General features: G+C 42.6%; 1 protein-coding gene across 2 annotated transcripts; it reads left to right on the forward strand.

Moving 5' to 3' along the window:
- Window positions 1–1,643: 1,643 nt before the first annotated feature.
- mgat3b (beta-1,4-mannosyl-glycoprotein 4-beta-N-acetylglucosaminyltransferase b) lies at window positions 1,644–50,703 on the forward strand. 2 transcript variants are annotated; one of them, XM_063475134.1, is made up of 5 exons: window positions 1,644–2,384; window positions 43,360–43,789; window positions 46,023–46,660; window positions 49,093–49,375; window positions 49,550–50,703. In XM_063475134.1, exons 2-5 carry the CDS (start codon window positions 43,361–43,363, stop codon window positions 50,045–50,047), a joined length of 1,848 nt encoding a protein of 615 aa, XP_063331204.1. In that variant the 5' UTR covers window positions 1,644–2,384; window position 43,360; the 3' UTR covers window positions 50,048–50,703. The 2 variants fall into 2 exon arrangements, with proteins under 2 accessions (XP_063331204.1, XP_063331203.1); XM_063475133.1 differs by lacking the exon at window positions 1,644–2,384 and adding an exon at window positions 15,736–15,824.
- Window positions 50,704–71,781: the final 21,078 nt, after the last annotated feature.

Here is a 71,781-nt window from a genome sequence, read left to right on the forward strand (position 1 = left end):
ATCTAAACAGGCACAATGAGCAGAGGCGACGCTCAGCCAGCACACAAAGGAAGCGTACGACAAACACATTAGAAAGGGAATTCAGGATGCACGCACACATGCTAAACACACGAAACACAGGTGGATGCAATGAGCAACAGGTGGAAGCAATCAGGGGCCAGACAGGAAGTAACAGTAACAGTAGCCTCCAAAATAAAACAGGAGGCCAACAAAAGAGACTGATAGAATAACTTTGGAGACAAAGAGGGACAATTGGAAGCAATGGGGAGATTGCTGCTACTCCTTCTATTACTACTACCACCACCACTACTACTAGTAAACATTATAATAATAAAAGGCGGTGGAATTAGAAATTAAAAGAAAACAAGCCAGGGGGAAGGCAGGAATTCAAAAGTCAAAACACAGAGTGGAAGTTGTTATGGCTAAAAATAGCCGTCTGACTCTACAGATTAAAAATGGGATATGTGTACGTGTGTGAAGGCAGGTGACACTGGGCAGTGTAGTGTATATGTGTTGGATTTGTTTGGAAAAGGTGCAGGTTTAGTCCTTTTTTCCTGATACATCCAGCTCTGCACTTAATGGTGCCTAAAGAGCCAAATATGGATTTGCCATAGCAGCAAAGCGGGCCTTTCAGCTATCTAAACACATGTGTAATGGATAGTATTAAACTGAACTGGGCCAGCATTTTAACCCACTCATGACTGCAAATCACATGATATGACTTAAAAAAAATACTAAAACTGAGAGAAAAATTCCCTGTTTTCCCCTTTTTTCCACTATTTACACATAACCAGCTTCAAGTTCAATAACACTGAACGAATATAAGAGCAGCACCGTTTGGGTTTAACTCAGGGGTGGGCAACTCCAGGCCTCGAGGGCCGGTGTCCTGCGGGTTTTAGATCTCACCCTGGGTCAGCACACCTGAATCAAATGATTAGTTCATACCAGGCCTCTGGAGAACTTCAAGACATGTTGAGGAGGTCATTTAGCCACTTAAATCAGCTGTGTTGGATCAAGGACACATCTAAAACCTGCAGGACACCGGCCCTCGAGGAGTGGAGTTGCCCACCCCTGAACTGAAGGGCAGCATTGCTCGAGGTGAGCTCCGGGTTACAACCTGCTGTTTCTCTGGCGCCCACTTCAGGCCATACCTCACATTGCCTGAGCAGCAGTCGGTGTGTGTGTCTCCTCACACTGTATCCGTGCAACAGTGTCTGGTGTGCCTTACGGGGTCCCTGCTATATGGTCATACAGTTTTCTTGCAGTTCTGCAGAAAAAAAAAGGTGTGTGTGTGTGTGTGGGGGGGGGGGGGGGGGGGGGGGGGGGGGGGTGTTTACAGGCGAGCTCTGCGTGGATCACAGGTAAGGTCACAGTAATAACAGTCTTATGTGTTCCAGCCGCTGCACGGTTCTCTCATATCTCATTTTTCATATCTCATGATGGGCGCCCCCTCCGTCCCGCTGATAAGCAGCATAACGGGGGGAGGAGCTCTCTCCTCACGGGGCTCCTCCTTCCGCTCCCTTAGTTTTCTTCCACTTGCTCCCCCAACGCCACCCACCCCCCCTACACACACACGCGCGCGCACACTCATCTGCACCTCCTCCTGCTCTTCGCAGCTCCGATCGAGAGGATAGAGGGCAGATTATGAGAATATACGTGAACGCGGAGGAGTAGCGGGGGTTCTTCTCCTCCTGTGAGCGGAAAAGGCGTCACGGCGGGCGCGGAGGACGGAAGAGAGAGGGACGCATCGCGGACAGAGACCGAGGGGACGGAGGGAGGAGGCGACAGCGGCTCGTAAACACGACGGAAAACGGCGATCAGCGCGGCAGAAAGCGGCTATCACCCCCCTCCATCTCCCGCCTGGCACCACCAGCACCACCGACACTGCTGCCACCCCCAAGTCCCTTCGCATCATTCCTTCTCCATCCTATTTTTGTACGTTATTGCTGTTTGGTTTTTGCACCGCGGTGTGGCTCGGTGCTTTCCGTGCCTCTGCTGTGATTGTCTGTGGGGCGAACCGCTGCTCGTGTCTGTCGGAGGAGCAGCATCAGGGGCTGAGCTAGGAGAGGAGGCTGTGAGCCATCACCGCGACCCATAGGATCCCCCCGCCCACCCCCAGTCGGGTCCAGCTTGGGACGATTATCTGCACATCCGATCCGGCGGATAAAGGAAAAAAACAAAAACAGCGAAGGCGAGATGACCGCACAGTAACCCGCCTTCAGCAGAGTGAGAGAGAGACCCCGGCCCGGTTATCAGCCAGTCTCCAGCATCACCGATGCGATGGCATAGTGGCTTCTGCAGTGCAACCGACAGGCTCGACTCAGATCAGCAGGGCTCTCATCCACCATGACCCTCTGAAAGACATCCGACACAGGCACAGATGGGTAAGAGATGCTCAGCTCTTTTTTTCCCCTGTTTTCTTTTCCCTTTATGTTGATTCCGGGATGTGGAGGTTGGGCGGGGAGTGTGCAGGGGTGGGGTGGGCAGGGGCGGTTTGTGACGTGTAGAAGACCCCTGCCATTGCACTGAGCCCAGGGTATAAGACTGCAATGTAAGAAGGTGTGTGTGTGCCAGAGTGAGGTTGTGGAAGTTGCTGAAAACAGAAGAAGACAGGGGCGGATGTGTAGACATGATTGTTCCTTACTGGGTTCACTGGAAATGTTTTTGTCCTGTGTATGTTAGACTTGATGTTCAAGCACCATGACAGACTAGTCTGTTGGCCATTCTGGGCACAGGAAGGAGATGCGAAATAATGTGCAGAGATGTATCAGCCTCAAAGAAGCAGCGATACAAGATGCTAAAGACTAAAGCTGAGGCTAATCGTGCTCATGTTTCACCTCACTCGTGATTCTAAGGGGCTCAGTGGGTTGACGGTGCACTGGAACTTTAAGGTTTTGGCATTTGATTCTCATTAAGACAGCTCCATTAGGTTCCCAACAGTACTCTTCTTCAGGCTGTCTAAATTGTGAGGTAAAGATCGGGCAGCATTACAGAAGGAACCAATCAGCAATCGGCTGGCAACAGCAGGGAGGAAGAATTCCTCTTAACAGGAAGAATGAGAGCAGAGTTGGGCTGCAAACTACAGGAAGGAATAGTCTAGTTCACAGCATGCAGTGGTAGGACATAAGTGCATGCCAAGTGGGTAGACGCTCCTGTGTTTCAAACACCTGAAACGATGGAAGCCGTGAGTCTTGTCACTGCTGCTCACAGCTCAGCGTAAAGTCCTCCCAGCACACGACCTTACAGGTCTGAATCACCCTTTTCCAAGCAGCTGACTTCTGTTTGCGACAGCTGAGGCCTTCACTGAATAACTCTACTTTCCATGTCTCGTCAAAGTGAAACCAAAACCAGAGCACAACCTCTGCTAGCTGAATTCTTTTCTAATTTCCCACAGGAGTGAGTCTGCTGCTCCCTGACTGGTGCTTTGGGATATCCAACCCTGCTGCGGTGGGGGTGCGAGTACTATGGGCTTGAATAAGCCGATCCACCATTGGGCAGGCTTTGCGTGAGCTTGATCGAAGGTTTTGACTATTAGAGTTCTGTGGAAAGAAAACAGTAAACCTCTTCCTGTTTCAATACGTCACCCGTTACTCTGGAGCATAACAATTAATCGGCTGTAGCTCCATTAGAGAGGCTCTGTGGTGCAACAATAGCAGACTGCACTACCTGGCAGATCCCAGGTGTGACTACACGAAGCGGTGCGTCAGTGATGAGCACGCTCAGTCTGTTCCCTGAGGATAAAGCTGCTTCTTTTGGGCTTTTTTTTTTACGATGTCTGTTTAGTAACGACACAAATTTGAGAAGTTCTAAGTTGGTCTAAGCAGGTCTAAATTGAATCCAAAGTGAGATAGTGGGTTAACACTTCGACTTTTCCTGGCAGCTGTTTGGTACCAGATCAGTACCTGGCAGGGTGTAAAGAGAGCAGGCAGGAAATGAATTTGAGCTAGAGGGCAGCAGGAAGTTTCTCACCATGCTTACAGCTGAAGCAGAAGGATTTCTGCTGCTGCGATTGTCTGCAGTTATCACGACGTGCGTTCAAATGGTCCACCGATGTCCTAACAAACATCCCCGAGCCCCACGTTTCAAACAGCAGCATCAACAAAGATCGTCTCTCACGGGAATGCTGGCCTTTTAACTTGATGCTGATGCTGAGAGACAGGGCCTCGTGCAAGAGTCTGTGAGGTGTGTGTGTGTGTGTGTGTGTGTGTGTGTGGTAACGGTGGCAGTGTTTGCAGGAGGAGGAGCAGAAACTGAAAGGGTTTGAAACACACTGCAGTCAGAATGAAGACGTGCAGCGAGCAAGACAGGGAGTGAACGGATGCACTGGATGACTAGTGAGGATGAGGGAATAGTACTCGGTAGGCCTGGGTGGAGAGAGGGGGGCCCTTAAAAACTGCCTGGACTCGGCAGATCCACCTGAGCCCCACAGCTGAAGCTCGCATCATTTGCCAGATTTGATTAAGAGCACACTCAAGAGATTTCTCCCGCTGTCGCTCATACTCTGTCAGTTTCACTTCAGGTCTGCTTTACTGGCACGTATAAGAGAGAGGAAGCCTCGGATAAGGGAGTCGAAAACGTGAAGCGTGCCGCAACCGTTACGGGAAAATCCTAATCTGCCAAATCTCACGTTTTGTGTTTTTTACCCTGCAAATGCAGGAACCCCTGACTTCTGTCTAACTCCTGACAAAGAGGCGAATAAGCGTTGACCCTGTCGTTTAAGGCCGCGAAACCCAGACCGACAGATGATTTGTCCTCTGTCTGTTTTTCCCAGCGGCAGCAGAAAACAAACTTCGCTGCTGGTCCCATCATCCGCCCGGTTTCTAATACGAGGAATGCTGAAGCTTTTTCAAAACGTGATCAAATTTTAGGTTACAGTACACACAAAACCTCTTCTTGGTCATTCAATCAGCATGCATCCTTTCATCCTTTCATCCTTTTCTCCTCTCATACAGTTTTTTCATTATGGCGTGCCCTCTATCTTCCCCCGCCACCCCCCACAGCCTCCGACTCAGGTTGCAAGGCCGAAACAAATGGCTTTGCTGGCACACAGAGAGGCTGTCAGTTAAAATTGCCAGGGGTGATCTGGGTTTACGTGCTCAGATCAGCAGCCTTTTTCCTGTTGCACTACATCCTGTTTTGCAGGCTCTCCCTTTTCTTTTCTTCTTTGTTCTTCCTTTTTTTGTTAGGAAATCAGCTGTTAGTGCCAACTCGCCCAAGAGTCAAATGTCTTGTAATGATAACATTGCATTGACTGCAGATCAAGTTCGAGAAGGATTTTGATGCTCTTGAATCTCAGAAGAAAACGGCAGCCTCTCCGTTGCTTCTTGAGTCGAATGCGCTGAAATTTGTAATAAGAATTTTTTTTAAAAAGCGAGAATGTGTGCAGGAAACGGCCACAAACCAGTCTTGTTGTTATAAGCAGATGGAGGCGGACATCTGATATCCTGCTCTGTGCGAACGCCACTGAAGGACAGCAAAAGGGCAGTGAAGACAGATTTGCATGAACGAAGGAAAATCCCAAACAAAGCAAGAGCTGGCTGACTTTTGCTCACTAGGATTGGCTTTCTAGTATTGCAGTAGAGTGGATGTAAACACGGGTAGTGCAACAACCCACAAAACACACACAAAGGAATACCATTTTCAGAATTAGGGTGGAGCCACCTGCACGTGTTGCTTTAGCTCCTGGCAGTGGGTGTGCCCAACAGGTGTGATCATGTTAGTGGCAATCAGTCGCTCACAAGCCAAGCTAACAGAGCTTTGATTAGCACTCAGCATGAACCAGGCCAGCTGCCTGCTGCCAGCTCTGTTCATGCGCTAACTCACCGCCACCATCGTCACTTCCTGATGCCCAACAGCTGGCTGCACATGCAGCTGCTTCGCCCTCTTGTTTTGTTTTTTTCACAGATTGCTTGAAAAGTTCCACTTTTCTTGGGTTTCAGCCTAAGAAGTGAAAGCAAAAGGTGACAAATTCACAGTTCAGCGTGACCGCGTGTGAGGTCACAGAGCGGGTTGAGGTAAGAAGCCTGAAAAATGTTTGTGTGAATCCCTCCTCAGGGCCCCTTTTTAAAGTGGCCTGCAAGGTGGACCGGGGTCCAGAATGTTGCACCGTTTAAGCAGAGCTGTTTTCAAAGTGATCTGAAACGGGTCTTGAAGGGATCTTTGAGAAACGCGTGCATGTGCAGTGAGGGATGAAGTGAGAAGTGTCAAAGGTGGTAACCAAAAAGTGTTGCAACGGAAACTATTTCTGCTTATGGAGCATGCAGTTTTAGCCCGTGCCACATTTTCTGCGCACTCCTGAAGTGGAACAGTTGTAGCCCGGTTCAGCAGCTGCTGGACGAATGTAAACGGATCCCGGTCGCCATCACTCGTTTGGGGGAAGCAAGTTTCCTGAGCGGGTTTAAAATGGAGAACGATGTTGAAGGGAATGTAAAGGATGACTGGCTCCTGCTTAGAGTAACTCTAGCTCACCTCCACACTGTGGAGTGCTGCTGATGAAACTGGAGCTGAGGCTGAGGGAAGTAGAATTATGCTGGAGGCCACGTTGGTCCCAGCAGTTACTGCTAACATGATCTTTATTCCGTTTGTTGTGAGTGCGTTGTTTTCACTGCTGAGGCACAGGGCAAGCACTAAAGCAGTTAGAAGCCATTGTCTCCTCCAATCGGGGGGTAAACGACTCAGCAACATGGCAGGAAAAGCTTCAAAATAATCAGTGTAAATGTACCTGGATCATACAATATCTATGTTGCATCATTACTGCCATGGCTGTAATCTGTGCTGTGCACAAGCTGGGGTCGTCCCAGCTTCCAGGATGTGAAGATCATACTGAGCTCACCCCACTAGCAGGTTACGTGCACAGCTTGCCTCTGCTGCTGCTGGGGGAATTGAGCTGTGTTCCACCTCTGATCTGGCATCTGTAGACAAACGCACACACTCGCTCACTGGGCTGGGCCTGCTGGCTGTGCTCCCACTATTCTTGGAGAGAGTCGGTCTGACAAACACATACATCTCTTTCCTTGTTTGACATCTTATTTCAAGCCGTGTGCATACAGACCCTGCCCTAGAAAAGACTGAGCGCTGCGTGAAACGTGGATAAAAAAGGACAGCGCTGATTTGGAATCCCTCTCATGTGTTTATCCAGTGTAATCTAATCCAGATCTGCTGCACATACCTGCATCATGATCAGCCCCTTCTGCCCACATGTGCTGCAGGATCAAGTGTTGTGTTTAAAGACAGCACTCGGGAAGGGGTAGTCGGGGGAAGTGGGAAGGTGCACCCCCCACCTCGCCTTAGGCTTGAGTGTTCCCAGTCCTCATTAGATGGTCGGGGAGTGTTTGATGCCTGGATGAACGAACAGCTACAGAGTTTTCCCGCCACTTACCCGCTGTCACGCGACGAGCTGCGCTGATAAAAATAACATCTCGCAAGTGGCGCTCTGGTGTCCTATGCTGAGAGCTGTGAAGCTATCATGTCAGCTGCACCAGCAGATCACTTTGTGTGTGTGTGTGTGTGTGTGTTTGTTTGTTTTTGTTTTTTTTCCTTTGGGAGGTGTGCCCTCGAGCAAGCTTTTAACAAGTGTAACTTGTAGGTCCCGGGACCTGCAGTCATTTGAAAGTAATTGCATGAAGCAAACTTTCAATTTTACTTTTGAGTGACAGCAGACTGGGCTGATGAAAGAGATCCTGATGTGTGGCGACCTCTGCAGCTGCGTTCCCATCAGGCGATGCATTGTTATTTGTTATTTATTCAAACATAAGACACAGGCGGTTTTAAATTTCTGGACTTTTTGCTGCATTTGAATACGTTTTACAGCGTTTCCTGTTGATAAAGAGCTGCACCCTGGCCGTTAAAATGGGCAATAAGCAGCAACGTGACATTTAAATGACGCAGAGGTTCCTGTTTTTTCACCATCTGTTGATGAATCACTAAAAACTTTCTTTTATAAATACAGGACAATCTGGGCGCTGAATTGCCAGAACTACTGCTGTAATTTTCTACATTTGTCATGTAGAAAAACTGAGATGCGCTGCTGAAATCGCGCCTCTTTTTTCTTCTTTAATGTTATCTTAGGGACTCATTGAGTAGTTAAACATCTTTACAATAACAGAAGGAAGCGTTTTCACTCATCTGACCCACTTAAGATCAAAGTGGGCTGTGTGTGGCCCACGATGTAAAATGAGTTTGCCATCCCTGATATAGGCCTGTCACGCGGCCTTCTTTCAGTGGTCACTTTTATATTAGTAATTCTTACAGGTTCATTCACAGAAACTCTCCAGAGTGACAGAGACAGTCATAATACAAGAGGCAATTTGTTCTTATCGTTCTTCTTTTGTGTGTTTGCGCGCCATATTTGCAAAATTGCTCTTGCGCTCATGGCAACGAGTGTCGTCAGTATCTAATGACAGATCATGAATGTTCGGTTCTCTGGATCCCCCCCAGTGTGTCTGTGTCTGTCTTAATCTCATTGCAAACTGGAAAAGGAGCTCACTCGCCACGAAAGACACGTGGTGGTTGTTTTGCGTGTGCCACTGTTAATTTACGCGTGCAGTTCAGACTTTTGCTGTGCTGAAAGTGACGAGCAAGTGTTAACTTTCACACCTCATACAGAGAAGGCAGGGTTTCCTGATGCCGAAAGGTTCATGAAAATGAGTGCAGGATGCGGACGTTCACACACAGCCTTAGTTTGCCTTAGTTGTCATTTTGCGAAGGATTTTTTTATGTATTGTCAGATGATTTTTGATCACTTGGTTTATTTAGAGTTAGGGCTGCCACGATTAGTCGACTAGTCACGATTACGTCGACTATCAAAATCGTCGACGACTAATTAAATAGTCGACGCGTCGTTTGCAGCTTTGTAAGATCACAAAAGACGCAGGAATAAGTAGTAGGATTTAAGAGTGTAATAATGGACTGAAACAGAAGATGGCAGCACTGCATGTACAAGGATGCCAGCTGTCGTTAAACCCAGAAGAAGTAACTCTGTCCCAGAATTCATAGCAGCCCAGCTCAGTTTCCAACAATGGCGGCAGCTAGTTAGTTTTAATATTACTCTTATTATTCTTTCTGGGTCATAAAATAAACGTTTAACATATTTTCAGGCGAGAATGTAACTGTGTAAACCTCAAATATCTGCTCAGTTAATCAAGACGCCACATATTTCCAAAAGCGCTCCGACGTTTTCGGAGACGTCTGTTACCCACTAGCTCGATAGCTAGCCGGGGGAAAGGCTCACTAGAGCCCGTGAGAACACCGGACTCCCGGCAAATCGTTTTCAAACACACCGCCGTCTTTTGCTACTCAGGTTAAACATACATAAGTCACATAGATAACTTTAAAAATGTTATTGTTTGGCTTTTTTTTAGTATTTTATTTGTTCCTGAGTAAATCGGTTTGGCTGAGATTAAAGTTATAATTTTTACATAGCTGAATAAACGTCAAACAGACAAATGATTATCAGAAGTGTGAGATGCTCCAGAATATACTCCGGTGTCCCGTTATATTTTAGATAGCAAGGAGTTTATTAAACTTCACCGAAACAATCTGCAAATTTCATTAAATTTTAATAAACTATCATCTTGTCTTTATTTTTAGTTAGCACATACCTTAAACACTTAAAGCTGTAAGCTAATGATAGTTATATAAGAGCAGATGCATGCTGGTGCAATAAGCTGTAAGTTTTAGGTCCAATGGATGCATGATCTGATTAGTCGACTAATCGCAAAAATAATCGGTGACTAGTCGACTATCAAAATAATCGTTTGTGGCAGCCCTATTTAGAGTTAATCGAATGCTTTGTGCAGGCTCTGCAAGTCTTTCTTTTCCAGTTCATTAGATTAGACACCCCACAATTGTTACATACTTCACGATATTATTGCAGTTTTTAATAATCTGTGATTATGCTGCGTATTGCAAAACATATATTACAATTTATCAGCTTTTTTTCCCAGCTACAGATTGTCCACAAAGTTAAACTTAACTTTGTCAACGCGTTAGCATGGGTAGCTCATTGACGCGTTGACGCCATGCAGCCCCACGCACGGGGCAATCCACGGTAACTCGCTAACAGAAATTTGCCGCGTTAATGCGGTTATGGCGTTAACGTCACTAACAAGATTAACGCTGATAGCACTAATAGAAATATAACCAGAATACAACCAGCTTGCAGACAGTTAAGTAGAGTCTAAGTTGTGCTCATTGACAGACTCATTCACACTGATGGCAACATGTTGGCAATCTGTGTTTACAAATTAGTTGACGATTATTTGCAAGCACTGGACCATCTCTCTGAGAGTGATTGCAATCAGTCCAAATCAGAATGCAACTGTTTGCAGACAGGTTGCTTCCTAGCAGGTAAAACGAACCCTCTTGTTATCATTAATATTGATATTTGGTGTCCCTGTATCGATACAATGTTACCACACAAAATATCATAATAATATGTTGTATGTATGTATGTACAAAGGTCTCTCTTGCTCACCGGTTATGAAAATTTGGAGGCTTGACTTATCAGCCGTCTGAGCTTTGTGTTTACCGAGACCCGACTATTGCTCGCTGTCGTATGTGCGCTTACTCTACCTTTTGTTTGCTTTGGCTTACAGCAGCATTCAGCAGTCTTTGTCTTGTGACATCTGCTAGCCTATAAAGATTGCTGTTGGACTCATTTCCGATGCAAATAGTTTTACGAGAAGCTGAAGGTGCTTTCGTCCTGAACAAATCTTCGGCTTAATTTAAAAAAACAATTTGTTCTTCTCAAGTGTGTTAATCAATATTGTACCAACGGGCATCTCTCACATAGTCTGAGATATTATTCATGCTGTATTTTAAAGCTCAGACTTATAATACAGTGCTGGTTCTAGTTAATAAATCCTCCTTCAAACACACGCACACGCGCGCACACACACACACACACACACACACACACACACACACACACACTCTGTCTCCCAGGCAGGGTCTTTAGGGGGTGCTTGTTGTGATGATTAAATATGGATTTCTGCTCTGGCAGGTCAAACTTGAGTGCGGCTGGGCTGTATGTGTGGGTGTATGAAGAGCACTCCTTGTACCGCTGCTCCTCGTCGCGGATGGTACTGACCATCAAAGGAGCAACATTTCCCTTCTCTTGCTTGCTCTCCCTCTCTCCCCTGTCTGTCCCTTCCCTCACACTGTTTGGTTGGTACTCCCCCATTCTAAAAAAAAATGGCACTTTCTCCCCTCATGTCCTCGCCCCTCCTCTTGCACGCAGGCACACACGGCTGAGTTTACCACCAGGCCAAAATAGAAGTTGTCTGTCCCTGAGGATGTATCGCTCCCTTTTTCTTTCATCGCCCCATTTTCTCTCTCACCTACTTCTCGCTCTCTCAGTTGTTTTTGTTTTTTTTCTTCCCTACCCTCTTCTATGCTCGGTCACCTTAGTGTCACCTTACAGCCACGTCTACGCTGTGGAGACAGGAGACCCACCTAGGTGAGGAAATGGTCCTGACCTGCCCTGAGCCTGGCATGTGTGTTTATTAAGGCTGCAGTGCCGGAATGTACCACTGCCACTGGTTTCATGGGGGTGGGTGTCAGTTGTATGCCAGCTGGAAATGACGCACAGTTCATGCCTGGGTCAGAAATGAATATGCAGATATGTCTCTGTGTGTTTTGCCTGTGCTGTGGACCCAGATGGTTTGCATTTGGCTATGCAGAACAAAACAGAGGAAGTTGAGATAATAAAGTATCGAGTTCTCTGCTGGGTAAGCACAGTTTTGGTGGTTTTGCAGATTAAACGACATCCGTGTATTTAGGTGAAAAACTCACTTTGTGTGCAAACACTGTTTCATCATTTCAGTGACTTTATTTTGACCCTTGGGGTCACTTTTGTTCCCTAATGTCATGCAGGTCAAATATGCATACGTGCACATTTGCATTGCAGAGAAAACCACACATAATAATTATGTGTCAAAATTCTTCGAGTGGGTTTCCAATCTTTACATGTGTCATAAAACAGGCAGTGCATGCATTCCTACTAGTCCCACTTAGCATTTTATATAGAGGAAAATATAGAAAACATAGGCTCAGATACGACTTGGAAATGTTTGTTGAGCATGGGTAGAGGCCGCAGCTACTCTGACGTGCTTCAGCACACCTTGACAAATCGTCACAGGGCTGCGATGACGTCACAGTTGTCACGTATAACAGTGGATGCGGTGACCACAGATGAGGCTTTAGTCTGGACTTAGGGCTGTTCGATATAACGATATATATCGGATGATGATATAAAAACATCTATCGTTTCATTTTACGCTATCGTTTGTTTCGTGGTGTTGCAAATAAACTGTTTACGGCAATATTTTTTCATCGTTTTGATGGTCACTGTAGCGGCTATATTAATTTCTTAAAGTTCTCTCTGTCTCTTATATTTAATATAACCACACTACAGATGGACAAGCGACTGTTTTTATGCGTTGTCGTTAGCAACAACAACGGTAAAACCACCGCACGTCCGCTTGTTTATTTTCCACATAAACCTTTCACAATAAAGCTCAAGATCCTGTTGGGGCTTTTCAAAATAAACTGAAAGAGAAGACTCAGCTCCAGGTACACGACGCCCAGCTGGAAACACTTCACGCAAGTCGAGCTGCCCGAGATTCACAGAATTTACAGAAAATGTAAAATTTTTGTGATTTATATCGTTATCGGGACGATAGATGTCTTATATCGGGATATGAGATTTTGGTCATATCGCACAGCCCTAGCTGGACTGGAAATAAACAAGAAAAAAGGCTATTAGAGCCACAGATATGAGATGGAGGAGGGGATTATGATTCATATTCACCAACAAATAAAGCAGCCCAGTAATTCAATGAGATTTGTAAGAATGACGGTGACGCATGGCTATCGCATCACATCATTTTGGCTGTTGAGAGATGCGTACGTCAATGAGGAGGCTGTCACCGGTAATGTGAGGGAGGTGAGACGTGAACACGAGGGTGGGAGAGGAAGATGAAGGCCAACTCTTTGTCTGCGGATGGGCGGCCGGCTGAATGGATGGAGAGAATGAGAGGGAGAGGACAAGCAAAGACATTTTCATCAGGATTATCCTCCAGCACAGAATCTCATCTGGGAAAGTGGCCCAGTGCTTACCGATCACACAAACGGACACACACACACACACACAGACACAATGCCGCAGGAGGCTGCAAAAACTGGAAAAGCTGTACTTCACCTCAGTTTGCCCAGGAAAGCCCCTCTTTAAAGCTGCTTGCTACACGCCCCTCAAGAAATGTTGCTGGTTGTTGTGACTGTGTGTGTCTGTGTGTGTCTGTGTGTGTGCGCAGGTCATTTGTCTGTTATCCTCAGTGAATCTCAGTGGATTTCCTCCTACCTGATTTTACTGTTTATTCATTGTGTATCTCCAAACTCCTGCCCACCCCCGGTACACTGCAGCCAGGAGGAAAGCCTTGATAGCAGCTTGCTGCTTTGTATTCTGTAGCTGCAGCTACACATGGAAACTCGAGGCCAGGGGCCTCATTAAAAAATGTTCTTAGATCCTGTACTTAAACTTAGTCTTTGGATAATTCTTGACAGTGTTCTTACAGTACTGAGCATAAAAAAGATCCCTCTCATGCATGTCTGAAGAATCACGATTCTGTTGTACTTACTGTGATGTATAGACCAAATGGCCAAATGTATCTTGTACCATTTAGCAGCACAGTCATTATTGCTGATGTAAGTGGTAGTGACACTACTAGGGTTTGGTACTGTTCACAATTGAACTGATGCTGTTACCTGGAATTTGGTACCCAGCGGTACCTTTTCTTTTTTGGTACTCTAAGCATTTTTAATGACTATATTCAAAAATTTGTCTTACAAAGTAAATAATTACTTCTTAATTAAAACATTGATTTATGTATTTATAACATTTTCCACACCATAGCACATAGATCAGTGTCTGACAATCTTTGAGACGACAACTTATCCAGTCACCTAATTAATTACCTGAAAAAGAGAAGCTGTCTATGTTTTAATAAAGTTTCATCAGTGGCTTTAACCATAGTATTCACCGCTGACAGCTGGTAGTGACAGCAGCAGGGGTACACAGGGGTTTACAGCATTTAGTGGTACCACCCAGTTGAATGTGGCTTATACGTATGGTCATTTATGTTACTGCTACTAACAAAATATTGGAACTCACTGATGAGTCTACTTTGGTAGCGTTGATGATGTCGTACGTGTTTGTTTTTTTGATAAACTTAAACAAAAATCCTTATCACTGAGTTTCTTTTTGTTTTTTCAATACTTTCCACCTTGTAAAGATCTTAAAATTCAGAATTGAAAGCCCATTTCACCCTTTACTGTTAAATTTCCCTGTGCTGCTCATAGTTGATGTAATTTAGCCGCTGAGCCTTAGCCTGCTAATGTTATGCAGTCTGAACTTCACAGACATTAGCATTTCACCATAAACTCTAGCTTCATTGTTTTTTATTCATTTATAATTAATTTCAACATAAACATACTCTGAAAGTTTTATTATAACCTTGTGTAGTGATTTTTTTCTTTTATTTATTTTTTTAAGCTAGTTGGCTGTATAGTAGTCGGTATGAGTTTCGCTACTGTTAGCTAAAGGTTTCTGTGGTTTTACTGGGAACAAAATCTTTTCTGTTAATATTTTTAATCCACTTCTAGGAAATGTATTTTCTCCCCCCCGTACACCCAGGCAGCCTCAAAAGCTGCTCTTGGTTTGTGTATTTCACTTTTTGGGTTTTTCTTATAAATATTGTTGCTGCTCTACACCTGCTGAGAGTTTTTTTGACACTATTTTTAAAAGTAGCATTACGTAGAAATGAAAAGCCTTGTATTCAAATGCACACACGTTACAGAGACTGAGGTTAGTTAACTAAAATTAAAAAGTAATTTGACAAAATTTGCCTTAAGATATTCCATTACCATTTTAGACCATGTTCTAGCGAGACACTTAAATGAATTCAAAAAGGTGTATTAAGAAACTGTTCTTCATAGCAGATCCCCAAATTGCATTTAATTTTGGAGTAATTTATAAAACCATAAACTCTGGCGTTTGTTTCCCATTTAGCCAGCAGTTAGCTTTACTTTTCTTTAGGGAGGAAGCAAATATACGTCCATATGTTCAAAATTGGGAAATTTGACAGCACGGACAATCTCAGTGTGACATAATCTTCTGGGAATCCCAACACAGTGGATACGAGAGAAAACCTTAACAATGGTACATATTATTCGTGCATACATAGAGCTTAAATACATTGTGAATTAACTGTTTTATGAACTTATTTTTTGGCTTATGTCAGCTGTGACCTTTGCAGAAGAGCTTTGTCCTGCGATTGTGACATTCTTAACTTAATTTCCTAAGAAATGCAAAAAGAGGAAGTGCAGCAAAGTCAGATTAAGTGATATGTGCAGCATCAGTCTTACAGTTATGCTAAAAAGTGTACTGATTAAACTTGAAACTTTTTTTTGTGCCCTTGGATTTTATACAGCACGTTTCCAGCGAAACAGTAACCCTCGTGCAACAATCCTGCGCTTCCTGTTTCATTTTTTAAGTTATTATTATTTTTTTAATCTTAATGCTTACCGCACAAAGTGCAGTAAAGGTTGCGTAAACAGACACCACTCCCATTTGCACTGCATTTCACATACCTACAAAGCTGAACTGGGTGTCACAGGACCACAACTATTATCTATCAGCAGCTAAGGGAGGACAGATTGTGCAGAGAGGTTGTGGGAGAGACAGAGTGTGTTCGGGCATTTGCGTGTCCAGGTTGCACACCATCAGCGGGAGCCAGGCCACATTTAACAGCCATGTGGGAAAACAGGTCAGTCTTACACACCTTGCTTTTTATGCTTTATAAACCGAAGATGCTTCTTTAGCGCAGTAGCAACTTTAATGTATATATCTAATATGTACGTGTGTGTGGTGGGGGGGTGTTGCTGCCTTATGATAAAATATCTATTTTTAAGTTAGGCAAATTTTCAAGCAAATGCTTGTTCTGATTTTTATCAGTCAAATCGAGTTTCAGCCTCTGTGTGACATGCCTGAATGTGCACTTCGGCCTATCGTTACGTGATTGTATGTGCAATAGTTTTGTTGTGGAATATATATTCATATACCATGTTGCATGCTGCATGTTGTCAGTGGATATTCACTTTTATATTTTTTGGTTTTTTTTAGGATTGTTAAGCTGCACAGAGGTTATGTTAGAAAAATCTTATGTACTGATGCAGTCACATTACTTTTTTTATTGGAGCTGGTTACATTGATGTAATTTAAATTCAAAGATGGCTTTTTAAGTATTCTGTGTATGTGTTTGTGGCTGTGCGGACACACACAGTCCCTCCCCACCAGCAGCTGTGACACAGCACTATTTCAGAGACAGGAGGTGGTTCCAAAGTTGAATGGGCTTTATTGTGTCTTGGAGTCAAGTCTGTCAACACACACACACACACACACACACACACACACACACACACACACACACACACACACACACACACACACACACACACACACACAAAGCGTCTGCCTATGTCTAAGATTCTTCATATGACATTTGACACATAAGCACAACGTGGAATGCAGTCAGTTTTCTTGGTGTCCTGGTGGAAGTCTGTTGTTTTGACAGTAGTTTAGCATCAAGAGCTCGTTTAGAGTTGGAGACAAGGACTCGTTTTTACTTGTGTTGCTATTTCTGGAGGAAAAATAAATCATGCACAGGAAGAATGTGCTTTGGTTTCTCAGATCCAGTTTAGCTAAATGGCTTTATCTGTGAGTCTACTGAAGAAATCTGACCGAGATTTCACCTTCTTCTCAATGCTCTCCTTTTTGTTTTGTTTTTTTTCTTCCTTTCTTCTTCACCTCACATACATGGTAGACATCTGACCTTCCCTGAGCCTCGTTCTGCTGGAGGTGTCTTCCTGGTTAAAGGGAATTCTTCCTTCTTGCTTTTTACCCAAGTGTTCGATCATAGAGAATCATCTGATTGTCGGGGTTTCTCTCCAATATTGGAGGGTCTTTATAGCACCTCGAGGCAACTGTTGTGAATTTGTGCTTTATAAATAAAGCCTCATTTAGAGTGACCTTAATGTATCTATGGTCCTTATCTCCTCCTATATTACTGGACCAATCTTCATGAAGCTTTGCATAAAGCTTTCATGGTAGCATCTATATGACAGGGTCACAGTTGCATTACCTGTATTGCCTTTTAGTTTGTCTCAGGCTTGTTAGCATGTATGTCTATTTGAAAAACATTAAAAAATATAATTAAGATAAAGATTATACCAGCGACTGATTGGCTTCATGTGTAGCTGGTAATGTAAACTGCCACTGTTTCTGTCCAGATGAGACCTTTCTGAGCTTCTAACTTTAAGAGAACCGTAACACTTTTTAGTTACAAAAAATAGTGTTATCCCAAATAAATTAACACTGTCTGTTATAACATGTACAATTCTATGCTGGCAGCTCCACATAAGTGGCTAACCTGACAGTAAAGTGTCCCAGGCTTGTCAGTGCTGATATTAGGATTTAGCTTGAAGCTAAAGGGATGAATGTATTACCCAATAATGATTGTATTATCTATTAATGATCTCTCAGCTTGTTGACCTCCTACCTTCTTGTTAAACAGAGGCGTAACTAATAGCAGTTGCAATATTTGACAAAGGAGACTTGTTTTGTTTTATTGCAGGTATAAAAAGCCTGAATCTTGTTTGAAGTACAGTCAGTGTTCTGCACACATGATAATGGGTTCAACCGACACAGTTTTCTTTATCATGAATGAAAGCAAGAAGTCAGCACTCGTCTCATTTGGAAGTGACGAATTCTGATGAGGAAGTTGAGCATCTGGAAGTTTTGAAGGTTCAAAATAGTATAAATGTGTTCCAGGGAACTGATTCCTTCCTAGTTTTTGTTGTTTTCATTTCAAACTGGTAAAATAACATCACGCATGTCAACTCGTTTGTCACAATCTCCTTTACTTAAGATTTGTCAAACAAATCTAGTCAAACTAATGCAGCGCCTCACTGCTTACTTAGATGGCACAAAGGAAAACCGCATGACCTCTGATCACTATCGATATGCTGCCAGACGTACTTTAAATGAAACTAATTTCCATTGCATGTCTGTCTTTGTAGCGCTGTTTGAGCATTCTCCTTTAAAAAAGTAAGTAAATAAAGATTATATCAGTAATAAAAGCGAATGATTGGCTTCACGTGTAGCTGGTAATATAAACGTCCATCCTTTCTGACAGGGTGAGACCTTTCTGAAAAACATTGTACGATTTAATATTGGCTGTTCCAGATAAGTGTCTAATCTGATGGTAAAGTTGATATTTATTAGTATCTGAGAATCTTTTTTTTTTTTTTAAACAACCTTAATTTTGACTGTGTTATTGAACTGCTGATGGCTGTGAGCAGGAGACATGGCGATATTATGGATCTACGCTGATGGCAAAAAGAGTTAATAGAGGTGTGATGGAAAAAGTACACTGAGGTTGGGGGCACCAGCACACACACATACACTCTTAAGCGGACACGTGCTTTTAGATGTCTTTTTTCACACTCACATATGCTCTGACACGTCTATATTCGTGTCATGCAGAAATGCGACCTCTTTTTGCTGTCGTTCCTCTCTGATACTGTGAAGCACAATCTGTGGGTTTATGACCCACACCGAAACAACAATATAAATTGGCTTGCAAAACATAAAGCTGCACACAGGTGGTAGAAGTGGTCGTAAATAACTGCATGTATGCAATCGTGCTGTGCACAGTTCGCTTAAGAAAATATCTGCTTTTTCTGGTGTTGTACACATGCAACCTGCACGAGATGGATCTCAGCTGGGGTGAAACAGGTGGAAGCTTCCTCTTAAACAAAGGACCCACTACATGTTTCCCAGTAACACTCACTTTCATGACGTCTTTGCTCTTTATCTGAATATCTAAAAAGAGGCTTCCCAGTACGGAATACCTGAAACACAAAAACTAGGAATAACAGCAACCGTTCACATCTCTGACATCAACCATAACATCTCAACGAAGCTCACTGAACTTCTTGCAGAGGCTTTTGCTAACATGCAAAGCGTTGATTCTTAGTTTCAAGATTACCGCAGTCATTAGCAGATGCTTACTGAGCTGTTTATTCCACTGAGACTCTGCTATGAAGGATCTTGCTCTGTGGTCGCCTGGTTCAAGCCAACCCGCTCGACTTAATCACACCAGAAACATACAAGCTTGTTTCTTTTTTGATAAGGATTGCTCGTGACCTGTGAGGACGTTTGGCATATTAAATTGAGAAGCGTGTTTGTTCTCCGATCACAGGGCCGCGTGTCTGATCAGAAACTTGTTGTGACACATATACTCAAAATTTCCTTTCTCATCTTATTTCCTGTCACACGCTGTCTCCCCTTTTTTGTTTGTCCTTTTCTCTGACTAAGGTACAGCTTGTGCTGACTCTGCAGGTCGTCATTATCAATCTGCCATCACTGTTTTTTTTGTGTGTGTGTGTGTGTGTGTGGGAGGGGGGGGGGTGTTTGTTTGTTTGTTTTTTATGTCAGTGCAGGATTGTATTTTTCATTAATCAGCAAATGATTTCTTGCATCTGCACTGGGCTGTTGAGCTCTTTTTAATACGCATTCATGCTTTCAGATTACCTCAGAATGTGTTTTAGCATTGTCTTGCTGAAGTAAGCAAGCACTTCCCTGACAGACATTTCCCGATAATAGGATATGTTGGATTAAAAGCTGGAGTAATCATTGCACAACTTTTGCTCCCCAACTCCTGTTCCGCAGTAATACATCTCTTGCATTAAAAGGTGCATGTCCCAAAGGAGTTATTCTGTGGGATTCTTCTGTTTGAATAATGGTCCTTTGACTGATATATTTGGAAGCCAACATTGACTGATATTAGCTATTTGTTATCAGTATTGGCAAAAAAATATCACGTGGGAGAAACGCCTTTCAGCCTGGTCGTGGTGTTGATGATGTTTGCCTACCAGAGGAAACTCTCCTCTCCTTCCTGTTGGCAACACATTTAGAAAGCTGAATGTCGACCTCAGTCTGAAGCTTTAGGTCAATCGGACTCGAGTTTTAAGCATAAAATAAAAGATTGTACTGAGATGCCTTATGACAGAGGATGTATTTAAAACATGCTTTTAAACCGTTCTTGCTATTGCTGCTTATTTATGAGCAATTTGACTTGATGAGAAACAGGAACTGTGTGTGTTTGTGTATTCAAAGTGATGTGTGTTACATTTGAATGTCCATAATTTGCTCTTAAAGACTCATTGACTGGGCATGAAGTTGGAGAAAAGCCCCCTGACTGTTATGTACCCCTCACTGTTTCAGGCACATAATGCTGCATTTATCCGAAAAGAGAGAGGCTGGCTATGTGTATAAACGATCCAATGTATCTATCGGAGCATACAGCTGTGTGTGTGTGTGTGTGTGTGTGTGTGTGTGTGTGTGTGTGTGTGTGTGTTCAGACCGAATTGCAATTCAACCAGATGGACTGTCTCGCCATTGTCAGCTTAATTCAAGAATTTGTTGTCGCGTTGTCAGTTCAAGACTTTCTTTGTGCCTTAACGGGAAACTTCATTTGCAGCAAATCAATGAACACAATGCACACTCACTCAATAACATATACATGAATGCAACACATTAAAATGAACAATGGAGGTGGGTTGACCTTCGTCAAAGCGAGAGTTGCCATATGCAGAAAACTCATCATGTTAAGAATGCACTCATTTCACCCCACTGAATCACGTTTTGTCTCCTACATTGTCTCCCTCCTACTCGCACTAATTAATCTCATTAAAGAAGTCCACCCACTCCTCTTACTTCACTCTTCACATGAGTCCTTTCTGCCACGAACCTTTTTAAGGTTAAAGGAATGTTGTTTTCCTTCTTGGTTGCTGGGGAGCAGAAGCTTTTCCTTCTGCATTTAATACAGCTGGTTGATTGAAACAGAAGGGATCCAGGAAATGAACCTTATTCTTCTCCTCGTGCCAGAAAATGTAAAATGTAAGCAATGCAAAGGAGCAGGAAATTGAATGAGCAGTGAAGTGGAGGGCTGCTGGTGTGTTTCAGAGGTGAAACTTTGCAGCACACTGTTGTCAGCAAGCGTAAGTCACAGGCTTTGGTTTGTGAACTGTTGTCACCGTATAGAGTTCAGTGGGCTGCGAGCACGTCGACTAAAGAAGGCAATTCCACTTCTCTGATGGTTTTATTTGAATGATTTATGTATTTCCCTTCATCATACAGTGGGTTTCCAACTGGGGTAGCTGTAGAGGTTCTCATATCAGCGAGGCTCTAGACTGGCTTTAACTCTAAGTGAGGCTCAGTTCATGAAACCTCCAGGCATAAATAGTCAGATGGGATGCAGATGGCAAACAAAAAAGAACGGGGAGCAACAAATGTTAATATTAAACTGAGAATAGAGTCAGAAGCAGGTGTTTGGTTTTTGGGAACAGGTAGCTCGAGCTGATGGATGGTTTAGAAAACGCAAATCCCAGAGGACGGTCATCCAGGGTTTAATCAGATTTGGCTGCTTTTCCCAGCCCAGCAAATGTACTGAAAAATGATATCTGGTGATGTCACTATAGAAACATCCAGTCCATCCACAGAGAGAGCTGAGAGAAAAAATCTTTTTTGTTCACGGTCACCTGCCGGAGAATGTTTCTTTTAAAGGTAAAGTTGGATATTGTACTTGTAGATATACGAAGAATAGTGTTTGATTACATAATTATATATGTTCCAACAAGCTGATACATTGTAATAAAATTAGAAGTGGGTTTGGGGATTTTCGGAAGCCGCCATATTCACCCACTGCATTTGTATACAGTTGCTGGGAATGGCATCTCCCTTCTCACTAACTGCATTTTGCTTATGTGGCTAGAGACCACCCACACATGTAGTACGTCAAAGTGGAAGAGAATAGAAGTCATAGGTGTTCACATGCTGTGGAGAGACATCGAAATTCATGCCTGAACCTCCAGTTTCAAGATATGAAAGATCAAGTTGAGGTTTTATCGTCCAATCGGCAAAGGGACGCTACTGGCTAACTGTATGCCAGCTGTCGTTAGGCCCAAGTGTTCTAAAAATCACACTTTCTGCTGAGCAAAACTACTCATTTTCAGTTTCAGTGGCTTTTATGTATGCAAAACGGCATAAATGCATATCTGCAGCAGCCATTATTAATAAACTCCTTCCCCCTCCCAACAGCTCAATTTGCAGGAACTTGTTCTTCATTTGTTTATCAGATGTGCGCAGTGTTCTGGGGTGCATCTGTGCCTAAATATACTTCACTGTGCACGAGAAGGTGAGTTTTCTGCCGGTCAGTCGAGTATCTCTAATTTATGCTCTCAGCACTGCCTGCAGCATCCGTCCCAAAGCAGCTACGCCTTCACAGCAACTAGTCTGATGGTTACTTAAGAAAATGACCAAATTTCCAGTGTTATTTTTGTCTGCTTTAGTTGCCTGCCTGTGCGTGCGTGATTACATGTTCTCCCATCTTAGTAGGGGTAAGGCGCTAGCTGAGTGTCACATTCACCCACTGCCTGTATCATTAACAGGTTGTCTTGCAGAGTATAATGAGCTGCCAGTCACCTCTCCCTCCTTTCACTTTTCTCTCCAGAGGCAGGTGGAGAAGCCTGATGGAGCGGTTGCTTATTTGCTAATTTTATTTTATTTTTTTAATTTGTCTCCCGTCACTCAGGGTTGTACCCAAGTGACATTCTGCGTCTATCAACGAGGGGCTATATTTACCTCAACACAAAGGGCTTTCAGATCTTATTAGTGGCAGGTCATCACTTCTCCTGGCAGGATTGTGGTGGCTTGTGGGCACAACTTTCACATGCTTGTTTTATTCTCTCTCAGTAATTTGGCATTAAAAATATAGCACCCAATGTGTGTGGCCAGGATTGGCTGGATATATCATTTGCCAATCTTCTTGCTTCTGCATGCAATCTATGCAAAGCTGATGTTTCACGGTGGAGTTAGGAACAAACAAAACATTTTTTATCTTGCTCCAGTGAACACACGCACACTTACAATTCATGTCACAGTTTCATGAGATTAAAGCTTTCAATGTACAGTCAAAATCTATTTTGTAGTTATTAATTAGCCTGTGCTCAAAAAACAACCACAAAACAACAAAAAGATTAAGGTTCTTGCGAGACCAGACTTACATGGGTTTGTGAAACTGTCGGTGCTCCTGCACAGGGAATGCTTGAGAGAAGTGAGTTTCATCTTCCCTCTTCTAATGCAATCACTCCATTAAAGCAGGAAAAAAGCAGAGAGAGAGTGAGATCATTTGCATTTCAAAATAAAATGTTCCACTTGCCTTCAATCAAGCAAAGCAAGGCAGAAGCCTTAAGTGGTTCATCAAACCCCTGACAGCCATCTGCTCCAGTTTGATTTTGTAGAATGAGCCAAAAAAGAAGCAGCAGCCAAGTAGATGTAGAGCTAGTGTTTGTTTTTAATATCTGTATGTCCATATATACGACAGGGCTTAGGTTTTTGTTGTTATGTATTTATGTGCTTGTGGGAACGTCGCCATCTCTGCAATGATTCCCCCCTCTCGAGTTCCTTACTAGTCAGCTTTTGGCTACATCGCTGTTGTGACGTTATCCCAGAAGGATCTCATCCTCTGGTCAGACGTGTGCCAAACTCCACCTTCTTGGACTGCAGCAAACCTACAGCAGGTGGAGAAGTCATTCATGGGCCGGAGAGCAGAACAAAGAGTTGGAGACCGTCCGCAGGGTAAGGGACTCGCTTGAGAGGTGCTGGTAGGATCTAAATGTGTGGGAAACACTGAGAGTAGATGCTCATTCAACACTGTGACGTTTGAAGAATTTAGTTTCTCCAAATGAAGATGTCACAAACTGTGAAAGGGCGGAGACAAACTAGGGGAATTTTAAAAGGTCAGCACCAGTCTTTATGTGGACAATAGCACCGTTTAAAGAAGGAAAGCTGTGCCACCTCCATCTGCCGACAGAATAAAATTCTCTAGATAAACTCGATTTCGTTGCCTAGGTGTGATGAGGCCCGAGTCACACGCCGAAATGTTAGTTGACATATTTCGATAAAGATGTGTAAAAGAAAGTTATTTCCCTTCGTCATGGCACTCCGGAGTGCAAACTCGAACCAGGTGACCTGGCTGTTTCCACTGAACTCATGCACAACAGCTGTATTCATACCTTCATGTTGTGACTTGACCAGGTTTTTCCATCTTAAATAAAAGTCATTTCCAGGTTCATGTAGAGGTCTAGAGTGAAAATGAAAATGTAGCAGAAACTCTTTATGAATTTGGAGCTAATCTGACACATCATCATGATCTGCTGCTACTTGATTTCAAGCTGATGACTGAACCAGTCATAATTTCCTTCCTTGCACTATATTATTATCATTTGACTTTGTTTGCACATTAGCTATTAATAAAATGTGTTCCAGGAGCACTCGCACCTTTGAGTTCATTGTTGTGTTGTCTGGTGATTTGTCAGGGTAACGATAATGAAAAATGTGCCATGTTGTGTTGATGTGCTGAATGGCTTCGCAGGGAGCTCTGAGGATTTAGCTGCTGATGTGTTAAGCTTTGCAAATCTTTTTTTTTCTCTCTTTTGCCCTGGCCGCCACGGGAAGCAGAAACTAGTAGAGTCAGACTTTATGTTTAAAGGCCTGAAGCAGAGCTGAAAGAGGAAGACTGAGAGGTGGTAGAGGATGGAAGGAAGGAGAATGACAATGAGGTATCAGCTGGGGAAACTTTAAAAATGTTGATAGTAGTCGGTATTTGTGTGTGTGCGCTCATCTCTGTGAAGATTAGCATGAGCGCTAGCAGGCGAAGGAGCACGGCAAACAGCTCAGGGTTATTTACTGTTTCCTCAGAGGGATCGGACATGCTAGCACACCTCCTCGCCTTTCGAACACACATCCAGCTGACAAGATGCTCAGGTTGTCTGACATTTTCCTTTTTCTTTTTTTTTTTTTCCCCACACCGTTTTCTTTTTCCTCTACATTCCTGACCTTTCCAGTTGGTGCTTTTGGGCTGACGAAAGGGAAGAAGGGGTCGGCAGAGATAAGGGCACTTGAGATGCAAGTCAGTTTGCTCCTCTTGCCAGATGGTCAAGGTGGACACTGGCAGGGAAACATGAGCCAGATGTAGAGCTAAAAGGATTGAATGGATGCTTGTCCTTACGTTTGCTGCTACAAGAAAATTCTGTGGGGGGAAAAAAGAGGCATCGAGAAAGAACATGCTTTTTTTTATATGAGAGAACAACACCACGACATGAGAAATATCAGTGGGTAAATAATGAAGAGCTCATATTCTAATCGAAGCCACTGGTTTCACTGGCTGATAAAAGCACATTTGTTTTTTTTTTCTTCCACACTCAGTGCCATTGCAGCGAGATATCTGCCATTACCGATAATATTCCAATGAACCATTTCTGATTGTGGTACTAGCATTTCCATGTGGATATTATCTCTGCACTTGTCCGCGTACATAAATATTTTAAACAATTTTGCTCTAGTCAGTCTGTCATTTGGTCGATCTATATAACAGCACCGAGGTTGGGGGGGCTGATGGGGTATTATCGTTGCAACACCTAAGTTTGCAAAAGTGATAACGTGAAAACAAGGCGACGTAGGAGCTTCACAGTGATACCAGAGGCTCAACTATTAAAAATCTTGGACCAGGTCCAATCTCGGTGACCTTGACCTCGAGGTCAGAGTACGTTTTCTGAAAATCTTGTGAAAGTGATAACTAGAGAACCAGGCGCCGTAGGATTTGAAATTGATACCATAGGTATGCCTACTTAGCAGGCTGAGGGGTAGCACTGGCAGTCCTCCAGTAATTTTCGGGGCAGATAACCAGCTCCTTACACACAGAGGTGCCATCCAGCAGAAGTATATGCAAAACACTTAACTGTTGCTCTGGAGGGTTGGAGCCTGCGCACTTCTTATTAAGGTGAAATCAAATCACCAAAATCCGCTCAAAGAAGAAACTGATGCACCTCAGAGGCCTCGTCGAATGTGACGCTTCTATGGCAACACCGCTGGAGGCAGATCTGAGGCGTCATCATAAGTGTGGCTCTTGAGTTGCACCAGTGTTGTGGGTAGTCTTGCAAGGTCTTTTCTCTTGTTTCACAAGCTTTTTTCATGGTTAGCTGTTTTCTTTTCTTTTTTCCCCTCTTTCCGTTTCCCAGCTCACAGAATGGCAAAGTACATGTCAGCAGTATTTTGCAAATGTAAGTACAGTGGCATTAGGTGGGATGTCCATTGTCACTATTCATGAATCAGGAAGTTTCTGGAAGTGGAAATAGATCAGAGGTCAGTGCATTTTTTTTTCAGAAATCTGCCCAACCCTTTAGAGCCACTGTTGAATCGGCACAATTAGGAACAGAGCACAGCGCTCGTGGTGCTGTTGGAAGTATCACAAAAGCCTCAAGCTAGTTCCCTGGCTGTTTTCTTTAAAACGATCCTTTTCATTCTTGGATGGTTCACAGAGAGGTTAAAGCGGGACTTTAATCCACAGGGCGGTCATGGATCAGGGAAAAGGCGGTGGAACTTGGTTTTAAGAACTCATATATGCTGGCTGACATTTTTACTGTGGCGTAGTGCTTCTTCCAGACTCTACTTCCCTGTGCGGTTCCTAAAATTAACTGCCTAAATGTCAAGCCTGAACATGAGAGAGGGTGTGGCGTTAAGAACGGTGTGTTGGCGAGATAACTGCAACGGACAAAGAGCCGTGGTCTCTTTTAACCAGCACGTGCTCGCTAGTGCAGGAAAGTGGTGTGTGGGTTTTCCTCCTGCCACGATGATACGCGGTCAACTTTCCAAATACACACACGGAACCCAGAAGCTTTGAATTCCCACCGTGCACGGCACACTTCCTGAACTGTGCCTGTAACAGATAAGTGAGCTGCGGAGTGCACAGACAGGCCTTGTGATTGCAGTTGGCACCGGTCTTGCTACAAGTCTGCACAATGCTACAGTCGCCCAAATTGTGCCAAACTCGATCGAACACTTGCTCTCACATGTGCGACAGCTGCTGCTGATCAATCTGTCACTCTGCTTGAAAACTGTCCTCAGACTGGGAAAAGAACCGTGGTAAGGGTGAAAGACAGGAAACAAAGTTTTTTCGTATTTTTACGCCAGGGTTGTGCAAGGTGAGGCGTCTGGTTATGGTATGAGTCAACAAATGGGTTAAGCTGGCAGGCTTACACTCTCACATGTATCGACAGCTTCATATAAATATGGGGGGGGATGACTGCGCTTTAAAGCAATTTAAACCACTGTTACAAAGGTAGACTCACAGGCTGGGTTAAGAAGATGCAGATGATTGCTCACTGGAAGCTCGTGCCAACTTTTACAAGCAACTTCTTCAAAGCTGCGTATGACAAATGAAAAGCTTTCAAAGAAATCTGGGGCTTTTAATTACAGGTGCCCAGCCGAAGAAGAGAGGGACATTTATTATTATAAGAAAAGTCTCAAATGACCAACTGAGTCGAATCTGGGGAAAAAAAATCCTGATGAGGATTTCATTTGGTTTTAAAATGTTGCCAGCTGTTCACCGCTGTGACAGAGCTGTGTCTGTGCAGCACTCTGACAACCATTAGCTGGAAAATTGCTCTGAATGTAAACAAGTCCAGATTTCCAGCTTTGTATTGGCTCCAGCAACAGTTTAGTCACTGTTTGTGTGCAGAATTGTGCTTTATCCAGCAGTGAAGATGAGCCAGTATACGTCCAGTGTAGTGTGGTTAAAGTGACATTTAGACTTAAACTACAGTCCTTTCCTACAAACTGCTAATATCAGAATCTATTTTGCACTCGTCTTAGTTGACTCATTTTCTTCCGCTATTTGTTTCTCTCTCTGTATTTGACCATTTATTGTTGTGCTTATATCACTGGACTTTTGTGGAGATGGATGAGTTTATATTTTCAAAGCAACAGCCTCCCACCCTTCATGTGCTCAGGCCTACGTTATAGATGTGGAGAGTGCTAATAGCTAAAATACACTTTCACTATTCCAATGCTTAGGTTGGTCAGCCAAGTCGAGCAACATATTAATCACCTTTGAAACCACCTTTGAATATCTGCAGGATTTATGTTGCCAGCAAGGAAGTTACTGGCAACATAGAAAAAGTTTGGCATATAGACTTTACAGTAAAGTATTGCCAACTGTTGGTTTGCAGTTATACTCATTTCTTACTGTAAAGTGTGTATGTGTATGTGTGGCTATCACAGCACTTATATATACATTAACTTGCTTTTTTCCTGGGGAGTGACAGTATTCCACTTACTCAACTTATTAGCAACTAGCTGGTCTATGGGTATTGGTGTGTGTATATATATATAATGGCTAATAAATGGAAAATTAAAAAAAAAAAAAAAAAAACACCCTTGAGCCATGTTAGGCATACCGGCAAGAGTGTTTGGATCACCACCAACAGAAAAACAGCTGATCACAGAGCAATCAGAAAGAGGATAAACAAGGAAGCCTAACAAATGATGGGAAATCTGTTTATTTTCCTTGTCCCTAATTTTAAATAATCAGAGATTGCCACTGTATCAGTTTTTAAAATCCTATATTGGTCATGCTCTTGTATTCAGAAATAACAGTGCGTTAAAACCGTAAAAAAAAAATCATCCATTTGTTTCTGTGCACTTTAACTTTAGGCCCTACTTACCTGACACGTTCCGCTTTCAGCCAAAGTTCAGATATTTTGAAATGGTTTCATTTATTGTTCTTTAATCTTTGAGCCACTTTGCAAAATGTGTTGCATTTTTTTGTTTTTCTGTAATATTTCTCCCTGTGTGCTAATCATACACTTGTTGGCTTTTTAGTTGATGAAGGTTAGGAGGAGTGCACCATCTGATGCCTGCTGTGGGAGCAGATGCTCCTCCTGTTTATTCCAGACAAACTAAATCTCTTTTATTTAAAAAAAAATATATATATATATATATGACACACACACACTTTCTAACACAAGACAGACATCCACCAAAGTCCTTAAATGAAGAATTTGTGAGTCTGACAGGAAGTCACATCTCATCTATAACCCGTGTCACGCTGCACATCTCACCTTTTTTTACACCCTCCTGCGTCCCCCCTTTTCAGGAAATGCTCACGAAGGTTTTAAGTACGTCTGAAGGCACGTGAGGGACCGGTACAGATGCCAAGTGCTTTTTCTTTTTTTTTTCTTTTTTTTTTAAAGACTTTTTCACTGCTTGTGCTCTTAGTTCAAAAAAATAAATTAAAGAAGGGCACTTGAGAGCCGAGCCTGATAGTCTAAGGACTGATAGCAGCTTTCTACTTTTTCGTTTTCACACAGCTGACAGTGATCACCTGATCCTCTCTTTCATCTTTGTGGGCATCTCACTTCCTTTTTTTCCCATCTCTTTCTTGCTCCATTTTTCTCATGCACCAGTCTACCTCCATCCTTCCCTCACCGTCTGCTCCTCCGTCACTCGCTGTGTTTACACATATTTTAATAATTTGATTAGAACCAGCGGGGTAATATTGCAACTGTCAGATAAACCCCTTAAGAGTTATCTTACTCGCATTAAGGTTGTAATCGCAGAAGCAGAACTCGATTAACCCAGCTGGATTACTCAAATTCCTCTTGGCACCTATACAGCTTAGCGAGTTCCTTCTGTGGGGAAAAAAAAAAGTCATTGCTAACAGCGATGGGAAAGAAAAACAGTATTTTGCGTGGTGGCAGAAAAACAGGCCTATTTTTAAGGCTGCGAGTGACTGCAGTTGTGTTAACATCTGGTGAGAGAAGCAGCAAAGAAATTACACCATGTCGGAGTTTTTTGGTTTAGCTGTTTTATCATCCAACTGCTGTGATATTATTTTTAAAAAAATGCCTCCTCAGCCAGGCTGCTATTTTGAACGTGTGTATCCACTTTAGCTAATGTATGTGGATGCAAACGTGCCCACTGTTTCAACTGTGTCCCCCTCAAAACGGCTCTCCTCCTCCCTGTGATCTAAATCACACATGGCCTCTGGCTTTATTTTGTTCAGCTCTGCCGTTGCTTTCCTCCCCCACATCTCTGTCTCTGCTTCTCTCTCTTCCTTCCCTTGCTAACATCTGAAGCCGCATAGCGTCCTGCTGCACCACTTCTAGCGCTAATCTTCCTCTTTCCTCGCCCTCATGCTTTCGCTTCAAACTGCCTCCGTTTCTCCCTCTAGGTGCTTCTTTTTTTTTCTTTATCTCATTCCTGTCCCTGATCAGGCTTTCTCAAACGAGTGCTCGGTAATTAAAAGCAGTTGTCCGAACTGAACGAGCTGCTTTCGTTAGCCTCTGTCATGCAAGACGGGGAAGGGGGAGTTTAATTGAGCAACCCCTGCCCAAGAGAAAAAAAATCATTGGTGCTTTTTAAACCGATGTGGCCTTTTTCAGTTATGCATAACGCAGCAAAACGCTCTCTGGGTCCATCAGGCCTGATTCTTTGCGTTCAGCTATTACCACCTGCCCCGTGGACTAATGCAAAGACCCATCAGGCTTAACTGGAGCTGAAATGGAGGCTTTCTAATGGGCTCCATCTTCCTGTTTCCGTAATAACAATGTTAGCTGTGCAGACAATAGCAGCGTGTCAATGAATTCTCCAGCCTTGTTGTTGTTGGGCTTTTGTTTAGTTTTTTTCTTTTCCTTTCTTTGGGTGTTGACCTACTTCAGTTAATCCCAGCTCTGTGCACACGCCTGCAATGTTAGGCTCAATTTACAAGTAAGCAATTTTAAAGGCTGCTGTCTTGACGCTTCGCTTTAAGATGGCGGGAAAAAGGTGAAGACGTGTGGCGAGTAGGAGACCGAGATGGTGATCGAGGAAAACCTGCTCGTTTTCTCCCATGATGGGACCTGTTGTGTTCTCCAAGTCGAGCCCGTGCACACACAGATCCACTTGCTCTCCAGCATCCACCCCCCAAACAATAATAATCACGTCGGTATTTCAGGCAGAAAGCCGAGCGACAGGCAATGGGTCTCAGACCAGGCTGCGTGGGCACGAGAGGGAGGAGGGGAAGGTGGGAAAAACCTGACAGGAGATTTGGTGTTTTAATTCTGTCTCGCCTATAATCACACGCCTTGGGGATAAGCCTTGCTGCAAGCCAGGCATCTTTGTTTGTTGTCAAGCTGATTAGCGGAGCCCTGTTGTTATCGCACCGATATTATACAAAAACATTAGCGTGAGTCAGCTTAGCCCGCCCTGCAATCACGACGCGCGGCGGTAACGGGCCGGCAGTAGCCTAGATCTCGCAGTTGGCCTTTTAACCTCTAGAATGGAAGCGAGTGGGCGCGGATAACAAAAGACGGGGTGGATGCTGCAAGTGACTAAAGGGGTGAATCACTGCAGCGAGAACTGCTTTTTAAGAGAGCGGCGGTCGTTAGTGACGCTGCACAGTGAAGTACGGTGATGTGGGAGGTTAGAGGAAACTGGGAAGAAGCGACAGATTTAGCAAAAACAAAAAAGTCGGAACTGGTGGGAACTAAGGTGATGGTAATGCCTAGAAATACAAAATTTTTATAGTAAACCTTCTCTGTGCGCCAAGCTGCTCAGACGCTTCAGTGACCTCTTCAGGCCGAGGTTCACACTCTCAATATTCCCCTCACTCCTTCAGCAGGTCATTATTTTCCTGGGAGAAACCAAACTATTTATCTCCTTTTTAGTGCTTTGAAGCCAGCACTAGCTGTGGCATTGTGTTTGTAGGATTTTGCTTTTATCACAAAGAAAGGTCTAACCTGAAGGTCACAGTGACTTCTGATCTGCCTCCTCGTAAATGTGATATGTCGTCAGTATCTGAAAGGGTACATGTAGCTGTCTATTCTAATTCTGGATAGACGAACTGTAGAGCGAAATAAAAATAGATTTGATCTTCGAAAAAGTTTTGAGGAGGAAATTCTTTTGATGGACGATTTTTAAACTGCAGTTTTCAGATTCAGGACTTCACAGACACAGTCTGCCTGGCTAAAGACCGCCGACACAGTAACACGGTTTTAGCAGGTTTTAGACGTGTCTTTGATCCAACACAAGTTCTCCAGAGGCCTGGTAATGAACTAATTATTTGATTCAGGTGTGTTGACCCAGGGTGAGATCTAAAATCTGCAGGACACCGGCCTTTGAGACCTGGAGTTCGACACCCCTGCTCTAGGTCACCAATAGGCAGACTGCAGTCCAGATCTGAACCCAGATGCTGTTTGTTACATACTCAGATCTGTTAGTGGGCATTGATGGCCTGTTTGTGTTTTACTCTGAGCAACTTTTCTCGTATTTACGGTAAGGTGAGGTTAATTAGCCTTTTCCTGTCTTTAGGATAGTCAGCGTATGTACACGGGAATCGCACAGATCCGTCATCTGTGTGATTCTGATGTTAAATTGTACTTTTTCTTTTGACAGCCATTAAACTTAACTTGAACACTGCTGATCTAAGCCGTATGAAGTACAGTTGTTACCACGGTCACGTCTGTTACTGAAAATAAATGGCCCCGTATTAAATCAGCGTTTCGCACAGCTTGACAGATTTTCTGAAGGCATCTGAATCATTCCAGGCTACAGGAACATGTGACCTTTACAAGTGTGACTGGAGGAAGTGCGAGGAGGACAGAACGCCATTACAGTCAGAGCCACATCCTCGACAGGAATGAGACGTTTGTAGAAACGGAGCGAAAGAACCTTAAAAACCGAGGAAAATGTTTCAGCATGGCTGAGGGGCTCTACGAGATCACAACCTGTCTCTGTAAACCGCCAGGGTCGGATGGTCCTAGCTGAGAAATCCGTTAAGAGAAAGCTGAAATGGATAGAAGGAAAGACGTGCGTGAGAAGAGACTGGCTGAATCAGCTGCGAGGGGGGAAAGGGAGAGTTCAGCCGAGCGACGCTTTATTGTCCCTGAGGTGGATTCACCGTGCACTTATTCCAGTTACAAACAGAAAAGAGATCTAGAAGTATACAGAAGTACAACACACATTAATAACACTGAAACAATATACAGTGCCATGTACTTCCTTAGATTAATAATAACAACTTTCTACTGTAAACTTCCTCCAGTGGTACAAAACAAAGGAAAGAGCGATACAGCTTGGGCTGTGGGGGGGCGGAGGAAAACATGGCTCTTCTGTTTCTGATGAGCTTTTACTGATGCTATCAACTGAAACCTTAGTTTTGTTTTTTTTCAGTCTCCCACATGACAGATCTTTGTTGCACATGACTGTATTTGAAGGATGGATGCAACTACCAGGTCCTAAAAGGGCCTTAACACTGAGTTCTTTTTAATGGCCAGCGGGGGGCAAACATCTGGTTTCCAAAAGACAGCTGGTTGTATGGGAAACGTCAACTTTGGCTACGCTTTTCCTGATGACTTTGTGACCTTGGTTGTCATGTTCAGGTTTGATTTAACAGACTTTGATGTTTATCACGTTCTGCCAAGGGTGTCGTGTTTCTGGTGGCGTCATTCTGTCTGTAAACACGATAGCTCAAAGTTTTGAATTAATGTAGAGCGGAGTCGTGTTAACAGTGCCTTCAAATTTAGCTTAGGTCTTCCATCAAGGTCTTCAAGGATCACTTGATGGTTTATTAGTCAGAAATTGACAAATGGCCTTAAAAATAAAGCCTTATATATCATGTCACATTTGACCTCTGACGTCTTCAAGTTTCTTACTGTTGTTTGTATTGACAACATATAGGAATATAAATAACTATGATTTTGTTACAACCATTTAAATATGTACAGCATAATATGTAAAATGTTCCTGTTTTATACAAAATGAAAAAAATAACTTTGTTTATTCCTAAAAATTTGAATAACTTTTAGTAAACAATGAAATGAAAGCGACACTTCTTGTTGTGTAAGTTATGGTCCCCGTAAAGTCTAAAGGGATTACCTAACGTAACAAGTAGTTGCCCTGTCCGTAGTATTTCTTGTTTTGTTGTTTTTTTTCCACCCATTTCTTCGTCATATCTGCTCCTGCTTAAGCAAGCGTGGTTTCAAAATCCTAAAATAGCGAAATAGGTTTCATCACCAGTGGGTGACGGCTATGTGTAGCCGTTTATTATTATTATTTTTCCCAGTAACTAAGATATAACTATGGTGTAATATGAATGACTCTGGGTTAACGCTTTATCGCCAGGAAAAACTGCAAAACTTGTTTAAATACATTTTTAAAAAATCCCAAAATTGATGCCCTCCTTCACATTTTTCAAATCTGTCCAGTGGGCCGGATTAGAGTCTTGGTGGGGCCGATTCTGGACCCCGAACCTTATGTTTGACACCCCTGCTCTAGATGGCTTTAAGGCTGAAGCAGGCAGGCCTTACCCAGTTCAACACATTCTCTGGGTTCAGAATGACTTCATTCAGTGAAACGCGCTGAGCTGCTGCTCACAGCTTTATGGCCTCCAGAGAGTTGGCGGTAGATGGGGAGAAATGGTGAGATGTACCGTAGAACACTCGTCTCCACCTTCATTACTGAAGGCAAACAGCAGGGGATCGAGAAAAAGACCTCACAGACCGCTACAGCTCTGAATTATAGATGAGATCGGAGGAATGGAGGCACTCCGCAGGCTTTTCCCATCCTCTCACCTCAATCCGTGCTCCGTCACGCATGCATGCACGCGCACGTTCACGTCTGCTGCACCTGAAGCGGTAATTCTTATCACGCACCTATCGGGTCCCCTCAGAGGCAGCACACATTCACACCGCAGCTCCAGCGTTTCGCTTCCCAATATTCATGTCCACCTAAACCCCAGCTCCATCATAACATGCAGGTGGCACATGCACACAACCTTTCTGAGGCTCTCACTGGGCTTGCATTATTGAAATCCATTTAGCACTCTGGCTTTCTCCTGAAGTCTCGCTCACCAAAGCAGTGACCCGTGAGCCGAGAGGAGACGAGTGGGATTTCCTGATTCTGCTGCCAAAGAGACGAGGGAAGAGGGGCTGCATTTAGCTACCTGCCAGCGTGTGCCTATGTAGGAAGTTTGAACGAGGAACAAAGTATAATTTATGGCAATATGGGTGAGGCAGTTTCCAAATATTAACCATGTTTAACCACAAGTTTACAAAAGTGGCAAAATCAAGTATGCTGAAAGTCATTTTTGGTGATCGAAACCTGTGTTAAGCTAACCAATGGGAGCTAGCCAGAGCTTCTAAAATCAATTGGCTTATTAAAAATAGTTTTTGGTTTCCATGATGCACATGGATGTTTTCAATACCACAATCAACCTCAAAACTGATGTGGACTCACATAGTGTGGTGGTGACGAACGTCAGGTTTTACAACCTTGTGATAATCTCATGATTCAGTTTTATGATCCCACCTACCCTCAAACAACACACCAGATGGTTGTTAAGCCAGATGGTTTATTACACAGAACTATGATTCTTGGGAAATGGCAGGCACTTCCACAAAATGATGATCCATAAGTAACATCTTTGTCCATCGACCGTTAGCTTGGAGCAATTGGATCAAGCAAGAAATCGGGGCAGAGAGCTCTGCGTTTGGGTCGAGGATTTGTGTTTTATTTGTAAACGTAAGAGGAACTGGCAGGAAGCCGCTTTGTCGGAGATGTGACTCTACTGGCCAGCAGTCCCTCACTGGTCTAGACAACACTTTTTAAGCACAATCTGGAGCTGCAGGTGAGCTGTGTTCCAGAAGGGCTTCAGAGCTCATTTTTTGGAGTCGTTGTGCAGAAAGTGCAAAAACTGGCGTTTACAGCACGAGTACAACACGTACTGTTATGCTTCATGTGTAGACTGGTATGGATCGAGTTAAGACAAGGGCGTATCTGCACCATCAGATTAACTGCAGCGTGCATTTGAAACAACTTGTGCGAAGAGAAGTACTTTTCTCAGATTCTGCTCTTGCGCATGAAAACTGAATGCCTTTCATCTAAAAGTAGAGACTCAAAGCAACGAAATGACTGAGCAACAGCTTCAGTCATTCCCCGTGCATCAAGCGAGTAAAGAAATGCAAAAGTAAAATGGACCGTGGGGTGACTTAAACCTTGGACTTGCTCAGAATCCCTCTAGTGCAGGACACTTGTTTGCTAATGGAGGAGCTACCTGTACGATAGGCGCCTCAGCAGGCATTAAAAGCAGGATCAAGAGGAGAAGCTGTGATCAGCGGTGCGCGGCGACAGATTTACTGCGATACTCCGGGAGTAAGAGTGAGGCCAATAAAACTTTATGGGTGCTGTTTCATTTTAAAACTCTTCCATTTAGGAAGAAGTCGCTGCCTGATGCTTGAAAATCCACATCATTACAATTATTTTTACTATTCTGTTTCAGTTTTCTGTCATTACTCCCACTGATAATGTGGTCACAAGACTTAAAACAGGACTGTCTTGATAGCTCGAGTATTCCTTATGGGAATCTGCTTGGTGTCATTTTCAGCATCTTGATAATCCCCCATCCACCCACATGATACTGATGCACTATTTTGATACTGACAGCTATTCAGCCAATAATTTTGTATTGCAAATATTGCCCAAGGACACAATTAAGAGTTTGTCAATTTCAGTTCGGCGCAATTAGGTGTTTGTTTTTTGTGAGAAGCACGTCTGCGGCTGACAGTTGAGACCCTTAACTAAAGACGCTCTGATTGGGCTGTGCTTCTGATTGTTTGGTTGGGAGCTGGTCTCACTAACTGCTGCACCCAAGGTGCTTTGTTTTGTTTTGATGTCTCCCCAGAGAGCTTGTTAGGTGAGGCCAGCAGACTGCTCAGAGACTTAGTGTGGTGCTGAATAAGCTGAGAAATTCTTTGTAGTCCAGATGAGACAATGCGAGAGAATTTCCCATGTGGAAAAATATTTGTGTGCCTGTGTGTGCGTGTGTTCAAAGATAAGAAAAGTGGATTTCGAGGTTGCACACGCACACAACAAAAAGCCTGTAAGCCTTTCAGAGAAACTGTATCTCATTTATCATTCGACCTATGAAAGAGTTTTGCTGATGTGGTAACATTTTCAAAGCCACTTGTCCATGTTTGTTCAGGGTTCACACAAGTCCAGCTCTTGATCTGTTTGAGTACGGAAACAATCGTGTGTGCAAAAGGGTCTTTATAGTGTGTGATTCATGCAATTTTGTCATTGTTTTTAAGTGGCGATGGGAAGTGTAATGAGCAAGTCTAATGCAAGAATGAGGCGTCTAAACACTGTTTGGACGGGGGAGAATGTTAACAGTTGTTTGAATGGCTTCATTGATGTGCAGAACTGTGGCAGAAGTCTTGAGCCAGCTCACATTTTTTTATAATTTGCTTCTAAGGAGTCAGACTTTGGGTTTTTGAAGGTCTTTCAAAGTGATTCCTAAAGAGCTATTAGCTTAAAAACTTGGCACAGTGTGCAGCATGTCCTTAAAAAAATAGAGGAAACTGGACGATGCACGAAGAAGTCTAAAGCACAGTGGAGGCTCTGTCGTGGTTTTTGGCTGCATTTCAGTCAGTGGTGTTGGGCATCTTTTCAAAATTGATGGAATACAGATGCACCGTGCAATTCCATCGGGAAAGCATCTGTTTGGAAACGGCTTTTCAGTATGACGCTGCCAATAGTGAAATACTCGGTGTCCCATTATGTGTTTTTCTATCAGTCGTAGATTGGTCTCCCATGAGCTCGGAGAAGCAGTTTAATTTCATCTTGACAAGAACAGAAGAAAGCTTTGAATGTCCTTCGAACAGAGTGCAGAACTATCCTGTTCTTGAAGAACACTTAAGGAAATTAAAAGAAAGCTGCCTAAGAGAGTTCAGACTGTGTTGAAGAATGAAGATAGTCATACCAAATATTGACTTTCAAGCTCACTGGACTCTATTTTTGCTTCACATACTGTATTTCTCCTTTCTCAGAATATAAAGAAATGAGAGGTAGCTCTAGACTCGTGCACAGTACTGCATTTTGAGAGGTATTTCAAATATTTACAATCACCAGTTAAGCCAGTTAAACTGTGGGACGAAGCCAGAATGCTCAGAGAAAAGCGTCTACGGTAATGTTCAAACACAAACAGCACAAAGTGCCTCGCTGATCCTCGCTTCGCGTACTACACAAAGGGTGCGTTTGTCATCGGGCAAAATAATTTTGTATACTTGAATTCTCATAAATCAGACTGAGTAACACTGTTGATCTTTAGTTACACTATTGCACTGATGAAGTCTGTCCTCAGACATCCAGACGGGAATGTGCAAACACAGAGTTCTCCACAGAGCACTTCTGTGGGTCAGTGGGTGTCACCAGGACTTTTTTTTAAAACTTTTTTTGCCATGGTGACACGCATACTACGTATAATTAAGATTAGTTTACTGGGGGAATTCCTCCTCCTCCCAGCACACAGACCTCATATCTGCAACTGTTTATCTCTTGGCTTGGCTTTCAAGCCTGTAAACCAAATGTTTGTCCTGCTTTCGTCAGCTGGCAGTTTGGGTTTTTCTAAACCTTTTTTTTTTTAGGTTTTACTCTTAAAACAATCCCACAGAGCTCCATTAAAGAGAGAAAATTAGAGATTCCAAAAGTTAAATTTTACAAAGTGTGAAATTTACACAGGCGGTGTTACAGGGAGGAGCTACGTTCTCTCCACCTTCACTGTTATCAGATTGTCGTCTGATAAAAGTTTTGGCTTTATAAACGCAGGAATGTCGCTGAAGTTTCCCTTTTCCTTCACTTCAGCACGTTCTGGTTGCAGTGAATTCTCCCCAGTTTTCCCAGTGAGCAGTGTTTTCCCACTCACGTCTTGAAGACATTCAGACAGGTTTACCTGAAGCATGTGACTTGTTTTTCCTCTTGGCTTTGTTTTTATGCTTTTTTTCTTTTCTTTTTTGTCTTAACTTCAGCATTTGTTCTGTTGCTAGAAGCCTCTTACATTGACAGATATAACCTCTTTAACTAGTCACAAGTGTTATGGTGACCCTCAATAAGATATTTTAATAATATAAGATATTTACATATATATTAATGAATTGCTTTTATAATATTTAAACTCTGTTATTTTGAGACACCATTGACTATTTAAAAAAAAAATTTGTGGGGTCTACTTGTAATGGTAAACACTAACCAGAAAGATTGTTTTTCAGGTCAGTAAAAGTAGAATTACATGTGTTACAGGTGGACAGACTCTGTGCCTTGTAAGCTTCAACCTTTTGCACTGCACTATCTGACAGGCGGCACCTCCGGGGCAAGGAAGGTTGCAGCAGCAGACTGACAGCGAGTGCTGGCATGAGCACACTGGAATAAGTTCTGCACTGATGTCTTGGCTTAGAGGTACCAGGGCATCCACGAATCTGCACAAAATACCGGCACGATGCGGGCGGTTGCTGTGTTTGTAAGTGCTTTTGTATATGGATTGGTGGTGGGCTGTGCAAACTGGTGATGGGCTAAACCAGTACAAACTTTCTTTCTGTGATTTCTCTGTGAAATGAAATGTAAAATAAAATATCCCTAAAAGCAGAGATGTGATCTCTTAAATGAAGGTGGTTGTTAGTCTCTTAGTGAATTAACCGCTCTTCATAGCTCGGATCCAGTAATGTTGCTAGAATCGTACAGTATGGTTGTGCTCGCTTTGTTTGTTAAAATGAAACCTCGTCAGATTAGTGGAAAGGAGTGCCTGTTGAAAGGGGCTTATGTCAACTCTGTGTTATACGTCTTGTCCTGTTGCAGTACCTTCTTCTCAGACAATGAGAGCCACAGCAGCAGGATTTTCCTGTTATGTTGAAATCCTCACACTCACACTGAAAAGCTCAGATAATGGTGCAAAACCATTTTTCTTGTTTTTACTAATACTGCCTGAAGCTCTGGCTTCAGAGTGCTCTAAACACTTCAGACAGCTTTTGTTTTTCTCTAATGTTTGGGCTTGGTCTGCACACCCTACCCACCGACCTGCCCTTTAAATCTTTTGTCTGCAAAGCCGGGCTTACGAAGCGGCCTAAAAGGAAGGTAAAATGGCTTGTGTCAGATGGTGGATAAAAGTAAGAGCAGTAACAGCTCGACGTTTATATAGTCTTCATTTCAATTTCTTTTATTTGCAAGTTGAAGCTATGCAAAGGTTGTCATTGTAGGCAAAACTGAAGTCTAGACTCATGCCGGGACACAAGGTCAACAAGTGCCGGTGCAGGAAAGATTTAAGGGATGCCTTCTTGCCTCTAAAGTCTTAAGGCAGGCCAAAGTGAAACGTTATTGGGATGCTAATTGAATCAGTTCCAAGAGGCCAGTGTCTAGGCAAAAAAACACAAAACAAAAAAGAGACACACCTTATCCACACACACTGTTAACTTTAATGTTTGCTTCTAGCGTGCACCACAGTCCTCTTGAGTCTTGACTCGGCTGATGCCACCCAGGACCATTAATGTGCGTTAAGCCGACTCTTTATCTGGTCATGTGCGAATCTTCAAGTGGAATCTGTGCTCATGTGAAACCGAAGTGCTCAAAAAAGGGGGAAAGAAATCATGTTTACTTCCCTCTCTGTAACTGCTTCTTTCAATTTCTCTGTGTGTGTGTGTGTGTGTTTGGTGGGGGTGCTTTCAGTCCTCACTTCCTCCTTTTTTGTATTTTGTTTCATGTCAAGTTGTGTGGGAAACGGAGACGAGCGGAACGGGGAGAGGGAGTGAATGTGAAGGGGAATTAGAGATGATAAATAAAGTCGGGAATTGAAAGAGTTTGGAGGGAGGATGTGGAGCGGCGGAGCTTCAGTAATAAACCAAGCAGCACCAGCTTCGACCTCATCCTTTGCCTGCTTTACCTTTGACTTCTTCCCCCTTTCTCCACCCGTAGGCTCAATTCACTGAGATCTTCTGTGCTGTCGTCTAAAATGGGAAAAGACAGTATTCAGTAGTTGCGTATTTCTCCGAGTTTCTGCAGTATCGGGGCTCGTTAACTAACGGCGCGATGTGCCGGAGGATGCTTTCTCACAGCATTCCCCCAAAACGGCACCGACGTCTTATTTGAGGATCGCTTTTATCTTCCTGTTGTTGGGCTGGAAGTTGCTCGTTACAGTCTCATGTGACCTTTTAGTTAGCAGGGTATTTCATTAACCTGGTGTCGCTTCGATTAAGTTTGACGAGAACTGTGTTCATTAGCATGCAAATTGAAAAGGTGCGGCGCTTGTTATCTGTTATTTACTATTAAATTATGAATTTTTTGAACTTTTGCGGCTCTGCATTCAGTTACTTGAATTAAATAATCCTTTTTTGTGTTCTCATGTTCAGGTTTAGGTGCAGTGTTGTGACTGTACACTTAAACTGGTATGTGGCAGGTGGAAAGGCTGTTTGCCTGTAAATATGCTCTGTTTGTACCTGGTATTAACCCGCGATCCGTACCTAGATGCTTATCTGCACTCTAATATCCAATTCGTCAGTGTAAACGCTAACATGCCAAACTTCCCCCTCATTTCAAGACATTTCAAGATTTTGACGACCTCAGTATTTTTGTGGATGGGGCTGAATGGAAGGCTCTGTAGTATCATGTTTTTGCCTTCATATGAGCCTCTGTTACAAGATATACTCGTATGTGCAAGCTGGAGATCAGATTGTGTTCTGCGACCGCGGCAGGGAGATAACTTGTTGCTATAATTGTGTGCTTCTTGTTGTGAAACAGTGGTGCAGACTGCAGTTGAGCTCTGTATTGTTGTTTGAGCCCTTTGCAAACCTCACAATGACGAGCTCTTTGTTTGTGTCGCTTGCTTTATTTCATATTTAATGATTATTCCAGTCATTTATAATCTCACCCACTTAAGATCGAAGTGGGCTGTGTGCAGCCTGTGGTGCCACACCCAGAGGTTTAACCCTGGAGAACCCATGGGGTCAAATTTGACCCCATGGTTTCCCTAGAAAACTAATGGGGTCGGATCTGACCCCATGGGTTCTCCAGGGTTAAGAAACCTTCTAGCAATGCGGAAGCTGTGTTTGTGCCGTAGACAGCGACAACATAACCTGCTCTGCAACAGATTAGAGCTGCAGCATGGGTTACCATGGTGATGCACCCTGGTAACAAACTCGGGTTAATGCAGAAGTTACCTGGATATTTTTTTTATTTAATGCTAAGCTGCTTGAAAACACCTAAGCAGCTTTTTGAAACACAAAGTTTCCAACTTTAACCTGACCTGGGACTATACTGGGTCTATACTTTCACCACATTTGGAGACTAAATAACTCAGTCAGCAGTTGGAAAAAAGTTCTTCAGTCATTGTCCTCCTCATTTGAGTAAAACAAATCCGCATCCCACGACATCACATCCTCTCGTCCGCTCAGCTTGACCTCACTTCTTCCTGCTCCTCTTCACATTCGTTTCACATCCAGTGGAAGAGCTGTGCTGAGCTAGCTACTTCAAGTTAATTTCATGCACTGCTGGGAAATGTCTTTCTTTTCCTTCCTCAGTACTTTATTCCTTATTCATCTGAGCTTAACATGTTCTGGCCAACACTGTTTTTTTTTTTTTTTTGTTTTTGTTTTTTAAAGATGGGCTTAAATGTAAGAATAAATTTTGCCGTGTAAGCACAGGCCGTCCCCGTTACTCGACTGAGAAATCCTGCTTCAGAGCTGCTTTTTTTGGCTCAAACATGAAAATCTGGGTGAAATGCTCAATATATCAAGTGGACGTGGACATAAAGGAGTGCGTTTGAACTTGAATGCAATTTTTCTGTTATGCCTTGTAGTTTTGGACGTCATAATCATCCATTAGTAGGGACACTTTCTTATTTTTGTTCTCATCTCATCCATATTAAGAAAATCGTCCATTAGCAGCTACGTCAGGATTATTAATGATGCACACTGGATGCATGGTTATTTGTGTGTGTTAATTAAAAAAGAAGGAAAAAAAAAAAAGCTACAGGATTGAAATTAATTCACGTTAACTCTGCACGATTATCAGCATGAATTATCCACAGTTCACTGGACTGAGTGAGGCCAAAGCGCTGCCGTGAAGAAGCCTTTTGGGTTGTTTTTTTGTTTTTTGTTTTTAAATTTGAGCTCCACTTTGGTCTCTGTTGACATTTATGGCTCTTTAGCTGCTAAATAAGCAGTTTTTATTTCCGCTATTTTCTGTTCTGTTTGAAAAAAGTGGGTTTTTTTTCTCTCCCATATATTTTACTCTTTGGAAACACATCTCGTCAAATCATGCACAATCCTTTTAAGCGAACCTCAATGTACAAAGACTAGATTGAAGATTGTTTGTTTTTTTTCTATATCTTTATACTACAAGCATTCAGCTAAGGGAAGAAAGGGCTCTAAGAAGTAACACTCCACAAAGTGAACATTGGCAAGTGTGTGTAATATTAGAGGGAGAAAAGGCAGGTTTGTGGCTCTGTTTTTATCTTCTTGAAAGGTTGTTGCTTCTCATGACTTGTGCCTCACCGGTGGAGGTAAATGGTGCACTGATGTCTCTTCCTTTTCCATTTGTTCCAGGATGAAAATGCGGCGGCACAGGGTGTTCTTGCTGTGCACGGTGGGCCTGTGTGTCATCTCCTTCCTCCACTACTACAAGGCCCTCCATTACGTCTCCCTGCTGCGGGAGCTCTCGGCTCCATACCCCAACATCAAGTCCTTCATCATGGTGACCGGCTTCTTCTGGAGGGAGAAGGGTATGGCCACCACCCCGCTCAGCCCAGCTTCTCCTGAAGAGGCCCCCCCTCTACCCGGTCTCCGGCAGTCAGATGCCAAAGCTAGAGGTGTGCCGGGTCTCGGGGGAGGAGGCGGAGGGGAAGGATTTGGCCCAGGGATCCCGGAGGCCATAGCTGGAGGTGGAGATGAGGAGATGAGGCAACGGGAGGAGCCAGCACCACCACATCCTTGGGAGAAACCAAAGGAAAACCAGCTGGGAGACGCAGCAAATGAGGTAAGATGGGTAAACCCGAACGCAACAGCCCGGTGTCGAACGCCTCACAATTTACACCTTCAGACAAATTTATGTTTATGTATTTCAAGCTTTCAGCTCAAAATCCCGTACAGACCCCTGGATCTGAGCCGTTTCTCATCCATTTCCAGGACTGTTGTTTCGCTTTCTCTCTAAAGCCACCAAACGTGCGTTATTAAAAATGCAAATTTTACCTCGCAGCGCACCTGGGTTTGTTTTTCTAGACCCGGGTGACTCTGTTTCTTTTAAGATGTTAGTTTGCATCACAACTGTTGTATTAAAACGTCAGAGTCACATGGCAGGGCAGGGCAAGCAACCAACCAGCCAAGGCAGCAGTATTTGACTTTTCTCCAAGACTGATGTTATACATTCTGCAACCAGATGAGATTTCCCCAGACCTCCAGTATATTAAAATGTGTTGGTGTAATCCTGTGCTTCTTTACCTGGGGTTCTTAAAAGGGGCGTTGCACTTAGGTACCTAAAATAATTTAATGTGAAATGAAATCTTGCAGAGCATGCTGTGAGCTAATAACATCACTTAAATCCAGACTCAGAGTGGTGATTCACTACGCACGCGCGCGCGCGCGCGCACACACACACACACACACACACACACACACAGAGCTGACTCAAATCAACAAAATCTATTTAAAGCCATACATGCAACATGTTTCTCCAGCAGCTGCTGAACAAGTTGAAGCATAAGCATCTCTAAATGTTTCTGCTCATGTTTACCTTGCTTGCTTACTGCACCAGCATGTTTTAACAGCATTACAGCATCACTTGTGCCATAAACAAATTGCAGCATGTCTGGCGCTTCGCTAAATGTGTGCTCATGCAATTCATCCTTAAAATGTAATGTAAGGTTAGTACTTTAAAAGCTGCTTGTCTCAACACTGTTTTTATAGTGTTACCTCTATATACCACCACGATGGGTTTTAAACCAAACAATGCTCTTCCAGGCCTTTACTGCTGCCACCTTCTGACTCTCTGCCTTCAGTTTTTCCTTCAATTACTGAATAACATGCTCTATTGCACTAATGTAACTGACTTGGCCACCCAAGAATATCTTATTTCTTTGCCTTGAGAAACTCTTGGGTTGCTTTTGCAGTATGCTGCGGGTCATTATCTGTTTCCACTGTGCAGTGTCATCTGATCATTGCAGCATTTGGCTGAATCTGAGCAGGAGGTATAGCCATGTACACTTCACAGTTCATCTGACCGTCTCGTCCTTGAGTGTACCCAGGGGTGTGCACCTCGTTGGAAACTCTCTGTACGTGACTCTGATTACAAGTTATGAAGGGTTTTTTCTTAACCATGGAAATAATTTGCGACGATCTACTTTTTAAGAATCCAACACATTTAAGTCACCCTAAATGTTTTTTGCTGTCACTCATGGCATTCTTCATAATGAGAGTTCAGGTGAACAGCTACCGACTGCATGCTCAACATCACCAAATCCATTTGTCATGTAATAACGATGAATGTTTAGTGTTTATGCAGTGATTTGCTGCAAGAAGCAGTAAACAGAATTCAATGCTAAACATTAATATTAATTTGCCCTAATTTATATTGGCTAACCGTTGTGCTTAGACTTTAAACTTCAGAGATTCATGTCTTAAATTGTCACTGCTGTTCCCAGGCACCTGGACACAAATGGTGCCTTTGTGCAAAAATATATGTTTTAAAAAAAGAATGACTCACTTTGAGTTTTCCTAGATGCTATGGAGAGCATGTAATTCGGACTCACTAACACTGTGGATCTTTTTTGTTTGCCAAAATGGACAGAATGGGTGTAAATCAGGCAGAAAAGTCTGAAATACACCGCACTCTCATCAAGCTCTCTGTTACAAGACAGGAAATATGTACTTTGTAACCCTTATGTTACTTACTTTTTAGGGTAGTTATTCGGTTTCTCCAATGTTTAACTGTAACCCGTTTTACAGTTTAAAATTATTCTTATTTATCTTAAACTACAATTCACACACTAACAGTCATTGTTGGTGCCCTTCACAATTTGCGTAACCACCAAAGTTAGAAGAAACTAATTGGTCTCCTGTTTGTACCTGACAGGACACGGGTTTGTCGCAAGTGTTTGTTAAATACAAATTCACTTTAATGTAAATCTTACAGTAAAGAGTATAATGAGTAAAGCTGGTGTTTTTATTTCAAGGCAGAGTTGTGTAACTGTTTTCCGTTACTCTCTTTTATCCAGATTAGAGCTGAGGACCGCTTAAAGCGGTGGAATCCCGCCCACCCTGCACAGCCCGAGAGGCTAGACCTTCCACAGGAACCAGCAAGAAAAGAGCATCAATTCAGGGATCCCATAGAATCCATGGGAGACCTCCATACTCGCACTTTCCAGCTTCAAGATGACAAAACCCCTTACTTTGTGCGCACCAAAGCTGGAGCCCTTTGCTTCAGGCAGGGGACAGAGGTAGCTACTCCTAAAGAGTACTATGGAAAATCAGGGGGATCTGCGGCTAACGGAGCAGTTGGTCGGGCTGTTGCTGCCGGCCAACGGAAACCTCTGGAGCTCCAGCAGCAGCCCACCATAGTGCCAAAGGTCAAAGCTCGGGCCAAGGGCAACGGGAAGCGACTGGTCAAGTGCGTTTGTCGGCCTGGGTGGCACGGACCTTACTGCGGGGTTCCCACAATGGTGTACCACTCCAATCTGCCAACTAAGGAGCGGCTGACGCCCAGAGAAACCCCGCGGAGGGTGATCAACGCCATCAACGTCAACCACGAGTTTGATCTGCTGCACGCACGCTTTCATGAGCTCTCAGAGGCCGTGGATTTGTTCCTCGTGTGCGAATCGAACTTCACCGCCTACGGAGAGAAACGGCCTCTCAGGTATGATTCAAAGTTGTTTTTTGGACAGGTGCATCTGAAGGGATTATAAAAACCGCCCAACCCCCCGCGGTGCAGGTGTATTTGTGTGAGATGTGTAATCCTCTGTGGCCTTCAGTTTATGACTCTGTAGTGCCCGACAGTACGCATTGTAAAATAAAGTGCAAACTCGGCAAACTTTAAACTGGATTAAAGACACCAGGGTGGATTCGCAGGTCAATGCAGTCACAAGAACAGTGTGTATATTATAAAGGCCATGTTATGTCATCTTTATGTCTTTATATGGATAAATGAGCTCACATGAGGACACACTGTTACACAATAGAAGCTCCATTTGTGCTCATTTTTTCAATATCCAGCTGCTTGGTTACAAACACACACACATACTCCCCTTTTTTTTTTTTTCTTTATCCAAGTTGTGACGGCGCCGTTTCAATGAGTCGTTATTGTTTGCAGCTTACCCTCTTTGTTTACAGCCAGCCCTACTCGTGCTCCTCGAGTATCCGCGTGCGGAATAACAATTACAGTTAGCTTCCTGTGGCGATGACATGAAACGCCTCGAGGGCAAATTTTACAGCAGATTATGACAAGAGCAGCATGATTGACTCTGCGTGTAGCCTTGAAGGGAGAGATCGGTGTGTTCAATCATCGGATGTGACACTGCATGAAAGCGGCTATGTTCTGCGATTGCCGTCTTTCGCTTTGCATATCAACAGGTTAATTGAGTTGTTCTTCCGGACAGTTTGGCGTGAGGAGAACGGCTTTTCTGTGCTGAAAGGTGCCATTTGTCAAACAAGTGCCTTTCTGAACTGTTTCTTTATCTCTTCTGCCACATTTTGACAGCCTTTTATAAATGGGCTACAGCTGGAATGTATTTTGTTGACCGTTTAATGCAATATTGGTTTGCAATTTTTTTTTTTTTTTTTTTTTTTTTTCTTCAGAAGGGAAAAAAATTATAATTATAAGCCTTTTAAATTTGTGAAATCCATTACAGGGAACGTCACATTATGGATGCATGATACTGCAGTTCTGTTGGTGTGTTTCCCACCAGAAGGCATCGTGTAATAAATGCAGTGAATCAGTTTCCTTCCTTAATTTTGTTTCTTGGCACAGTCACCTAATGCCACTCAGAGATGGGGAAACTCGGCACAACTGTAGACTGTGTCAGCAACATGCTAATACACAAATGATTAGTCCCCCTATGAAATTTAAAGTTTTTGTCCAAATCTTCCCAAGAACTTTTTTTAACAGAGCAACACAGCATTTCTAAGCATACTAAGTTTCTGTAGAGATCATAAATTATTTCTATTTGTATAAAAAAAAAGAATTATTTCAGAAAAAAAGACCAGAGTCATTATTAGAAACTGAAAAACTGTCTTTTTTATTGAGCTGTAGCACATTTATTTTTAATGTTCATAGCTTGTAAAAACTGAGGACAACCTTACAATTTACAGACCGTGAAAACTCTTGAGCTGTCACTTGAGAAAGCATCACACTAAAAAAAAATCTGTTTAGAGTAGAGAATAATAACTGTTGTCAATCACAAAAACAGGAGATGGATATACAAATTTAAAATAGTCTTTCAAGTGTCAAGAACTGGAGTAAGAAGTATCATCAAGAAGTTTAAAACTGCTATTCGCTTCTCAGTTCAATAATAGTTTTAAAAGGGAAATTTTCACAGGGGGTACTAATTGTTGAATAATTATGAATAATTCTAAATAATAAGTATTTGTGTTACCCTTTAAATTAACACAATCCTAACGTCACAGACGGACATGTCTTGTAACTTTTGCTGCTTTTGCTAATAACATTACCGACATTGTTAGCCTTATTAATATTAGCCATAGCTAATAATAGCTACCGTTATAATAGCAGATTGGCTAATGTGGCTAACGGGTAACTGCTAATAGTCAAGCTAACTTTGGTGTGCACTTGCTAGGTCAAAATGTAGAAAGTGTTAGTAAGTGTAAGTAGGTGTTATTGAAACAGGAGCTTTACTGACCTCGAAAATTCTCAGTGTTCGGTGTCGTGAACGTTAGCTACTTCAGCTGCTTGTCGGGGGAGGGGCTGTGCTGCAAATGAGTATCTAATCCCGTATTAAGTTTTAGTATTGATTAGTATCTGAGGGTTTGTTTTTTTTTTTTTGCTTTTGTGCTTTTAAGCATGAAATACATCTTTAGTTACATCTTAAAAGGCAGTTTAGGAAAGCTAAAATGGCAAACGGCAGCCTTACCTTGACAAGAAGAATCTACGCTCTTGCTAACTTATGACTGCTACGTGTCAGTAAAGGAAAGCAATGGCTGCCTGGAACAGTAGGTAAAATTCATCTAAATGCAACGGTGTTACTTAAAATGTTGAGCTTAAAAAAAATCATGTTAATTTTCATTTGGATCAAAGAATCCACATAATTACATTTTTTTTAATCCCTCCCTCAGTTTCCTGCGGCTCCTTCTAAACGGCACCTATGACTACATACGTCACAAGATCCTGTATGTGTTCCTCAACCACTTTCCGGATGGGGGTCGGCAGGACGGCTGGATCGCCGATGACTACCTGCGTACCTTCCTGACGCGCAATGGCATGTCCAGGGTGGTCGGTGCGCGATCAGACGATGTTTTCGTCATCAACGATGCCGACGAAATCCCAGCACACGAAGGACTACTTTTCCTCAAGCTGTTCGACGGGTGGACAGAGCCTTTCGCCATCCACATGCGCAAGGTAACAGAAGTATCCCAGCTTTCGTGTGTTTTCTACGAGCAGCCAGTTTGTTACGTGAAATAAAGATCTCTTTTTTTTCACCACGTAAGATTAAGGGAAGAATAAATGTGGTAATTGAACAGTATCTCATTCTTTTTGCAATTCTCCTGAACTGTCTTCTCTCCGTGTGTGCAGTCGTTGTATGGCTTTTTCTGGAAGCAGTTCGGGTCTCTGGAGGTGGTGTCAGGCTGCACGTTGAGGATGCTGCACGACGTGTACGATGGCGACGGCATCAAACTGCGCCGTCGCGAATATTACACCATGCCGGGTTTCCGCAAATACGAGAATGACACTGGCCACATCCTGGTGCAGTGGTCGGTGGGAAGCCCCTTCCACTTCGCAGGGTGGCACTGCTCCTGGTGCTTCACGCCCGAGGGGATCTACTTTAAGCTGGTGTCGGCGCAGAACGGAGACTTCCCGCGGTGGGGCGACTACGAGGACAAACGCGACCTCAACTACATCCGCGATCTCATCCGGACTGGCGGCTGGTTCGACGGCTCGCTGCAGGAGTATCCCCCAGTGGACCCCAAAGAGCACATGTACGCCCCCAAGTACATGCTGGAGAACTACGACAGGTATCGCTACCTCTTGGAGAACCCTTACAGAAAAGAGTCCAGAGCCAATGAAGGCTAGGTGTCAGGTGGCCCAAAAAATTAAAATAAAAAACATATGTGAAAAAAAAAAAAAAAACGCTCGTAGGGCCCAAGTGATTTTGGGGGGTGGAACGATACTGATGAACTGCTTCTCTCATTGGAGTGAAACTAAATGTATCTCCACCAGGCAGCACTGATGCTGCTCTTTAAAGTCATTACATTGGGGTCAGAAAAAAAGGGAACACTGAATCACATCCGTGGATTTTGAGAGAGAGCTTTGAGATGAGAGGATAATAACCACTGGATAAACAGAATCTTAGATTTCCTCATTCCTCCCCTTTTCCGGGAGGCCCAGAGCTATCTCTCTATTTGTCACCCGTCCTTCCTTCTGTCACCCACCGATTCGACGCGCCTGTTCTCTGAGAGAAAATGGCAGCAAGAAAAAGCCAGGGGTCTTTCGCCGGCAGGTGAAACCTCTCCATGGATCTGACAAACTCTGAAGGGAAGGACCGTTTTGGTTCTGTCTGTGTTTACTGAAGTTTACAGATTGACCGATGTTCCCACTTCACTCTCCACCTCCAGATGTCTTCCTGTCATATTTGGTAACCTCCTTCCAGACATAAACTCCTGCTCAGATACTTTCATTGCTCCCGAGTGTTGGTAGGACATTACAGAAACCTGCTTTAACCCCCCCCCCCCCCCTTCACCGGCGCACCGACAGCCAAATGAAAGGGAATGACTCAGTAGAGATGTTTCAGCTCATACATATGCTCACGTTCATCTACATGCGCCTTAGAGTTGTCTGTGTGTGCTTGTAAAAGGAAAAAGGAAGCGCGGGATTGGGGGGGGGAGTGTATGTGGTTTTTATTTGTATCATATTTTGAGAAAATGGAAAGGAAGAAAGAAACTGATGGGAACAGGAAAGGAGGATGATACTGGGATGAGAAAACCTGAGACAGAAGGCAGGAGAGAGTGTGAGGGGAGTATAATGAGTGAGGAGGAGAACACATGAGTGTTGCAGGTGTGTGTCTGTGTGTGTGAGAGAGAGAGAGCAAGAGAGTTCGTTTCCCAGAGCTTACAGGCAGCTCTGAATAAATCATGCCCCGTCTATGGCAACTACGGCAGTTACTGCCATTATTGTTCGTCCAGTCCGATAGCAGCTGGAAGAACATCACCCTTCAGTTTTTCATCTCTCTCTCCCTCTCTCTCTCTCTCTCCATCTAGCGCCTAAGATAACTTTGTTTCCTTGGAAACTATGTGGAAAAGAGGAAATGGGATGGGTGTTGTTAAGACGAGTGGGTGGGTTCATATCAGGCAAAGAGCTGCAGCATTCAGATAAGGTCGACCCCGACGTTGGGTCCCTTCGGTTAGATATTCAGCTTTCTGCTCAGCTGCCAATCACAGATCGTCTTTTTCTTTCACTTATCATCCTGATTTTTTTTTTCCCTCCCCCTCCTCAAGTCTGTGTTTTCCGCTTTCTCTATTTTGCAAAATCTCCCAAGTCATCCTCCAACACACACACACACACACACACACACACACACACACACACACACACACACACTGTGGATCCTACCTATTCTGTGTGTGTATCTGTTTTCTGTTAATCCTCACAGGAATGCACCATTTCAATAACAGGGGTCTATTTATCTTCTCTCTGCCTCGTTTCTTTCCCTTTGTTTTGGGGCAGCTGTTGCCATGGCAACGCCTTTTCTTATACCCTACAGATGATTATCATCATAAACATTTAGGCAGGAGCGCTCATGCCTCTTGCCTTCTCTCTGTCATAAACAGCTGTCGATGTGGAATGGATGCCTAGATCACCCCCCCCCCCCCCCACACCCCCTACCCCCAACACACACAGACATCCACCCATCCGCCCAAGTTGTCTGGCAGAAGTTGATGATGATGTAGAGCCTTGGTATGAGTACATGGGTAGCCCAGTGGGACAAGGATTAGTTCTTGTTGAGGGCATGGAAGTCGTAGCTGGAATATTTACCGTGCTGCGGAGCAGTTAAGAAAGATGTGCGCCAGGCAGATGAGCAGCGATCAAGAAATTATGAGCCCATTGATTTTTGTTTTAACTGCAGTTTGACCGTATCCGCCATCTGCTCTTCAATGCCTGTCTGGGCTTTACTTTAGCTTCTGGCTTCTTTCGAGGTTAAGACCTCCTCTAGAGGTATAAAAACCACTTTTCTTGTAGTAAACACGGTTTGTCGCTGACGCCGCCTGAGAATATATCAAACCTTATTTTGTAGCTTTAATTTCATCAGACGCTGACACAGCCATGCATCGAATGCCTCAAATGCTTTTTTCCCCATTATTTTCACCTCCTTCAAACTCCTCGATCATTAAAACGCTGCTCTTTCCTTACAGTTCCAAGGCCATTAATATGTTTTGGGGGGTTTTTTGTAAGTCAGGACTTGTATCCGTCAATTGGTTCCCTTCTCAGAGCTGGGAGACCACTTGGTGGGGAAAATTAGATTAGCCAGCAGGCCGCCGACAGTTGTGTCAGGGCCCGTGTTGCTGCCTCGATGGCAGCGCGGTCTGTGCCGGCATCTGTTAGGGTTTTGGTTTTGATGCTGGGAGCCAAATCCTGATCCAAACCCAGAGGGGCTGCGGCGAAAAAAAAGAGCTTTAAGCAGGATTTGATGAGAGAGGAAGCGACGATAATGCGAGATACAACGCCCTTTGTCTCAAAATGAGATTTTTTTTTTTTTAAATAGAACGTGAGTAACATAATCATGGTACGACTCTAGGTCAAGTAATGAATGAGGTGTCACACATTTTTGTACTAAAGCTCTCATTTTCTTCAATCTTCTTGCAAAAAGCACTGACTGATGTTTTCACTCGAGACTAGATCTGACTAAAGTTTCTAATGTGACTCACATTAAACAAACAAAACCTGCCAGCCTCTGATTTCAGGGCCTCAGACTGCACTCATGTGCTGCAATCACTTTGCACATCTTGTATATCTGCGTGTCGGCTGGCCACTTCTTTGTGAGCAGGATTCACGCTGACAGATAAGGATGTGTGGACTGCTGAAAGACGAGTCAGGTTTACCTCGCTTGGCCCGTTGCCCCGTTATCACGTAGATCGCCACGACACGTTCCTGAGATCTACAACAGGCTGAGGTCACCGGCCAAGATGGCTGGCCAGTGTAATAAGAGGTGAGGGAATACGCATGCAGTTTTCCCCTTAATTCCTCATGCAGAACCAGACGTGAGTAAGAAAGAAAAATGCAGAGCCTCTCATCACTCAATCCTTATCAGTAAATGTCACAGTGCTGCAGAGCTGGGCACAGTGTCACACACACACCATTACCCAGCATACACCCGTGGGTTTTCTTTTATATCTTGTGTTTTCCCTGGTTCATCAAAGTATGCCAGTTTGCATGAGAGGCAGAAATGCCCCTAAATTAATCAGTTTGTGTTTTTTTTGTTTTTTTTTTTAAGTACAAGCCAGAGAAGAGCCATGAAGGGAAACATATTTCAGACTGAGCAGAAACAGGAGAATAAAAAAAAAAAGACAAAGAAACGAAGAAGTAGCAGAGGTTGTTTTTTTTTGTTTGTTTGTTTTGGGGTTGGGTTTTTGTTTTTTGTTTTTTTTGTTTTTTTCCAGTATACAAAGTCGAAGCTTGATGAATGGAGACTTGAATCCAGAAAGAGACATTTTGGAAATAATCCTTCCGCTGCTGTTCCCAGTGACGGACTCATTGGATGAGTGGGGAGGAGGGAGGTAATACGCTTGACGGAACGGCTTCGGTTTTTCCACTTTGATGAGGGAGAGGGAGTCATCATGGCAATGAAATAAAAACCATTCCAAATGAAGGGAGCGCCTCATCCTCCCCGTAAAAAGACAAATCTATAAAGCAGTGACAGTTTAAGTGAAGATGAGGCTGACGGGCTCGTGTGTTGTCCACGCCGCCTCCCGGGACTTGCGGTGATTTTTAAAGAGGCTGGCAGGAGTGCCAAATAGGGGTGTCTTTCTTGCTCAAGGACACTTGATTGTGACCACTCAGCAGGCATTAAAGCACTGAGGCACTTATGTTTTTGGACAGCTCTGGCCTGTTGCTTTCTCTTGGTTTTTTTTAGACACCGTCAAACGTAAAGCCTTTAAAGCAGTAACAGGGGCTGTAGTTGAAGCGCAGACTCGTATAAAAGAACGGGCACAGCCATTGTGACCTGAGCCTTTGACGTAGCGTGCTTTTCAAGCCATCTTTTTAGACATATTTAACTAACCAAGTAACAACTAACTGCACAGCAAGCTTATTTCTCTGAAAATGACATTTAAAAATGTTCCCACAGAAACCTCCAATATAAATACAGTGGAGGGTCCAGTTCATTGGCTTGGATTAGATGAGATGAAGCCCAGTCAGCACTCACCTTTCCACTCAAAGCAGCCACACTTAAAAGCCTTAATGATAAATTTATGTGTCACACTTGTTTATTTCGGCTCTAAACTTTTTAACCCTCAACCCCTCCCTCAGTTTCTTTTTTTTTTTTTTTCTTTTCTATAAATGAGAGAAAACTGGATCCTTGCCATTTGTTTTCTTTTCCATTGTTGTTAGCTTGTTTTTGGCCCACAGGCTGCCCTTTTCCTGCCTTGGATGTTGTGCGCTTACGTTATTATTTTTTGAATAGCCGATCTATAACTCCCAATCTCGCCTGACCTTAAGAATGTGAACATTTTCAATATCTGTGACAGGCATTTTACCAAAGATAAAAAGTTTGAATTTCACTCTGATCAGGTTTTTGTTTTTTGGCAGTCTGACAACAAATAATCTGCAGTAACACAGCAGCACTGGTTTCAGTCCGCTTTGGAGTTATTAGTAGGAAAGAGCTCGGTGTCATCTCTTGTTTGCTTTCAGTTATGGATATTAATGACAGGAAATAACCACTGAGAAAAATTCTGTTTTGAACTGGAGAAGTCTGAACATTGGCTGTAAGTGCTGCCAGGGCTGTTTGCTGAGGATGTGTGTGTGCTATGCTCTGCACTTCCACCGCTTCCTTTCCCGTACACACGAGTGCTGTTGGAGGTGTTGGGATAGCCTCCAAGCTTACAGATCCTACATTTCCCATAACGCACCTCTGTGACTTCTTTTTGCTTCCCTGTTAAATATTCATGTCTTTCACATTCAGTGCTGCCAGTTTACACCACAACCTTGTTAAAAGACATCTCCAAGGCCCGGGTTAAGAGAGGTGATGATCCTGTTACCGTGACATCGCCAGAGTAAACATGTGAGACAACTTACAGAAATCAGAAACGTGAGCCCAACCCCGGTTATCAGCTCCGCCCTCTTTTCAGTGCATGTATGCTAATCATCCACATATGTTTTGTAGCATTTGGCTTTCGTGTGTATCATGCACAGATGTGTTTCTGCACCACCCACACCCATCTGCTGTTGTGCTCACAGAGTAGCCGACCGACTGCCCGACCGGGCTTACATGCCATCATGGCTCTGGCCCCCCGCCAGGCCCGTGGCCCCCACCGATTGATCTTTTCCGAGAAACATTAGCAGGAAGTAGGCCAGAAAGAGAGGAGGGGTAAGTGGGGAAAGTAGTGCTCCTTTTAGAGGTTTTTTTTTTTTTGTTTTTTTTAAGTCAAACTTTATTCATCTCTCATTAATACCTCCTACACAAATCTGGGAAGCATGGATGGAATGTATGGAAACACATGTGCTCTGTAGAGAGAGGAACATGCCTGCCATCGAGCTGCTGTTGTCTCGGCCGTAAACATATAATTATTCTCCCCATGTAATAGACGGGAAGCGTTCACATTCCACAAACTGAGCAATCGCATTCACTCTGGCAGCTGCACTTCGATGTGTCGCCGCTAATTGGAAAGAACTCGGTGTTAAACCACAAGCGCTACAGGGAAACCAGTCTCTACCCCAGTGTTTCTGCAGTTAGCTTTGATTTGTCAGTGATGCACCAATTTGTAATCCAAACCAATAAATGGTCGGCTCACTCAAACAAGAAAAAAAGGAACTTTTTCCACTTCTATGTGATGATGCTGTGTTTTAAATATGGTTTTATTTGCCCACATTTTGTGACGTGAGATTTCTGCCGCCACCCTAATGCGGGATTAGCTTTGAATGGGATTTCATGTATCGTTTTTGGTGCTTACAGCATTTAAAGATTAGTGTCACTTCAGTTTTGCTTGGAAATACCAAAGAACCGGTCCTTACGACAACTATTGACAGTGAGTCCTGTGGATTAGCTGGAGTAAGCACTGATTTCTGATGGAGAATCAACAGCAATCTCTATTTTTACGATATCCCACACACGCAACGACAACGAAAACTAGTTGCAAGCAAGAATATTTCAGTGAACGAGTCCTTTAAAGCATTCAAATGTGGCATTCACTGTCAAGTAAAAGCTCCCTTTTTTTGTTTACAGTTCATCGAGTGGACGCACTCGCTGCAGTTAAGCAAAGCAGCCGACTGGTGTAAAAGAAAATAAATTGCTCTGTCATACAGTGTCACATCAACAAAGAAGCACATTAACATATTAACCAGCAGTTTAGAAGCACTGTTGAATGTGAAATAGTGGAATTGGCTGGCAAATTGAACCTCTGTAAACATAACGGGCTTTATCAAAGGATTGTGCCTGGAATTTATAGGACAGGTGCGCGTGTCTGGGTGTGTGTGCGGGTGCGCGAGTGTACATGCTTGTAAGTCAGGAGTCATAGCACTTGTGAATGTGTTCCAGGACAGATTGTTGGCAAGTCCAGGCATCCATATGTTGTGACACTGCAGATCAAAAAGATGAAAGTCAGTGGAGCACCGCGGAAACAGATGGACGCGGTGACACATACTGTACGTGCGAGAAAAGTTGGGCAAGCAGACAGGCCGACACCTGGCTGCAGATCAAACGCCGTCAGAAACTGAGGCGGAGGTTGGCGCGTACGCGTTTGTGTGCCATTGACGACACTCTGCGGCCAAAAGTATGACGACATCCCCCGACAGTGCGTTTATGCTTGCTGCTCGCAGGGAGGTTTTTCTCGCAGCCTGGTCTGGGAAATAAATAAATTAAATACCTGGGACTAGAATACTAGAATTAAAAGCACTATTTATTCAGAGTTTACAACAAAAATAACTCGGGGTTTGGTTTAACCGGAGTCCGTCTTTAAAGAGCCTCTTTGCTTCTCAGCATTGCTGCCACACTGAAAATGGCTGCAGTTCACCTAGAGGGCGCTCATGGGAGCTTTGATGGAGTAGCGGTGTATGCTGCTAAAACAAGAACGAGGGAAAGAGAGAGCGATCCTTACAATCAGACACATCATTTCCACATTAACACCCCCCCACCCCCGCTCATGTGAAGTCAATCAGTGTGTCTGTCCTTGTGGAGTTTTTGTTTTTTTAAGTTTTTATATTGTTTTCAGGTTTTTTGTGAACATCTGAGAAATGCAGAGATGACGAGTGTCTCTGTTTTTTCTATTTGACTTTGTTTTTGTACTTTTTTTCTTGTAATTTCATCCTCTTGGCAGCTTGATATTTAATGTCTTTTAAAGGGTGTGTGTGTGTGTGTGTGTGTGTGTGTGTGTGTGTGTGTGTGTGTGTGTGTGTGTGTGTGTGTGTGAGCTCAATAGCACTGTCTCAGTCTACTGCTAGATTAACTTCCCTCTCAGCCTCACAGATCTTTTACCTCTTTTGATGCCGTAAAGGGGACGTCGCACTGTGGCGGCCATCTTTTTTTTTTTTTTTTTTTTTTCCCTCGCTGGGATTGTTTATTTTTTGGGCTTTTTTAAATTTTATGACATCATCCGTTCCTTGTGACAGCACAACATAACCACCTGATTCATGTATGTGTGTTTAAATCTTTTTTTTTTTTTTTTTTTCCTTACTATGTTGATTTATGTTCCCATAGTAGGACGGGGACACACACACACACACACACACACACACACACACACACACACACAGTCTACGTACATGCTCACAGAGACGCACACAGTCCAGCCTCTGTTTTTTGTTGTATTCTTACTGTGCTCTGATTGTGTCCGAGTCCTCTGCTGGTCGAACAGTCAGACTACTGTAGGCGCTCTGTTTGTGCCCTCGCTTTTATGCGATCGCTATGAAGGCTCGCCATTGTGTGACCAAAAAACATTTTTGTCGTAGCTCAGCCACTCAGAACCGGTTTGGGCCAGAGTCTTGACCCAAGAGCAACCCAAATGCCATTTATCTCCTCATGTTTGGTGTTCCTGTGTCTGTCCCACAGCAGTGTGGTGCTGATTTGATGCTTTTCTTCCTGCTTTGTGTGTGGTGTTTTGTTTTTTGTTTTTTCTCCTTCAAACAGACAAAGATGTCAAAAATGATCAAAGCATATTTGGAAAAATAGCTTTTTTTATTTTGAATTGCATGCTGAAACACAGAGACTACTTCTGCCTACAAAACTATGAATTGCACCTTAACTGGAGGGATGTGTTTTTCTTTTAGGTGTTTTTTTTGGTTTGTTTTGTTTTTTTTTGCATACACATAAATAAATGCATGGGGGGGGGGGGAGCGTGAACTGTTTGTTTACTTCTGAGATAAAACACGTAATTTTCAGCGTGTCAGGAAATCTGTATATCTTAAAACAGGGTTGTGTTTTATTGTGCTTATCAATGCCATATACAATGATTTCACTGTAACTGATTCATTCACCGGTGTTGGGGCACGATGGCTTCACTAAGCAGCTTCAGAACATGCTTTTTTCAAACAAAACAATAATCAGCATTTATGGGTTTTTATAAAAATTGATTTTATTCAAAAACACAGACTGTATTTAAAAGATGATTCTTTTTGCTGCCAGATGGTTCGCCCCCTGCTGGCCATTAGAAGAAATGTGGCTATCCATCTTCTATATACAGTCAGTGGCCTAAAAACTTAACACAGCATTAATCCAACAAGTTATCAACAAAGCAACATCTGCATCTGCTTTCATTGGCCTGGCCTCACACGGTGACTGCTAGGAGGTTTTCTGCTCATCCCTGTCATAAAGCACACACGCACATCTACCTGCCGTCCATCTTGTCCTTGTGAAAACTTACAAATGACGCTAGCATACACAACACACACGTGCACATATCTACAGTGGAGCCTCAGCAGATGATTGGCACTCACCACGGCGTTGCAACCCGGCCTCGTGTCCCCAGGGGCAGAGTCATGTCTGCAGCCAATTAATCAACAGGGCAGTCAGTCACATCCATACCCATCTGATACTCACCAACCTCCTGCCAGTGTGCCAGATTTAGCTTTCCCCTGTTTACACAGACTGCGTTTGGTTAAGAAGAAAGGAATTTAAAACGCTATCTGACAGGGATACTGAAAATGTTTTTGAGGGGTGTCTTTTGTTGGAAAGATCCCAGTGAAATTGTCTGGGTTTCAGCACTTTGTGTTTTTTTTTTTTTTTTTTTTTTTTTTTTTTTTTTGGTTTGTTTCTTCTTTTTTTTTTTTAATATTATTATTTTTTGCTAAATGATTGAATTGTTTAAGAACTCAAAACATGTTTGCAAAGACTGTCGTAAGGTTTTTCTTTGTTGTGCAGTGGCATCATATGACTTTACCACCTGCGACGTATGTAATATAATTACAGAATTACTGCCGCCCCTGCCTCTTCCTGTCCCCGAGCACTGATGATGATTGTAAATGTTCACATAGTTTTATTTTTTATATCATTGTTGGGGCTTAAATTTAGTTTCTTCTTTTTATCTTTTGTTTTAGAACAGTTAATGGGTGTCTGTGGGAAAGTGTGTGTTTGTGCCAGCAAGAGTGCGTGCGTGCGTGCGTGCGTGTGTGTGTGTGTGTGTGTGTGTGTGTGTGTGTAGTTACGTGTCTTACTGTATGCGTGCAAGGGATGATCCAGGCTGTACGTTGTTTCGTGGCTCCCGTTGCACATCGGCCCCTTTGCCCGTGTTCTTCATCGTGCCAGTGTGTTCAGGTGTTCCCATGCCTCTGCGTCCATTCATCCTAAAGAAGAGCGAGGGAGAGAACAGGAGATGAAGGAGGATGAGGAAGAGGAGAGTGCAGAGGGGCTTTTCCCCTCAGAAAGGGGGGAAAAAACAACCAAGAGAACATACTTTTGAGAAAAAAAAGATATTTTTCTCCTCTGCTGGGTCACAATGAAGAGTGTAAATTTTTAAATTAACTGAAAATGATGAATAAAAAAAAATCATTTGTTCTCTATATGAATGACTATGTTAACCATGAACAAAAAGTAATGACTTCTATGACAAAGACATATAATAAATTAATTTTAAAATTTTAACTCTGAGTTCTTCGAGGCCTCGGTTGAAGGTGTTTGGCTGATGGGAAGTGTGTTTAATAGATTACGGTGACGTGCATCATCTCACTAGAGGGCAGCACTGCAACACACATCATTGCATCTCATTAGGATGCATCACTCTGAAAAGCTCTGGACGCATTTTAATAGCAAACTTTTAATAATGAAAAATTCTAAGTGCTGCAGAATGAACATTTGTGCACCTCTGCAATGATCATTAACAAATCTATCATTTAAAGTGTTCCAGTTACTTTTAACTATAAGTTTTAAGTCTTAAATCACAAAGATTTTGACAGAGTAAACACTTTAAGGTTGGAGCTCAAGGAACAATGCAGGTTATTTGGCATCTTTTAGTTTAAATGTGCAAATGATTGGATCATAACATGTAATAAATAGGGAGCTCTGATCAGACATAACATTATGACCACCTGGCTAATATTGTGTTGCCCCCCTTTTGCTGCCAAAATAGCCCGGACCCGCTGAAGCATGGACTCCACTGGACCCCTGAAGGTGTGCTGTGGTATCTGCACCAAGACGCTAGCAGCAGATCCTATATGTAGTGGATGTTTTGAAGTGGGGCCTCCATGCATTGGAATTGTTTGTCCAGCACATCCCACAGATCCACAACTAGGTTGATATATGGGGAATTTGGTCACCAAGTCAACACCTCAAACTTGTTGTGATCCTCAAATGATTCCTTAACCTTTGTTTTGTTCAGCATTATCCTGCTGAAAGAGGCCACAGCCATCAGGGAATACTGTTTCCATGAAAGGGAAAGCTGCAGGTTTGGAGATGACCCAGTCATCTAGCCATCACAGACTGGCCCTCATCAAACTAGCTGTTATCCTCATGCTTGCCCAGTTTTCTGCTTCTGACTCATCAACTTTAAAGACAAAATGTTCTCTTGTTCCCTAATATATCCCACCCACTAACAGGTGCCATGATGAAGAGATACTATTATACCTGACAGATGAAGTATTCACTTCACCAAGTTATTGATAGGTTACTGCCAGCTCCCTTTTATAGTGGGGTGAGGGTCGTTTGCTAGTTTCTATAAATGCAGAGAGGCCTGACAGTTTTAAGGAGAGGGATTAACCTGTGCTATGCTGCAACACAGTCGTTTGGCACTATATTTATATTTGTATCACCTGTTGGTTCATTTTTGCTCCACTTTTAATAGTCTCACATCTCCACTGGGATTATGACCTGCTCCAAAGACAGAACATCATACCCACAAAACTCATTTTCATGTGTAAAAAGTTCAAAGTTATAAAACAAAAACAACAACAGCAATAAAAGGCTGGCAAACTACTCAAAAAGGCCCTAAACCTCTACCACATCAGTTAAGGGTGTTCATTTTTGAAAACAAAAGAGACAAAAACAAAAAGCTTTGAGGTCATGATGCATTCAGCTGGACAGAGGGAGCCACTTTATGTCTAAATTTTTGGTTAATGTTGAGTTTAAGTGCCAGATCAGCCACAGTGGACCAGGGTGTAACGGCTCCCAGCCCAACCACACACACCAAGGAATGTACTGCTGCTGTTTTTCTCAATCTGAAGTGGAGGCAACCACAAACAAAAGGTCTTTAAATATCTGAAGACACACACAGGCACACTGACGCCAACAGCTGCAGGCACAGTACAGACATGAAATAAACATTAATACTTTCAGCCAGCAGGATGCATGAAAACACACACTGACAGCGGCAACTGTGGATGTGCTGCATGAGGGTAATCGAGAACAACAAATGTCACTGTAAAACAAAGAGGACGTTCAAATTAAAGGCACAAACCACTGGCTGTTAAACAGCCTCCAAGAACATATCCACAGTTTCTAATATGGTGCTATGAACTTTCCCTCCTTAAAGCTACTATCTATATATATATATATATATACACTGTGTATATATATATGTATATATATGTATATATGTATGTATATATATATATATATATATATATATATATATATATATATATATATACACATATACATATATATATATATATATATATACACATATACATATATATATATATATATATATATATATACACAGTGAGGTGAAGACCCTACAATAATAATAAGCAAGCACTTGACAACAGTGGAAAGGAAAAACTCTTGTTTAACAGGAAGAAATCTCTGGCAGAACCAGGGTTGGGGGTAAATATGTCATTTTTTATGTGTACTATGATAGAAGTCAGAGTATGAGTTTGTGTTTCTCTTTCAGCTTTCTGAAGCACTTTGGGGCCAGAACTGCCGCTGATGTTAATGTGGACAAGACACAGAAGTGAAAGGGCAGCACATGCTGGCCTTACTTTTTTCATCTAATTACTGGACTTGAAACAATTTACTTGATATCTAGTGCTGTGTTTGCAGCCTGTTTCCACTAAAACATTAGGTAAACTGTTTGTAGTAGTATTATCTTAAACTGAGATGTAGTACTATTATCTTATACCAACAGTATTCTCTACATCCCAAATGAATACATCAGTTCAAAGCTAAAGAAGGTAACATATTTTTCTGTATTATTACACATTCAGAACTTTCAGCGTGTTGTATTTAAAGTGGTCTGACAGAAGGCGACCTCACCACGGATTTTTTTCCAGTCCCAATGAGCTGATCAGGAATCTCTATAGATAGGTATCTGTATATGAATATGCAGCACTATTCAGAAAGCTTTCCTATTTCCACTTGTAGTCTTTGTAGCTTAAGTAGTACACTGTAGCCCTGAAAATTCAAAATATCAAGTGATTCAAACACTTTCCTGATGTTACCAAGATTTACTCTTTCAGACAAAAGTTCTGGCAACCTGAACTTTCCTTTTTGGCCAATTAAAATATTCATCCGAGGCCAACAATGCACTTCTGGCTTCAGTTGCATGTATTTCTTTCTTCAAAAATCACAGAAGTTCTTGTTGAATGAAGTAATAATATTTAAAAAATATTACACAGGACCTTTTAATTGGGAAGTAAGTCCACTAATGCTGATTACACAGATGAAGCTGAGAGAACCCACACAGACCCAGGATAACATGCAAACATATTAATAATGCCATTAATTTGTTTTTCAAATGCAAAGAGAGCTTCAGTTTTCTCTAGCCTTCTTGTATGTAACTCAGATATATTCAGCTTTGAATGGCTGTATTAGGGTAACTACTGATGAGCTTTTTCTTGTTTCAAGCAGTTCTGGGTTTTTAATACCTGCACTGATTTTCCCAAATCTTGCCTTGGACACTTTTCCTCCATATAGCAATAAAAGATAATCATTATAAAGACAGAAAGTAACACTAAAACTAATAAAAAACTAAACTAAAACTGAACTAAGAAAATCCACTCTTAAGTCTAGTAAAAAAAACAAAACAAACTAAAATAAAAAAAACAGAAAGTCAAAGTAAAATGATAATAAAAACTAATTTGAAATATAAACGATATTAACTCTATTTTTGAGTCAGATAAATTTGAAAACTTTACTGCGGTCAAAAACTGATACTTGTCATTTTTCCAGAAGGAAATTAGATTTGAGGGGTTTTTATCAGCAGGTTAGCAGTCTGTGAAGAGAACAAATGAGGGAACAGATTTATGAAGCACAAACTCAAAACCATCAGCTATCAGTTGACAAGGACTTTTATTAGGTTTATAGAGAAAAACATTTTTTTAAGCAGCACAGGATACAAATATCTGTTAGGGTGTATAATAATTTTCTGAGTCATCACCCAAAACATCCGTCCAAGATCACCAGTTTCACTGTAGGCAGAGTTTCCTTTAAGGTACCTGTATGCAGGGTTGGCTGAAGACCGTGTAAGCTTGATGGGGTGTTTGGCTCAAATCACGAAAAACTGCACTTGCACTCACATAAGTTATGCATATTACAACTGTACACGCACAGCACACCCAATGCCGTGGATTTTCATATGCGTATGTTTATTTCTTGACCTGTTGTTTCAAGTGAAGCAAAAATGATTGTCAAATAACTTAATTTAGACATACATACCTTTATCATTTATTACTACAATGCAACTTAAAAATGGAACTCGAATCATAGTAAACTCCTGAATATGACTTGGTCCACAAAAATCTCATACTGGGAAAGTAAAATAAGTCCACATAGAAGTTGGAATATGGTCCAGTGAGGAACCAAAAGTCAGCTGGGAGTTAAATTTTTTTTAATCCATTTATGAGGCATATGACACAGTTTGCTTAGTGGGCAGGGCTAAGAACTGCAGGAGAGGCAGGCCCAGGCTTTCCTGGATTTTTGCCTGCTGTAGGCCTAAGTGATGAAGATCAAAAAGATGCACGAGGAGACACAGAGCTCAGCCTCAGGGGAGTCACAAGCTACTGTGATAACACTCAGAGCCCAGATAAATAAGAGGAGCGCCAAATCAAATATGTGAATCCATCCACTGTGGTGAGCCCTAAGAAATAAGGGAGCTCTATCTGGGCCAACACAGCTGATGTAACTTTAATTTTTATTTCATTTTTTATTTCATTTTTAAACAATCTTCTCAATTAAGGTTTGGTATTTGATTAGAGGTCTGAGTTTTCTCTTTACTTCTGCACTTAACAGATCTCTGTTTGTGCAGCATGTCAGGTGTACTGTATAAACAAAAGTCAAAACGCAGTCTTTAAATCTAAGCTGGGCCTTTACTGTGAAACCCCCTCCTCCACGTTTGGTCTCCTGACAGACATGGTCATCAGTCCAAAGCTGTAATCCATCTTCCATTATTGATACGGGCTACATGCTGAGGTGGTGTTCCTGTCAGGGGAGAACCTCTCTGCGGTTTCCTTCACAGGTTGCATTTGAATAATAGCAGAAATCAGCAGAGGTACATTATTAAAATTGAAATCTGAATAATAACTCACAGAGGTAATTCACATCTGAATAGCCATAGGCACAGCGCTGTGTCATAACTCACACAAAGCACAGTTCTGCTCCCATTTTGCCTTCAAATCATTAGTGATCCACAGTTAAAGCACTTAATCTTTGACTATCAGAGAGAAAACAATGGACGCTACACTTCACTAAACATAAAAACACAGGATTTGAGTCATATCCTTACAAGGTTTGCATTTCTGTTTATTGGTCCTTTGTTGTCTTTATTCACCACATCCCTCATTTTCCAAGCGATAAAGTTCCTCTCATCATCTTGTAATATCCTTTTGTGTTTTCCCTAATTGCTAATGACTTGCACTTCTGTCCCAGCACTTAATGACCTTTCAATTAAATAGCTTTTTCACCAGAATTACAGTAGACACGCTATATATCTGGAGCCAAGATGGATAATTAAATGTGCTGTAGTGCGAAAATGAATTATGAAGCAGGAAATGCACGGCCCCAAGTGCAAGAAAAAAGGAGATAAAAAAAATCAACAGGAAAAACTGTGATTTTTCCCACAGAAACGATGAAGCAGAACAGCAAATATTTAAAAGCCTTGTTAGATTCTACATCGTTTATCTGTTTTGTGTGTTTTGCTTTACAATACCAAGCACCGGATAATCACAGAAATGAACGTTTTAAAGGAATGAAAACAATTAACAAGGAAATGCATTATGACTCAACTCTGCTGCCTCACAGTGTTTACATGTAGAGAATAGGAGAGAAAAAAAATTACACATAGAAACCAGCTTTGCTGAAAACAATACAGAATTATAACCAGGATACTTAAAACTAGAGTACGTGCACATGTTCTGATTAATAATCAGGCTGCTTCATAGGCTCTATTGTTTAGTGGCAATTGCACATTGCCTTTGTTCTACTTAAGGACCAAAGTACAAACAGTGTAAGTACACACGGTTAGACACCACACAATTACCAAAAAGTAATATGTCAAAATATGCAGAAAAAAACAATGAATATTTCAATCATATTTCTTTCAAAAGAAACTCAAGACATGTCTGAAAAGAGTAGCTGAGTAACTGAAGATATTTGCAGGAACAGCAGAAGAAAAGCCCCACTAGCAGAGATGGGAAGTAACTGTAATCCGATTACATTTTTCAAGTAACGAGTAAAGTAAGCGATTACTATTGCAAAAAAAGTAATTAGATTACTGTTACTTTCCCGTAAGCACGCTGCGTTACTGTGTTACTAAACGGTCATTTTGTTTGTGAGAGTGTCTCATGACAATTGATGTACGAGCGTCCGTGGCAGCAACAGACGCGTGCAGATCAGCAATGGATAATATGGAGTGTGGGAGAGAGAACGACCATGCAGCGTTTAAAGCTTGGAAGTACTGACATTACTTTGAGTTTGATTCTGTAAAAATTGACAAAACATTAGCATCCACTGTTCACTCTGTATGGGAAAAAACTTCTTTCCACAGTGAAAATTACACTTCAAATCTGAGCAAGCCGCCACAGGAATGTGAAATTCACAGAGAAACCCCCGGATCCCCCCACTGACATGACTGCTGTGGCACCGGGCAAACCTCCACCCGCCCCACTCCTGCTAAACAGGTGAAAATAGATTTAAGAGTGACAGGACTCTTTGATCTTTAATCTTTGATTTTATTTATTTTTTGTTGTGTTTTCCCTGCAACTATTTGAAAGAGTGAGTGTAAACACTAAAAAATGTTTTATTTTATATGCTGGAATATGCAGAAAATAGGTTTAAATGTTAAATAAATTCCTTCAAGTCAAAGACTGTTGCATTTTTGCTTAATGCAATGTGCATAAAGTTAAAAGATTACAACTAATAAACTAAATAAGTGAGGCAACTAATCCCAGCTCCAGTTCAGTTGTGGTTTTAGAACAGAATCTGAACAGAATCACAAAAAGCTCCCTAATGTTCACATCTTACTGCAGATCAGGTGCAGGAACAAGTTTATCATGATCCCACAAATTGTACACGAGCAGGGTGCGCAGCAACCAACCAAAGTGTGCTTGACTGGCAAAGCTCACCGTGCAAGTGACTCCAAGCAAATCCCCTCTTGTCCAGATTCTGCAGTTCTACCCATAAAAACCCAAACCCTGATTTGTTCACATCTTCACCACACTTGCAACATTCACAGGGCTCCTGATTCATTTCCGAAGTACCTTGGGACTCCATACAGTTTTTGTGGTTTTCAGCAACTCTCAAAAATGTATCAACAATCGATCTCTTCACAGTCACCTTTGGGATGATTTCTTTGTGTGGAACCCCATAAATGCTTAGCAAGCACCTGGTTAGACTCCTGACCTGATGTGCTGCTTTTCAAACTTGGACTGAGTGAACTTGTTGACTAGTCGTCTCTGCAGTTTGCTCTCTGGCTTATGCTGCAGATGGAGATCCAGGTGTCATCACCTATGATCATCCTGATGCTAGTCCTTTCTGTCTAATCAAGTCAGAGAAATCCTAAATGTGCACCTACAAATCAGATGTCAGAATAAGAGGTTTTGGTCCAAAAATTGTACAGACATGATGAAACTTAAGGTCATTCTTTTTGCTTTTTATGGGTGGATCTGCAGAAATTTCCCATATTTCTTGTTTTTTTCTAACAACAAAGCACAAATTCTTTTTGAAATTTTAGTTTTTCACCAAGTTAAAATTAGAACAAATATTTCTGTTGCTTCAATATATCACTCAGCCACAGTTTCACTTGTTGCTAGGTTTAGAAACATATAGTATGTATCCCTTCAGCGATGGACCCACGCACACATCCTCCACAGCATTCAGCGGGTTACATTTAGTGTATATTATGTAGTCCCTCAGTCCTGCAGTGCTTTTCCTGAAATTCTCGACAGTGTACTACATTTAGTGGAAAAGTCACAATAATTACAGGAAAATCAAGCAGACTAGAGCCAGAGGGCCCTGTGTGTGTCAGCATTAATGACAGTAACTTCTATAAACCTCCTGCAGATGGAAGACTCTAGATAGCTGCTGCAGCACTGGATGACAGAAATTACAGAAGGCCTGAGGCTGAATGAATCTGTATTGCTCCTGTATTGCATGGTGGTGGCAGTGGAGGCATGTTTGTGTGTGTGTGTGTGTGTGTGTGTGTGTGTGTGTGTGTGTGTGTGTGTGTGTGTGCAGCTTCTCAGAAAAGAACAGGGTGGAGTCAGGCAAGTAGGGCAAGCGAAAGTCTGTAATTCGGAACCCAAAACTGAAGCCAGACAGCCCGTCATTTTGTGTGAGCGTGTGTGTGTGTGTGTGTATGTGTGCGCGCACGTGCATGACTGAAGGAGTACCTGCAGACTAGTGTGTATACGTGTACTGTATGTGTTTGTGTCTTTGCTGACTTCGTATGCAGCTGTTGTTATGGTTGTTCAGGTTTGTAAGATTATGAGGAAATTTTGAGCACATTATTAGGTTTTCAGAGAAACTTTGCAGGATTTCTAAAGAGCGTCTTACTAACTTAAACTATAAAAACTACAGGTTGTAAAGAAAACTTGTGAAAAGAAGAAAAAGGCTTTGTGCTCAGCAACTTCCATCCATCCTTTTTTATCCAATTCAGGGTCATGTGGGGGCCTGTCCCAGCTGCTATTAGAGAAGAGGCTGGGTACATCGTGGACAGGTCAGTCATACGGCAAACACAGAGAGACAGACATCCATTCACAATCACATTTACACCTACGGGTAATCTGGAATCCCCAATTAACCTAGCCCTGCTAACTCCATGTCCTTGGAATTTGGGAGGAAGTCAGAGTACCTCGAGAGAGTCCATGCAGACACATGGAGAACAAGGCTTAGGGTCAGCCTTGCATACAACACAACAACAGGATAGATGTACGGTGGCTCTGAAAGGTCAAATGAACTGCATCTTAAGAAAACACCAGAAAAATGGGGGAGAAAAGAACACAAAGCACAACTGAAGTTGAAAAAAACAAAATCGCACAAAACGTGATGCAGCACGTGATGCTGCGGAAATAATGTGGAGATTTCATGAGTGTTTTGAGGCAGACAAAGATGCAGGTTAGTGTCCGTGTTAATCACCTTTGTAACTATTTTTTATTTGCTGGTGTTTTCTTAAGTTGATAGTGCTATCTGTCTTCTAGGGCAGGTCATTCTTTGTGTGTCTGTGTTTCTGTTCATCTGTGTTTTTGTTTAGTAATTCAGAGCAACAAATATCATTTATTTCATTGTTCACATAACTGTATCTGTATCATGGCGAAATCAGAAATCTGGTAGTTGTCAGCACGTCGCTGACTGATCTCTACACTTCTGTAAATGAGGACTACAAAAGCAAACAAACTTTATCCAAAATGCACATGTAATTGCAGGTGGTGCTGCAGAAAGAATGAGCTACAAGGGCAGCTGCAGCCACAAAACATATTTTAAAAAAACAACAACATAAAATGGTAGTTAAGACTGCACTACTGACATGTTTTAAATGTTGGTATAAAAATAAACTATTACTGAAGATGCCAAGTCTGTTTTGGTAAGCTGATCCAGTATCTGGGAGGTGAAGCTGTCAGTACTGATGGAGACCTGGGGAAAAACCAGGTGTCATCTTACAGATGTCAAGTTCCAACTGCAAACCGCCTTTTAAGTTTGCATCAGAATTTTAAAATCAAAGCAGCTGTTGGGGCGTGTCTCAGGCATCAAGGATTTATGGCCAAAGTCAGACGTTGATATTGTGTCGTCCGTTTTGAGCTGTTTCTTTATACTCCACACCAGCCTCCAGCCCTCAAGCAACAGCAGCAGGGAGATGGTTTGTTAGCGGTCTGTCATGGTTGCAAATTGCTCGGCTGCGATCGACATGTAGCCGCCTGAGGCTCACTCGGCTACCTGAAAGAGAAAAGCTGCTTATTATTGTTTTTACTATGAAACCTTTAGTTTGCATTCAGTATTTAGATGAATGCACACGAGAGTAATCAACACAGAAACTTAATGAGTAGCCTACTTTAAAACAGAACCTGAGATTTGATTTAACTTACCTCTAATAAAGACTGTTTGTTATATTTACAGCTATGGTAGCTATGAACCGAACTGTTTATTGCTGCAGAAATAGCATTCAGGAGAAGCTGCTCTATTGCTCCTTCATGTATAGCCTGCTGAGACAGTTCAGGCATCTGATCATTCCTTTAAACATAGGGGAAGACCCAAAACATGCCAGGGCCTCATTTCTGTGTGGCCTCAGAAGACCTCAGGATGTTCTCAGATTAATAAAATCTGTGATTGAAAGGGAGTTCTTGACTTCAAATGAACACCTGGTTAAGACCTTCCTGTGCAAAGCATTCTTTTAGTCTTTGACAAATGAGACGTATCTTCTTTTCAAGCATAGATAACCTTTACATGCACTGGAGCTCTTTGGCACCGCAACATACACATACCTCCCAAATGCACCGACACAGAAGTATCTATGCTGACCCGGAGAATCTTTTTTCTCTTTCCCAGCTCAACACCAGACACTGTGTAGGTAGCAGATAAGAGCTCTGATCTGGGGCAGATGTTTAGGACCAGGGAGATGGATCTGGATCAGAGGGGGAACCTTATCTGTCGCCTCTAGGATGCCCCTGTCAGTTGGCTTCCCTGGCTTAGACAACCAAACGATTAAATTAGCCTCTGATAAAGAGATGAGTCAAACACAGAAGCATTTTTTTCTGCCTCTACAAATGCAGCAGAGAAAGCACTGTTGGTTTTACTGGGATGGTATTTTACAAACTTCAGAAACTCAGAGTGTGGGATTGTAAAAAAGTAAAAGATTTTTAGTAGAAATTGTACTTGTAGGATCATACCCTAACATACAAAAAAGTATTTACATAAATATGTTTTAAAAAAATCCAGGTATGTCTTAAAAACTACAGCTGCTGAATGTGTTTTGTTGTCAGAGGACACAAAACATTTTAACATGTTGTGATTGAACAACATGTGAGGCTTTAGAACATCAAGCCTACAATCACAGGCCTTTTAAATCCTACATGACATTAGCATTGATCAATATCTAGCAATGCCTATGCACCTCCAGGTGGTTTTTTTGTAACACTTTATAACTCAGGGTGTAATTCCACTATAATTAAATTGAGTTTATTTTAAGTTACAATGTAATTATATTTACTTACAAATTCAGCAAGAAGGTCCTGAGTTCAATTCCACCATCAGGCCGAGGTCTTGCTATGTGGAGTTTGCCTATTCTCCCTGTGTGGGTACTCCGGCTTCCTCCCACAGTCCAAAGACATGTGGTTAGTGGGGTAAGTCTAAATTGGTGTGAATGTCTGTCTCTATGTGTTGACCCTGCGACAGACTGGTGATCTGTCCAGGGAGTACCCTGCCTCTCGCCCTAAGACAGCTGGCATAGGCTCCAGCACCCCCCCAACCCCCAAAGGCCCTGAAAAGGATAAGTGGAAGAGAATGGATGGATCCTTAAAAGTTATTTTTAAAACCTTGCCACATACCAAGGTTTGTGAAGTAATGAAAAAACTAATATTTTCGCATACAAAATACAATTAAAGTTATAGAATTTCAGACAAACTCTAGAGTTCTACCTAGTGAAGCTTTAACATTTTCTTTGCTGTAAGCACTGATCAGTGTTGCCTTTTTATCTATAACACTTTACTTCCTAGTGAATGTTCAAAGGAAAACATTAAAATTTACA

This window comes from Pelmatolapia mariae, linkage group LG6 (assembly GCF_036321145.2).
Source record: "Pelmatolapia mariae isolate MD_Pm_ZW linkage group LG6, Pm_UMD_F_2, whole genome shotgun sequence".
Classification (NCBI taxonomy): domain Eukaryota; kingdom Metazoa; phylum Chordata; class Actinopteri; order Cichliformes; family Cichlidae; genus Pelmatolapia; species Pelmatolapia mariae.

Excerpts from the sequence above, each read along its gene's own strand:
- mgat3b (XM_063475133.1), top strand. Across the intron at positions 43,790-46,022 it reads TGGGAGACGCAGCAAATGAG|ATTAGAGCTGAGGACCGCTT; the intron begins GTAAGATGGGTA and ends TCTTTTATCCAG. Across the intron at positions 49,376-49,549 it reads TCGCCATCCACATGCGCAAG|TCGTTGTATGGCTTTTTCTG; the intron begins GTAACAGAAGTA and ends CCGTGTGTGCAG.